General features: G+C 39.8%; 2 non-coding genes across 2 annotated transcripts; both read right to left on the bottom strand.

Moving 5' to 3' along the window:
* Nucleotides 1–18,552: 18,552 nt before the first annotated feature.
* Nucleotides 18,553–18,739, bottom strand: LOC129402678 (U2 spliceosomal RNA). The gene has a single exon (XR_008628775.1). It is a non-coding gene; the product is annotated as a U2 spliceosomal RNA (small nuclear RNA).
* A 21,319-nt stretch (nucleotides 18,740–40,058) lies between these two features.
* LOC129402802 (U6 spliceosomal RNA) lies at nucleotides 40,059–40,165 on the bottom strand. The gene has a single exon (XR_008628844.1). It is a non-coding gene; the product is annotated as a U6 spliceosomal RNA (small nuclear RNA).
* Nucleotides 40,166–61,758: the final 21,593 nt, after the last annotated feature.

Here is a 61,758-nt window from a genome sequence, read left to right as displayed (position 1 = left end):
AAACTCTACAACTTCTAAGCACCTGGAGAGGCCTGACTTTTAATATGAGAACCAAGTTGCTTGGCTTCTATCAACTGAAGTTTTCAGAATTAAAAGACTTTTTAAAAGACCCCTTATCTACATTGTCAGGAAGAATCTTTCCTCTGAATTTCCTTTTAAGTAAATAATAATTCTGCTTTGTGCTTATTTTTCATTTCCTTTTAATTTTTATGATATATACATAAAATACAAGCATTATTAAAAGACTTTTAGGGGAGGTCAGAGCTATAGTACGGAAGGTGGAGTGTTTGCCTTGTACATGGTAGACGCAGGTTTGATCCTGGCATCCCATATGTTCCCCCGAGAACTGCCAGGAGTAATCCCTGAGTATTGCCAAGTGTGACTCAAAAAAGCAATGAATAAATAAATAAATAAAATAGAAAAAGACTTTCAGGATCTGTCTCACATTATTCTCAGACATTCTTTACTAATTTCAGTATAATTTATAAAAACCTTTTAAACCATATCAACTCTGGACTCCAGGATACTTTTAATCCTCCTCCCTTATCCCTGCAAACAGACTTTCTATTAATTTTTTTATTGTAAACCTAAGAGTTTTTCCTCTGAGAAGCCTCATCGGACTGTACCTTCCATAGTCAACACTAATTAAGTCATCCCTCAAAACTATCCCTCCTTGAGCTAGTGAGACTGTTTAGGGATTAGGGAATGCCTTCAATAACATAGACCCAAGTTCAAACCCTGTCACCAGTGGGACCCTGATAAAGTGGGATGTGAGTCTGGTACCTTCTCCCAACACTACTGGGGTTGCCTTCACTGTCCCTTGCATCAAAGTTCCTAACCTCTTGGGTGCAAGCATTGAACTATCCCATGGAACCTCGAGCACTGCTTAGAAGGCACCCCTTGTTCACCTAAACCTCTATCTCTTCTAGTACTTTTTCATAATATTTTAAGAGCTTATATCAATAATTTTCTTAGTTTTTTTTTCAAAATTTTGCAAAGTATACAGACAATAAGGTGTGATGCAGCACCTTAAGTCTATTGGTAGAAGGGAACTGATACCATCAGTCATAGCAATAAAGGGAGGGGGACTGGTGTCAATTTTATTTATCACTGTACCTACTTAAATTCCTGGAACAGAGCATATGTTGAATAAGGGAAGTAGAAAATAAGCTAGCACTTGAAAAACTACGGTCAGGCAACATGGTGGGCAATTCCATGTATAAGATTTCATTTAATAGTATTTCAAAAAATTTATGCAGTTGCTGTTACATTTTTTACAGAAAAGTAATGGGTATGGTAGGAAAATTTTATGTAGTTAATAGTAACATGAGGTACAGCAGATAATAAATATGTATACATAAAACCTCAATGTGTGGTTATTTTTATTGAGACACTATGATTTGAAAAATTATTCATATTAGAGTTTGGGTTTCTTTTTGCTTTTTGGGTCACACCTGAAGATGCTCAGGGGTTACTCCTGACTCTGCACTCAGGAATTACTCCTGGCAGTGCTCAGGGGACCATGTGGGATGCTGGGGATTGAACCTGGGGCTGTGCATGCAAGATAAATGCCCTCCCCACTGTGCTATCACTCTAATCCACATAGTTGAGTTTTTAACTATACAATTTTCTAACACCTTTCCCACTATCAGTGTCAATATCTCTCCACCCTCATAGTCTGACTTCTTGACAGGTACATTTTTAAGTTTTGTTGTATGGTTCTATGGTTCTATGGTCGGTTCTATGGGCTGGAGCGATAGCACAGTGGGTAGGGTGTTTGCCTTGCACGGGGCCAACCCAGGTTTGATTCCTCCGCCCCCCTCGAAGAGTCCAGCGAGCTACCGAGAGTATCTCATCCGCACAGCAGAGCCTGGCAAGCTACTTGTGGCGTATTTGATATGCCAAAAACGGTAGCAACAAGTCTCACAATGAAGACTTTACTGGTGCCCACTCAAGCAAATTGATGAGCAATGGGATGACAGTGATACAGTGATAGTGATCCTCATTTCTATAATCCAGGGACCAGGATAATCTAGGTATGCCCCTGTGATACCTTGCATTCCCTCCTCCTGTTATTCTATATAATACAGATGAGTGAGATCATCTATTAATTCTCTGGACTCCTGACTTTACTCAACATGATAGCCTCCACTGTTTTAACTCGGGTTGCCCCAGAGTGGGGGGTGAGAGCCCTCCCTGCCCCAAGGGACCCAGCTCCGGCAGCTGACCTCCACTACCCAACCATTGCTATACTCCAGTCTTCTCCCCGCTCACTCAGCCGAGCCTCATTCATGAATGAAGTCTTATGGAACCCAGGTAATGCGGAACTTTGTGACCTTGGACTCTGGGCTCAATGGGACCCAGGAACAGAGATCTTCTGCCCATTTCCCCCAGTCTCCAGTGACCCAGGGGTCACTCCCATAAGCCACCTTCTATTGGCGCCAGACAATCTTATCATCGGCCACCCTCCAGATCACACAGGAAGGGAGCATAATATGAGGCCCCCATAGCCATGCCATTGGACTCCACACCAGGCTGTTTTCACTCGGGGCGCCCCAGAGGGGGGCAGGTGAAAACCCTCTCTGGCCCAAGGGACACAGCCCCGGCAACCGACCTCCACAACCCAACTGTCTCCATGCTCCAGGCCAATCCCCCTCCGCTCAGGCCGAGCCTCACACATGAGTGCACATATTCCTGGAACGAGAAATGTCATGAGACAATGCCTACCCATTATCCATAATTACCACACCACATTGGATGGGGCTCAGATAGTAGGCAACATATCATAGAGGGAAATATATATATGCATCCATACACATTTTCAGATATATATACAAAAGCTGACATCATCCAAACCTTAACAACATGTTAGTGATATCCTATAGAATGTCTTAATGGCTCCTGCCTAAATATAACAATCTTCACATTGTTTCCTATATGAACACTTTTTTGTAAGCATGTTCAGCAGTTCTTCATAACAGACAATAAAAAATATATTCTTATGGTTGTGTTTTGGAACAGGGATTGGGGTTTGGGATGGAAACACCCTGAATTTGGTGGTGGGAAGGTATAATGGTGGTGGAATTGGTGTTTCAATATTAAATGTAATCAAATATTATGAACTAACTTATAAAAGTAAAAAATTAATTAAAAATTTTCAAAAATAAAACACTTAGAGGTAATATCCAGCAATATATGATAACTTTTTCAGTACCTGTATTGCAAACCATGATACACAAAAGAAGAGACAGAGAGACAGAGACAGAGACAGAGACAATGAGACACAGAGAGTGACAGAGAGAAGCATTTTCAATGGAGGCTGGCCTGGGGGGTGGGTGACTGGAGGGAAACTGGGGCTATTGGTGGTGGGAAATGTACACTAGTGAAAGTAAGGGTGTTGGTACATTGTATGACTAAAACAAAATTATGAAAAACTTTGTAACTCTATTTTGTGGTGATTCAATAAAAAAAGAATTAAAAAAATTAAATTAAAAAGTGTCGCGGCCAGCTATAGCACAGCGGGTAGGGTGTTTGCGTTGCATGCATATGACCCAGGTTTGATTCTTCCATCCCTCTCGAAGAGCCCAGCAAGCTACCAAGAGTGTCCCACCCGCATGGCAGAGCATGGCAAGCTACCCGTGGCATATTCGATATCCCAAAAACAGTAACGGGGGCCGGAGGGATAGCACAGTGGGTAGGGCGTTTACCTTGCACACGGCTGACCCAGGTTCGATCCCCAGCATCCCATATGGTCCCCCAAGCACTGCCAGGAGTAATTCCTGAGTGCAAAGCCAGTAGTAACCCCTGAGCATTGCTGGGTGTGACCCAAAAAGCAAAAAAACAAAAAACAGAAAAAACAAAAACAGTAACACGTCTTTCTATGAACATGTGAAGATGTTACTGGTGCCTGCTCGAGCAAATAGATGAACAATGGGATGACAGTGCTACGACAGTGCTACAGTGCTAAATTAAAAAGTGAAGAAATTAAAAAAAAACATAATAGCCTCCAGTTCTACCCAAGTCTAAGGGAATTGCATCATTTGCTGTTATAATTTGTTATGACTAAAGACTTTTCTGGCTGTGGTTCTCACACATTTCAGTTATGCTGCTACTCTGGAACCTTACTCCTTTCATTGTGCCTCTTGCACATACATGACAGTAGTTGCTGAAGGTCTGGGTCTCAAAACTAGGGGGTCATCTCTCCACCTATGCTGCTCAGGCATCTTTTTTCATAGTAGTGTTTACTAGAGGTTGCACCTCTACTGGTTGCAGTGGGTGGTTGTACATATGTGGCTGTGGTGCAGCCAGAAATTGCTTGTGATACCACAGAACAGACAACCGAGTGGCCGGGCTCAAACTACACCATTAGGGCCATCCTCAGCATATATGGTGGATGAAGGGATTGAACCCTTGACCTTACACTTGCAAGGCAGGTGCTTTTAGCCACCACACTATGCACAAATTTCCTTTTTATCTTTTTTTTGGGGGGTCACACCTGGCAATGCTTGGGGGTTACTCCTGGCTCTGCACTCAGGAATCACTCCTGGTGGTGCTCAGGGGACCATCTGGGATGCTGGGAATCGAACCTGGGTTGGCCGCGTGCAAGGCAAATGCCCTACCCGCTGTGCTATTGCTCCAGCCCCCAAATTTCCTTTTTAAAAAGAACTCAACTCTCACTGAATTAAGGCCCTCTGTATTGCAATGGCCCATTTCAAAATAAGCTACAATTCTTAGAATTGGGAATTTTATGGGACTCCAACAAAAGAATTTTGGGGTAATTCATAACATAGAGAAAGGAAATTAAGTGACTAAAATGTAAAAGGAGTTTGACGGGATGTATCTTTTGCCTTCATGGGGAGGACTCAATTCAAACCCTGGGAAAGCAAGGGAAGTGGAGGGGAAGAAAGGACAGAGAATGGAAGGGTTTGGTAAAGGAAATTGAGTCAAGGGACAGGCACTCATGCTTTGCATAAAGGAGCCCTTTGATCCCTTCCAAAATGTTGTCCCCAGAACACCACACCTGAAACAATCCCCAGGAACGACCAGTAGTTTCCACTCACCAGGAAAAGAAGATGGGGGACAAGAAACAGATGAAAACATGGAAATTACGTACTTCATCATAATGGTAATATAGAAAAAAATGTGATTCAGCAAAGAACTATACATTTTATTGTGATACTCTGCCAGGTTATGACTATAATTTTCACAATCTTCGAGCTATTTTACTCAAAGTTATTTTGTAAATTGTAGGCAAGTGATAGCAGCGCAAAGTTATTTCTACAGACAAATCCAGTTGATTTCCTTCTGTTCCGTTTGGAAAAACTAATTTTTGCCTTAATTTGTGTATTTATAGAAATATACCTGATATAAAAATATCAGGAATACATTTTGAACTCTTTTGAATTAGTTATTTCTGTCTAATTTCCTCATTATGTAAGGAGTAAGAATAAATTGTATGAACATCTACATTTTACCTGTTCCTGAAGATTATTTTTTAAGGAATGTGAAATAAATTCTCACGGAATGAATGATACATCATTGTGTGTAAAGTTGTCTAGTTTGTGAATTCTTTTTTTTATTTTAAATTTATTTTTTATTTAGTTTTTTATTAGTGAATCAATTACCTTGAGACAAAGTTACAGACTTATAGGTTTTCATGCTTACATTTCAGTCATACAATGATAGAGTGCCCATCCCTCCACCAGTGCCCATTCTCCACCACAAATGCTTCCAGCATCCCTACCACCCCCTTACTCTGTCCCCTTAGCCCCCCCACCTCTGTGGCAGGGCATTCCCATTTGCTCACTCTCTCTTTTTGGATGTTGTGGTTTGCTATAGAGGCATTAAGTAGGCATCTTATTCGGTCTATAGTCTATTTTCAGCCTGTATCTCCCATCCCTAGTGGGCCCGCCTAGCACCCTTTGCTTGGTGATCCCTTCTCTATCAGAGCTGCTTCTTCACCTAGCATGTGAGGTCAGCTTCCAAGCTGTGGAATACTCCTCTTGATACTTATCTCTACTATTCTTGGGTGTTAGTCTCCCATTCTGTTACTTTATATTCCACAAATGAGTGCAATCATTCTATGTCTGTCCCTCTCTTTCTGACTCATTTCACTTAACATGATACTTTCCATGTTGATCCAGCTATACGCAAATATCATGACTTCATCTTTTCTAATAGCTGCATAGTATTCCATCATGTAGATGTACCAAAGTTTCTTTAGCCAGTCATCTGTTCTCAGGCACTTGGTTATTTTTCCAAATTCTGGCTATTCTGAACAGTGCTGCAATGAATATATAGGTTCAGATGTCACTTTTACTATACTTTTTTGCATCTCTGGGATATATTCCCAAAAGTGGTATTGCTGGGTCAAATGGGAGCTCAATTTCTAATTTTTTGAGAAGCATGAGTCCATACTGTTCTCCAAAAGGGCTGAACCAGTCGGCATTCCCGCCATCGGTGAAGGAGAGTCCCTTTCTTCCCACATCCGTGCCAACACCGGTCGCTATTGTTCTTTTGGATGTGGGCCAGTCTCTGTGGTGTGAGATGGTATCTCATTGTTGTTTTGATCTGCATCTTCCTGATGATTAGTGATGAGGAGCATTTTTTCATGTGTCTTTTAGCCATTCGGATTTCTTCCTTGAGAAAGTTTCTGTTCATTTAATCGCCCCACTTTCTGATTAGTTTGTGAATTCTTAAGACAGAAAACAGTTTAGTTTTAGTTAATAAACAATGAGTATGAACTTTACATCAGCTCTGTGTTTCTGGGGATAAAACTGATATGGTTAATAATCCATTTTTACAGTCTGGGAAAATAGCTTACTGCAAAGAACTCTACCTCCCACTATGACTAAAAAATCCTGCTTCTGGCCCCTTTTATTTATGGAAAAAAACCTCCAAATTTTCATTTTCTGTCTCATAAATGATTAACTGAACTGTGGATGTCTCCCTAAATTAGATATACAAGAAATATTTTTCTATTCAGTTGACTGACTGAGAATTGCCCTTATTATAAAAACAATTCCAACTGTAAAATAATTTCTATAACTTGTCTACATCTCCTTATAAAAGTCTAAAATAAAATCATTGTAGTGAGAAACTCTCAGCTCTTTAGATGTGAGGTGTTCTTCATACTGTACTAACCTGCAGAACAGTAATTTATTTTGTTATCGAGCTTTTGACAAGAACCAATGCCAATTCCAAGGAGCACCAAACAGCTCTGAAATTAGAATGAAATCTAGAATTTAATAGACAAGTGATATGTTGAATTGAGGACAGGACTATTTTCTCTTCAACCTTAATTTCAACATCCACTCTTCATGCCTTCTTTCTTCCCTCTTGTTTTGCATCAATTGTTTGAATGGGTAATAATTGGAACTTCTGCAACAGGACTGAATTTTCTCTGCACAATACTGTTCTGATTAAGAAAAGATTTTTTTAGGTTAATTTAAAATTGAACTGTGATCATTAAAATTATGTAAAGAAAAATTGTAAAAAGTTAAATTATACATACTACTGTTTTTTGGCTCTGGTGGTACTTGGAAAAGGTTATTTAATATGGCATGAATACATTTTTAATTTGTTTTAATACTTGGATTCCCAGCTGACTTTAGGTATCCTCTTCAAATGCTAGGGTTTTTTGGTTGGTTTGTTTTTGTTTTTGTATGGGGGCCACACCTGTCTCAGAGGTTACTCCTAGTTCCTCACTCAGGAGTCACTCTTAGCAGTGCTCATGGGATTAGGCGAACATATGAAATGCTGGGGATCAAACCTAAGCCAGCCGTGATGGTGTGTGAAGCAAGCACCCTACCTTCTGTGCTATTGCTCTGGCCCTGGAGGTTTTGTTTTCCATAGTTAATTTCTGTTTCTCAGCCTCTTAAATGGTTTCCTTTTGAACTGGAATTTAAACTTAAACTTAAATTCCAGTTCAAAAGGAAAGAACTCATCTCAGACCAGAGACTTAGCTCAGTGGTAGAGTGTTTACTTTTCATGCCCTGGGTTCAATCTTTAGTACTATCACTGTCTCTGTCATCCCGTTGCTCATTCATTTGCTCGAGCGGGCACCAGGAACGTCTCCATTGTGAGACTTGTTACTGTTCTTAGCATATTGAATACGCCACAGGTAGCTTGCCAGGCTCTGCTGTGTGGGCAGGTTACTCTACGCAGCTTGCCAGGCTCTCTGAGAGGGGCGGAGGAATCGAACCCAGGTTGGCCGCATGCAAGGCAAATGCCCTACCCGCTGCGCTATTGCTCAAGCCCCCCAGTACTGAAAAAAAAAGAGAGGGGGGAGAGAGAGAAGAGAGAGAGAGAGAAAGAGAGAGAGAGAGAGAGAGAGAGACAGAGACAGAGAGACAGAGAGACAGAGAGACAGAGAGACAGCTGCCTGCAAGGCAAGGGCACTACCCTCTGTAATACGACTCTAGCCCCTGTTATTGGTTCTCATTTATATTTTTCATTTGACCGTTATTTTCTTGTGTTCATTAGATGATTCAGAACAATGCCAGACATTAGCATTAAAAGAAAATAATGCTAAATTAATTATTTGCCAGTGATTGCTTCAAGTTATGTGACAGTGAGCATTTGAAACTTGCTATTTCTTTTTAAGACACATATTAATGTTTGTTTTGGGGGGGGGGCCCACAGCTGGCTGTGTTGGTTTATTCCTATGTCTGAGCTCAGAGATCGCTCCTGGGGCCTCTTGGGGAATCAGACACTGTGCCAAAGATCTGACCTGGCCTGGCCAGGTGCCAAAGTCAAGTGCCTTAGCCCTGTACTCTGTTTCTGGCCCTAAGACACTCATCTTTCACATACTGAGAGAGACAACAAACTAAATAAACTTGGGACATCTCACTGGAAGCCACTTAGACCATTTTCTTTATAATGGAGTCAATGCATTCAGTTTTGCTTATATTCCCAGGGAAGAGTGACAATTAGAAAAAATATATACACAAGTTTCATTTGTTTTCCTTACCTTGGTAGCGTGTTATGTCTCCAATTTGTAAATTCAGTATATTGTTAACAAGGTAAATAGAAATGGAAAGAAAAGAGGGAGCAAGCAGAAACATCCACCCATATAGAGTTGATCTCTGCCTTCTCCAATTTTATGCCTAAAGAGCTTGGCAAGGGCACATGACTTGAATCTGAAAGTGAATTCCTAAACTCCCTTTTGTCTTTTTTTTTTTTTTTTACTTTCCATCCCACACCCCATCACTCAGAGATTATATCTGCACAGAGGCAGCTTCCATCATTATGAAGCTGGGCTGCTTCTTAATGTAAATCTGTATTTTAACAAAGAGAGGAAAAGAGGAGAGAGAGAGAGAGAGAGAGAGAGAGAGAGAGAGAGAGAGAGAGAGAGAGAGAGAGAGAGAGAGAGAGAGAGAGAGAGAGAGAGAGAGAGAGAGAGAGAGAGAGATGCCTGGGGCAGGGTCATTCTCTGACCCCAGGCAATCATCCTTCCCCACTGGAGCAGTCCCCGAACCCAGCCCCGGCTAAAACAAACACATCTGCCCCATCAGCTGCTACCTGGCCTCCTGCCTTTTGAAGAAGAGGCTTTCTCCGGAGCCTGCCTAATGAGTGCTGCCTGCCACTCTCAGGCTGGCTTTGACTGCGAGAAGAGTTCTTTGCACACACGTTGAGCTCTTCTACTACTTTGCACTTCAAGAACTTAGGAAGCTTCAGGGGAAATAAGGATTCAGGATTTTTTTTTCTCCTTCCATTTTGATGAGTATTTGCTTTTCCTATAGGATGCATTGAAGTGGCTTAAACACACACCACACACACACACACACACACACACACACGCTGCTCTTAGGCATGGGGTACCCAGGTAGCAGGTCTGTGGTTTGCTGCTCTGGACACGGGCACAAGGAAGTCTTTTGCACACCAGGCTAGGAGCTCATCCTTCCGGCTTCCCTCTTGAGGCTCACACAGCCCCACCAGGCTCAGAGAGGGAGAGAATGAATAGCAAAAAGCCCCAGATGGGCATATCATTCTCAGTCTCAATTGCTATACTTGCCTCTGCTTTTCCCTGTTCTCACCAGGCCTTCCAAAGCCTTTACTTACACTACAGTCTTCCCCTATGCCTGAGATGGATGATTTAGACTTCTTAGGAAATACTGTGTTCCAGCCCACAGCTCTGACCCGGTTCTTTACTCCTCACTCCTGCACACACATGTACCCATAGGTGTGTGCAAGCAGATCTCCCCGTCCTCCTCCCCCAGACATACAACATCTCCATTTCAGTGAGGAAGCTGATGTAGAAGGGGCCCCTTATATCAGTCAACCTCAGAGTTTTGTCTGAATACAGAGGAAAGTGGTAGGTGGGAACTCATATCCTTAGTAAGTACAAAAAGCAAAATGCTGGTCCATAGAGTGTTGAGTACGGAAGTAGCAGTATCGGACGCTAATGGCAGGAGTTTCAAGTTAGTAGATACAACAACCCAGCGTATAAGAGAGAGATCAGGAAAATACAGTAAATTATTAACTAGAATTTGTCCCTAATGACTGTTTCTCTCAAATAATATAATAAATATGTATAAATCTATACATATATTTTAAATGTTTATATTGTGTAAGGGAGAGAAAAGGAAGGAGTAAGATGGGTAGAAAAGGATGTAATGTCTATAACATACAGACTTATGTATGTATACATGTATATATATTTGTCACATGTTATGTAGGAATATTTCATTTTTGATAGGCGCTTCAGGGATAAATTACTGCTTGTCAGAATCCCAGCTCTAGGGACAAGTCTTCACCTCTCTCTACTAGCAAGTCACCTTGGATAAGTTACTTAAATTATGTACATATATTCTTGTTATTCATGTAAAATTATGTGGGATAATTATGCTAGGAATCAGTAGTTGCTCAATTAATAGTATTATTACTGTGGAGTACATTTATTTTTAATACTCCAGGAGTCTGGAGTGATAGCACAGTGTGTAGGGCACTGTGTGTAGGGCCTTGCACGAGGTCGACTCGGATTTGGTTCCTTTGTCCCTTTCAGAGAGCCCAGCAAGCTACCCGTGGCATATTTGATATGCCAAAAAGTAGTAACAAGTCTCATAATGGAGACGTTATTGGTGCTCGCTCAAGCAAATCGATGAGCAACTGGACGACAGTGGCAGTGACAGTGACATTTTATGTATCAGGTACCTTGCAAGGTGTTAGGGATTTGAGGATTTTACATTTAAGTGGTGAGGTAGTTAAACAAAGAATTGCCCCTCTCTCCCCCCCCCTCCTCACAACGTTGTGTAGGCCATCATAGAGAACACAGTGCACTTAGAAACTGCAGTGAAAGTCACCCAGTATCTAAAGGAACTTGGGGACTCATGGCAAGATATGTGTGTGACCTTATGTGTGTGTTTGTGTTGGGGGCCGGGAAGGGAAGGAGACATAGCTTCTGAGGACATCTGCTTTTCCAATCTCACCTTTATGAGTTTCAACCTAGTTCCACCTTGGGAAGGCAAAATGGAGTAAAACAATTGTCTCAGAAGCTTAAACCCCTGCCTGCTCCATCTCACTGGCAATTGCCCAGGTCTCTTCTCCGCAGCCATCTATTCTGTCAGCTCACCTCCTGAGGGAACATGGGCAGCTACTAGGTCATGAGAGACTTAGCTGAGGGGCAATGCAAGGAAGTGTTTTTTAGGAGGTTCCTTTTTGCAGTTAATTTCTTTTTTCTTCTACTTTTTTTTTTTTAAAAAAAGGTAACTTTCTTTTTGCTCAAGGAGCAGCAAGAACCCCAAACTTACTGTTTCTCAGAATCCACAGTAAAGAGCCCCGCACTGCTGATAATGTTTGGAGTTTTTCTCTCTCTGGGATTATAGGCCTTTTCACAATGCTGATGCACGGTTTTTAGCTATGTTAGTTCTGTAATGTTAGTTCTGAATGTTTTCATAATATTCCCCTGGTAGTTAGAAGCAGGGAAAGATTTATTTTAAGGGGAAAAAAGAGATCATTATTTCAGCCCCAGAGTCACAAGTTAAGAAAGGAAGCATGGAATGTGTAAATGCAGTCCTCCCAGTTCAAGCTCCAAAGCACCTCAGGTTCTGCTCAGCTCCATTTATTTATCATTTCAATTATACAGGAGATCTGTTGCTGCAGAGGCCATATTGTATCTGTTTTCCAAGGAAGAAAAAGCAATCTAAGGCAATTTAAACTTTCAATTTGTTTAATGTGGATTTTTTTTTTAACGGAATGTTTTGAGAAAGGAAGAATTTTACCCACAACCAAGATTTTTTAATCCTCAAATCATCTTACTTCAAACAATTTGTTGTTCATTATTTGGGACAATCCTTTTACCCTGTAAGTATAATAATTAAGCTTCAGTAGAAACGGGTAAAAGGATTGTCCCAAAAAATGAACAACAAATTGTTTGAAGTACGATGATTTGAGGATTTAAAAAATCTTGGTTGTGGGTAAAATTCTTTCTTTCTCAAAACAAAATGGGCTGGAGTGATAGCACAGTGGGTAGGGCGTTAGTCTTCCATGGGGCCGACCCGGGTTCGATTCCTTCATTCCTCTCAGAGAGCCTGGCAAGCTATTGAGAGTATCCCTCCTGCATGGCAGAGCCTGGCAAGCTATCCATGGTGTATTCAATATGCCAAGAACAGTAACAACAAGTCTCACAATGGAGACATTATGGGTGCCCGCTCGAGAAAATCGATGAACAACGGGACAACAGTGCTACCAATGATAAATAGATGCATTATTGTTGTGTGTGTGTGTGTGTGTGTGTGTGTGTGTTGCTAAGGATTGAACACAGATCTCAGATATGTGAGGCATTCAAGCATCATCCTAGCACTTCAGATTCACTTATCCTTTAATATTGTGAACATTATAAACCTAGAGATTAAAGATTCAAAGTGCCTCTAGTTTATATGTTCTTTTTATTTATATATGGGTAGGTGGAGTTGTTGTTGGCAGAGAGTCTCTTGCCTGCACGCCTGGCTATCTTCCCTGGGGCCCCTCGGAGGGGCTGGGCTCCAGCTTCCCTCCCCACCCCGAGCAGAGCTCCCAGTGGCCGAAGACCACCGGAACCTAGCTACAGCCATGCTGGAGGCCCCTCTCCACACGTTCAGACAGGCCTCATGCATGAAGGTACCGGCAGAGGAACCCAGGTGTGTGTAATCCCATCAATGGCCAACATCCAGAGACTTAAAAGCGAGCTCCCAGAAGCAATATCCTGTAGCCTACTTCTCCCTCTGGGAGAAACTGGCAAGCTTCTGACAGTTTCCTGCCCACATGGGACAGCCTTGAAAGCTTCCCATGGTGTATTCATATGCTAAAGCCAGTAACAAGCTGGATCTCATTCCCCTGACCCTAAAAGAGCCCCCAGTGTGACATCGTTGGGAGGGCCTAGTCGAGAGAGACTTCTAAGATCTCAAGGAAAGGACGAATGGAGAGGTTTCTGAGCCCGCTCGAGAAATCGAAGATTAACAGGATTTCGTGATTGTGATTGTGAGGTGGAGTTGGGCCTCACCCAGTGATGCTCATTGTTACTCTTGGCTCTGCACTCAGGGTTCACTACTGGTGGGTTTGGGGACCATATGCAATGCTAGGGATCAAACCCAGGTCCACCTCTGAAGGCAAGCACCCTACCTACTGCACTTTGTATTGTTTTGCTCCCATATTAGTTTATATGTTATCTGTGGTTGTTCTCAAACAAACTGTGTTCAATTTTTTTTTCCATAAAGACATTCAAGATAAATTAATATATAGGCATATACATATATTTCATGATACTCTAAGTATCTAAACATGCAAGGAAATGGGAAGAAAATAATAGTAGCAAAAAAGTAAAACAGAAAATGACTGAAAGAATAACCACCAAACCAATGTGTCTGTAGTTTTAAAATGCTTTGTTTTTGGCCAAGAAGATGACGTGAAGTACTGGATCACATGCTTTGCCTGTGCGGGCTCTGGGTTTGATCCTTTTCCTTCAAAGGTCCTGAGCACTGCTGGAAGTGGTTTTTGAGCACTTTGTGGGGAGCAGCACACCCCACCTACCCACCCACCCCTGCTGAAGAAAGAAAAATGAAATTCTGCTTACTATTTCAAAATAAAATGTAGTCTTGAGATTCTATGGAAAAATCAGATATGTCAGGTAAGAGCTCTAATTTATAGTAATTACAGGGATAGTTGATAATATAGCAAGCTCTATTAATGAATATAATTCTATATAAAGAAATGCAAGAAGCATGGAGCTCTCACTTCACTTATAGTCCTATTTTTGTGTATTTTTACAGTGCATTGCAAGGTTCGAAATTAGATACTTGATTATTTCTCTGCTTTTACTGAACAGACAAAATTACTATCATTAATCTGAAGGGATGGAATTGCTCTTCAAATTAAAGATTGAAGGCAAGAAATCAATTTTGAGGAAATAATCACAAGTAGATACTCTATTAAAACTGGACACAGAGGAAATGTACCTGTAAGTTTTTGAGTCAGTCATAAGAAATAAAAAAAAATACTGACACTTAGCATTTTGGCTATGCCTTCTCCCTCCCTCCCTCCCCAGGTGTAAACTTTTGCTTCAATTCCATAAAAGTACTAAGCCTACTATAGTACCTGCGGTGATCAGGACCAAAGAGGCCCATTATAAAGGCCTTAAGCTCTTAATTTGTATTTTGTCTCACCTAGAATGGTTTCTGCCTCGGAGATATTGCTCTCTTGAGTTCAAAATATGCATTTTCTTATGCAACCAAGATGTTAAGCATTACCATACGCCCATCAAAGACCAGTGCTTTGCTACTTTAACTGATTTCTTTAATGTTTTACTCCACTGAGAATAAACTGATAGTTCTAACTCCAGACAAGTTGAAACTCGTGGTAAGCTCACCTTAAACAAAAGAATTAAAATTTAAAAGATAATTATGTAATGGGCCCCCAGCTGGTGGTGCTACAGATCACCCCACACCCAGAGGTGCTCACAGGTCCGAAGAGGCACAGCTATCGGTGTTTGGGATCAGGCTGTGCCAGAGACTCACCTAAGGTCTTATGAATGCAAACACGTGCCCTACCACTTGAGACATCTCCTAGTCCTTCCAACCTTCTAAAAGGTCCCCGCCCCATTTTTTTTCTATCACTTGTCATCCCATTGCTCATCGATTTGCTCTGGGGGGCCAGTAACATCTTCATTCATCCCTGTTGAGTGCTAGTGTAGCCCAATAGCATCTGCTCACTCCAGGAACACAAAGAGCTTCAAACTGTTCATTCAGGGTCTGGACCAAGAAGTCAGAGCATCTCATAGGTGGGTGGCCAGGCATTCTTTTGACATCCCGTGGAATCTAGTCGGTAACAGCTCTAGTCCAGAAGTCATTTCCAAATTGCATTTCATGTCTGGCCCATCGGATTTTCGACACATTGGAAAATGAGATAGAGTCCCTGATTCTTGATCATCGAGGAAAGGTCAGAACTCCGGGTTCCTTTTCTCACTTGAGTTAAACGTGATAGATATTCCAAGCATAGCTCTTTTGATTCCTCTTTGGGAGACCCGAATAGCAATTTCATCCTGTTTTCATAGGGCTCAGGTCTCTGAGGCATGTTAGTGCAGGAAGAATGGTGGAGTGGAAGAGATGTGCCTGGAGCTGGAGGTTCTTCATCCTCTTAACAACTTCTTTGATGCTCTTGACGGCGTTCCACACCCCTCTTCCTCCTGCGCAGCTCAGGGTGCCAGGTGATTTGTCACTGTCACGTTGAGTTCTCATCCTAGGTACACATAGCTTCTGCATTCAGGGATGTCTCTTCTGTTGAGAGCAAATGGAATGTCAGGAATTAGTCCATTTCTCATGAACATTGTCTTTGTGAGATTCAGCTGCAGTCTGACTTTTCCACACTCACAATCAAAGTTGGCCAGCATTTGTGCCACTTGGCTAATGTTTGGTGTTATTAGAACGATGTCACCAGTGAAGCGGAGGTGGTGTACTTGCTGATCTTCACTCCCATTTGTTTCCCATACCTGTCGTGGCATGATATTCTGGAGGGTGGCATTGAAGAGTTTCGGTGAAACGGTATTGCCCTGCCAAACCCCTCTCTTTACGTTGATGATCACTTCCTTGTAGAATGGTGAGATCCTGATGGTGAATCTGTAATACAGCTCGAGGAGGATCCTGATGTACTGAGTTTTAACACCCTGTTTCACTAGGGCTTTGGTGACCATTTCAGTCTCAACAGAATCAAAGGCCTTCTTTAAATCGATGAACATTAGACAGAGCGGCATTTTGAACTCTCTCAAAACCTCAGTGAGCTTGGTCACTGTGTGGATACGGTTGATTGTGCTGACTCCTTTTCGGAATCTGGCTTCCTTTTTGTCCTTCATCCAGTATTCTGCCAATCCTATTCAGGATGACTCTAGTGAATAACTGTAGACAACGGACAACAGTCAGATTGGGCGATAGTTGCCAATATCATGGATGTCTCCCTTCTTGTGCAACAGAACGGTCCTGCTGGTTTTCCACTGGTCGAACCTTGCATTCTGACAGGTAGCGTGTGAAGAGCCAAGCCAGTGTTTTTTCTATGTAGTAAAAAAATTTTTATTTTATTTAAAAGTTATGGCAATTTTATGAGGGGCCAGGACAACCCACAATTCAAAGTTACAGACAGAACTAGGTATCATGTCCCACCCAGCTCCACTTGAATTTAATTCAATTTCTCTGACTCTCTGGCAGCATAATGAGTGTTTCCTACAAGAGCATCCCAATCTTCAGTTGAGGTCTGCATGACTATAATTGTCAGAGTTATTCATTCCCTTTCTTCCTTATTGTACCGGAAAAAAAAAAAGAATTTTTTCTAGAAGTTTACTTTTCTCATTCTCATTTGGGTTTCTTGTCACTGTACTATGAAAATCAAAGGGGGTTTGTTTGTTTGTTTGTTTTTTATATCTGCTCTGGTATTCCCAACAAATAAAAAAAATACTACTATCTTTCCTGCTGGTGGAAATACTTTTTACGTATTTCCCATTTGACTTTCTGATAACATAGCCTTCAGCATGGGGTTTTCAACCCCAAGAAAGTAATTGCTTTCATTCTCTTCTGTTAATTCCTTGAGACATAATTTTATTTTTCTTACATTCCTTTTTGTGTGTGTGTGAAGCAAGATGTTTTTATTGAAACTTATTTAGAAATATGTGAGGACAGAGAAAGAAAGAAGAAAGAAGTGTGTATTCAAAGGAAACTACAGCCTTTTCCAGAATGGAAGCAGGCAATTAAACAGAAACAAGTAAGCAAAATATGTGTTTAAGGGATCACGCAGGTTGGAAGAGCAAGCTGAGACATAATTTTCAAGCCTTGTTTGGTTTGGGGCAAGCAGTGCTAGACTTTTCTATTTCGAGGTTCATTTGAAAAATGAGGATTGGAAAGAGAAAAGCTGGCACCTACGGAGGCAACTGTTTGGGACTGAGAAATCAGTTTCTTAATATTGCTTGCCCCTGGTTTTTGTTCTATCCAGAACCTTCACTCTCCCTCTGAATGAAAGATAGTTTCCATCCCATTTTCTTTTGCTATAACATTTGAGATTTTCTTTTAGGATTTTCCTTTCTTTAAAGAAAGTTGTTTGTTCATTTAATTTTTTAAGAAGAGAGGATATGAGGGGCTGGAGCACAGTGGGTAGGGCGTTTGCCTTGCATGCGGCTGACACAGATTCGAATCCCAGCATCCCATATGGTCCCCCAAGCACCGCCAGGGCTAATTCCTGAGTGTATGAGCCAGGAGTGACCCCTGTGCATCGCCTGATGTGGCCCAAAAAACAAACAAACAAAAAAAACAAAAAAAAAAAAAGAAGAGAGGATCTGGCCTGCTTTTCTATCAGTATCCTTCCTGAGACTTTGTTCTCAGTCGACCCTGGCACACTGGAATATGAGCCCCGAAGTCGCCGGACTTACTCCCTATGGGAGAGGGAGTGGGAATGGGAGAAGCCTCTGCCCTGGCCTATGCTCACCTCAGGACTCCTGCCGCCTAGAAAGAAACCCAGAAAGAAGGTCACCGAGCAGAGTGGGCGAGTCTGGTGGTCAAGCAATCTCCATTTATTGACACTTACACTGGGGTGTTTATGCCCACAATGGGGGGGGGGAGCGCAGAATTCTACACATGTATCACACTTATCTCATCGAGCTCAGTACACATGCTAGTTGATGATTTGTATTCCCCAATCTCAGGGCGAGATTAACTAGCTCAGGCAAATGTTAACTGTCATGCCCCTCATCCCATTGTCTCCTTAGCCAGAGTGCCTGTGTGTGGAATGCTGGAGTGTGTCGAATGCAGGGCCCCTGGGCCCCTGTAAACAGAGCCGGCTCTTGCTTTCAGGGACAGAGGGTTTAGTCAAAGTCTCAGGCTGGCTACTGAGACCCCAAAACTCAGCATCACCTCACAGGCTCAGTTTTGTTTATGGATGTGTAAAATGCTGCAATTTAGGTGTTTTGTGATGGATCTTTCTCAGCTCAGCCAGCAGATGGATGCATGCAACTGTCACAACTAAATACGATGGTAGGATGGTGGATGCCACCATTTGGTGTTTTTATAATGACGTTTCTACGTTTTATTTATGCTTCTTTGGAGTATGTGCATCATTCCTGAAGGTACTGTAATATCAGGTTAGTCTGTGGGTGGATGGAGTAAGCTCCTATTTCATCTCCCAGCTCCAAAAATTTGTTTGATGTATTGTTCTCAGAGGATGTTTTGGGTAGTACAAAGATAAGAACAGATACCATACTTGATCATAGCCAAAAAGCAAACCAACCAACCCCCCCACACACACACACATCATTGTATCACTGTCATTCCGTTGCTCATCAATTTGCTCATGTGGGCATCAGTAACATCTCCATTGCGAGACTTGTTACTGTTTTTGGCATATTGAACATGCCAGGGGTAGCTTGCCAAGCTCTGCCTTGCAGGTGAGATACTCTTGGTGGCTTGCTGGGTTCTCTTAAGAGGAACATAGAAATTGAACCCAGGTCAGCCGCATGCAATGCAAATGCCCTACCTGCTGTATACATGTATGTATATTCATTCAGTGGTGCTGGGGATCAAACCCAGGTCTCCTGGCTGCAAAGTATGTGTTCTATCATTGAACCACATTCCTTTTCTTATGGAATTTTTTTTTTTTTGGTGGGGGAGAGATATCATTCAAAGAGTCTTGTCTGAGTCAGTTGCCATCCAGTGGTGATGGTGCTCCCTGCTGTGTTTGGGGCTGATAGATATTCCCCAGCTGATACACGAGGAATGGGTTGCAGACAGATCACCAGACAATAATAGATCACCAGATAATAATTAACTCTTTTATTTCTAATTCCACAGACACGATATAGGGGAAAGCAATGGCTAGAGAAGGGGGTGAAATAGGTGACCCCCACGGGTGGCTTATGTGAGGCTGAGAGGAGAGAGAGGGTCACTTTCTCGGATCCACCTCTGCCACCCCAAGGCCATCTGGGAAGGTTAGAACTGAGAGTCTGCCTTGAGCCCTTGCACAGGACGGGCCAGAGCCCCGCCAGCCCTGCGAGGTGGCTGTCAAGCCACACCTGAGGTCCACTTGGTCTTCTCTAATTGTGCCCTTCCCCCCTCACACCATGTGAGAGCTAGATAAGAGGTTGTTGCCAATGGGATGGAGTTGAAAGTGGTCAATGATCCTTTTTGAAAACTCCTTTTCTTGACCTTTTTTCCTGCTGGATCTTCTCTCGGAGGATGGGTCCAGGCTTCTCTGGTCTTGACTAGCTGAGTGTTATCCAGAATCAAGGAAGAAATTGAGGGTTCTCCAGTGATTTCCTTCAGGCCCTTTCTGTAGGGAGGGTGTCCAGTCTTCTCAGGGTAACTGCTGAAGATAGTCTTATCAGGTCTTGCTTTCTGTATCCACAAGTTGGATCAGGCTTAGGACTGGTGGCTTTTTTATTTCCCAGAAATTTCATTGCCATGATGTAGGGCTGGAGCGATAGCACAGTGCCTTGTATGCAGCCGACCTGGGTTCATTTCTTCCATCCCTCTCAGAGAGCCTGGCAAGCTACCAAGAGTATCTCGCCCACACGGCAAAACCTGGCAAGTTACCCTTGGCTTATTTGATATGCCCAAAACAACAATAACAAGTCTCACAATGGAGACGTTCCTGGTGCCCGCTCGAGCAAATGGATGAACAACGGAGGACAGTGCCACAGACAGTGATATGGGACGGGCCTTCCCTACTCTGCCTGCCTAGATCAGGGGGATGATGATAGACCGGGAAACAATGCAGGGAAAGTGGAGCCCGAAGGAGAAGTTTAACACAGGCACAGGACTGGTGATTATCCTGGGGTCCATGAGCCAGGGAAGCATTGCAATGGGTGACACAACAAAGGGTGGCAGGTAACTCAATTAACAATGCCTAGTAGCAAGGGGGACAGAGCTGAGCCAAGCAGAACTGCTTGTAGTAGAGGAGCAGTGGTCCCAAATTATGGGGGACTGGTGCCCCTTTTGGCACTGTCCTTTGCCCCTGAGGCCATGTCTCCAAAGCTCTCTCACCTCCAGGAGAACCCCCTGATGTATCATCAACAGGCCAGCATCACCCACTCGGGAGCAGTGCCAGCAGGGGATTCAAAAGAGTCAGAAAGAAAGAGGCAGACAAAGAAAAATTGCTCTCATAGGCGGAATATAAAACAACACAATGGGAGACTAACACTCAAGAATAGTAGCAATAAGTACCTGGAGATTTGCTCCATGTCTTGGAAGCTGGCCTCACCTGCTGGGGGAAAAGGCAGCTCAGATAGAGAAGGGAACACCAACTAAAGTGTGGTGGAGGATCCACTCGGGATGGGAGAGGTGGGTTGAAAGCAGACTATAGATTGAACACGATGGCCACCCAATACCTCCATTACAAACCACAGTACCCAAAAGGAGAGAGAGAACAAAAAGGAATTCCCTATCACAGGGGCGAGGTGGGTTGGGGAGGACAAAATGGGGGGTGGGAGGGACCCCGGGGCCATCAGTGGAGGAGAATGGGCCCTGGTGGAGGGATGGGTACTCGAGTAATGTATGACTGTAACACAAGCACGGAACTCTGTAACTGTACCCTCATGGTGAGTCATTAATAATAATAATAATAATGATAATAACAACAACAACAGCAACAATAAAGAGTCTTCAGGGAGCCCCAGGTCACTCCGTGCAGTACTTGCGAAACCAGATTACGCCTGACAGTTCACTGCTACAGGCAGAGGATGTGATGCTTACTCTGGTCTCTGGTGCTGCAAGTGGGGGTATAAAATCTCCACCCCCCACACCCTTCTGTGTTTGAGTGGTTTCTAATTCAGGTCTTCTTTTGCCTTGAAGTGCTGTTCTATTCAACCTCAAGGATAGAAACTATTCCCTGGGCTGCTCTAGCCCTGAGATTTGTGCAAAGGTATGGAAGCCTCCAGGCTCTGTCTTTTGTGTTCTTCTAAGAAGGAAAAATCACATTGCCCTAAGGTAAAAGTTATTGCTAAGGAAATCTTGAAAACACAAAACTGCAAACTTTTGAAAGATAGATAATTGAATAGGTAGAATGGGTCGTTGAATGATACACTTACTCCAGAGTATGAGAATCTTCATTTCTATCATATATTGGGACCTCTTTGATATCAAAGTGTATTAGAAAAATATAATTGAATGGGCATAGAAAACGTCTAATATCAAATAGACTATAGTCCAATCCTTTTGAGGAATTAGACTACTTTTGTCTTACAAATGAAGTCTTTCCCAGGGTCAAAGGTTTCAGAAACCTGTCTATTCATCCTAATCTCCTCTAGGAATTTAGAAATAGCAAAAGATCTTCACTATCTAAGAAGAAAGAGTCTGTTTCTATGATGCAAAATTTTATGCTCCCACCTATCTTCTTTGAGATGCAGATTTAAAGAGAAGCTTCTAAGTTGGTGTAAAGAGGAAAGACTTTTTGAAAATTAAATCAATGACAAAAACTTAGGGAGGGAGGTCAGTCCCAGGGGTGTTTACCAGAGCTAGCCCAGGGATTCAACATATATCACCTGGGCCCTAGCTCTTTGACTCATTACCTCAGCCACTGTAGCTTTTTTTTTAAACAATTTTTGGCAGCCTACATGTTTTTTTCTTTAAAACCAGCTCTTATGGTTACAGTTAACCGCTAAGAGAACTCTGTGTCTGTATATTTATATTTTCAACCTCCTCGTTGTTTTAGTTGACTTCCAGGTGGCATAGTTTAAATGAGTTACTAGAAAATATGGCCCATAGAAACTCAAATTTAGGGATAAATGCACTGGAGAAGTAGCTCAGCGGACTGGAGCTTATGCTCTGCATGCAGGAGGCCTTCCTGGGTTTGAGTTCTGCCTTAATTACAATCCGCCTGGATTATCCCTGGCATTGGATATGCCTCCTGTCCATAAGCACGTGCTCAGACTCTTTTTTGAACTCTCCCCATCCCCAGTTTCCCAATTTATATCTCAAAAAGATTTGTGAATTGTTTACTTATTTATTTATTTATTTGATTTCTTTTTGGGTCACACCAGGCAATGCTCAGGGGTTACTCTTGAATCAGCCTCAGGAGTCACTCCTGGCGGTGCTTAGGGAAACCAATGGGATGCCGGGGATCAAACCTGATTCTGTTGCGTGCAAGGCAAATGCCTTACTTGCTATACTATCACTCCAGCCTATTGTCTAGTTAACTTTCTTTCTAATGCACCAATTTCATAATTAGCTATATTAGGATTTGGGATTTATTGTTTGTGTTTGTTTGCAGTGTCAGTCTTCATGCTCGCAAATTTCATAACTTAAACATGAATCACATCCCTGGTCTATGGATATTGATCCTTTAGGGATTAAAAAAATACCTAAATTAATGTATGAAAATCAAACTAATAATAAAGACAAATTAAGTAAAGTCAGATGACTGAAAGATAGGTCAATAGAACCTACCTTGAGCAAGAATGTGGCATAGTGCTAGGACCTTATATGAGTCCTGATTTCAGTCCCTGGCACTGTAAACAAACAAATAAAACCAAATAGAATTCACCTCAACTAAACAAAAGAGACAAAGCAAAGTGGGGAAAACCATGAATCTCAGGGGCTCAAGATAATATGTGTGTAATTACAGTCCCCCAAAGAAGGAATAGAATGGGAGTAAAACATTATTATAATAAATGTGAAAATCATAAACCTACTGACTGAACAGCTGAATGAATATTAAATAAGTGCACAGAATCCACTCCCCCTTCTGATTATAGGAATTAGCTCAAAGAGCAAACACATCTGGACAAGAGAGAAAGGACATCATTTTGCTTAATGATCTCTATTGTTCTTTATACCAAAGGCACTCCCCAGGGCAGGCAGAAATCCACTTGGGATTGTATTAAAATCTTAAACTACTCATTTTCAGGCTTCTTTCAGAAAATATTTTTTTCTCTTTTTCCTTCATTCTTTCATCTTTTGAAATTTTGTTGTATATAGAAGCACTTGTGTTTTCTGTATCCAATTAACATTTCTTAAACATCTACTGTATTCTGTTCTGAGCACAGTAAAAGATTCAGATGACACAAAAGTGAATAAAGGCAAATTATCTTCCCCCTTAAGACTTAAGCATTCGGTAGGGAACACGAACATTGATATGAGTATATGGTAAAAAGAGATGTCAATAAAAATTGTGCAAATGGAGTCTTTAACTACTTTAGTGTAGTTTTGTTTCTTATTGAAGAAAATATACTTATTTGAAAGTATGAGTGCTGAACATAAGTAGAACTTTAAGAGAAGAAGTGAAATAAGCTAGAGAGAGAAAGACAAAGGACAGATTATTTCACTCATACGTAAACAACTATGTGAGTCACAGTGTCTATGAGAGAAGTAAATGACTAGATAACACAGAAACAAACCCTTAGATTCTGACAGGGGAACTGAGGTTATTTTGAGGTGGGAGGGATACAAAGGGGAGAGGCTCATTCGGACCTGGGTGGTGTGTGATCTGGAAATGGACTTTTTTTTTTGGCTTTTTGGGTCACACTTGGCTATGCTCAGAGGTTACTCCTGGCTCTGCACTCAGGAATTACTCCTGGCGGTGCTCAGGGGACCATATGGGATGCTGGGAATCGAACCCGGGTCGGCCGTGTGCAAAGCAAATGCCCTACCCGCTGGCTATTGCTCCAGCCCCTGGAAATGGACTTTTGAGGAAGTGTTAACCCATATTCCTAAAGCATAGTGGTGTCAACCAAAGTGACGTCAATTAAAAGCAAACACGAGCTCTGAATCTCTCATTCAGTGACGGCAGCAAAGACTACATCAATTACATATACCGTTTATTTGACCGATAGTGTTTGGCATTACGCTGAAATAGGAAATTATTCAGATGAGTAAGCAATTAAGAATTGACTTTATAAAAAGATCATCTTTTCATACGACGGTGTATGCTGCTTAGTTCAGAAGCCCTAGAAAGGCTGTCTCAAAGTACCAGCTTTAGTATTGAAATCAGACTATGTGCCCATTCACTGAATGCAATGGATGGCCGGAAGGCGATACAGCTTTGGGCAAGACCCTCCTCTTCGAGGCCCTTTACGGTGGAACTGTGCTCCTCAGGCAGCCACATTGTTCCACAGGAAGACATGAGAACTGAGAAGACATGCATGTGCCAACCACCTGTCTTTTCAGCCTGAATCAAATGATGCTTTCTGTTGTCATTCACGAACATTAGAAAGCCATCAACTGGAGCCAGGAACTTGACTCAACGGGCTCCGCTCATGTTTTGCAAGCCATGGGCCCAGGTTTGATCCTTAATACTGCATGACTCCCCGAGCGTTGCTGGATGTGACTGCCAAACCCTGTGCTGAGCTGGGAGTGGCCCCAGGTGTTACCCCCTCACCAAAAACAAATCAATGTATCAAAGATTCATGCTGTCTCAGTCCTTTCTCAAGGACTCTAAAGGAAATGATGAGTTCATTTTGCTTTGTTGTGTCCTTTGGGTCATACCTGGCTGTGCTCAGGGGTCACTCTGGCTTTCACTCAGGAATCATCCCGGCGGTGTTTGGGGAACCATATGAAGTGCAGGGCATCAAACTCAGGTCTGCAGAATGCAAGTCAGTGGCCTACTGCTGAACCATTGCTCCAGCTCCGATTAATTGTGTTTCTAATTTTTAAAAATGTCTTCCCCATTTCATTGTTGTCATTGACGCTGTGACTAACAGGGTAGGCACATGCCTGCCAGTAGTGCTTATATGTCTTTTGTAGCCGTGGCCTTAGTAGGGGATTAAACATCAGGTTGTGGTGTCGTAAGCTCAGTCTAAGCATTCACTGAGGTTTTCACTCTTTCATCTGTGGTGCTAGCACATGCTCTCACTTTTTACTTTTCTCCCATTCTTCTTCTTTTCTTTTCTTTTCTTTTCTTTTCTTTTCTTTTCTTTTCTTTTCTTTTCTTTTCTTTTCTTTTCTTTTCTCTTCTTTTCTCTTCTTTTCTTTTCTCTTCTTTTCTCTTCTTTTCTTTTCTTTTCTTTTCTCTTCTTTTCTTTTTTTTCTTTTCTTCTCTTCTCTTCTTTCTTTTCTTTTCTTTTCTTTTCTTTTCTTTTCTTTTCTTTTCTTTTCTTTTCTTTTCTTTTCTTTTCTTTTCTTTTCTTTTTCCCTTCTCTTCCCTTCCCTTCCCTTCCCTTCCCTTCCCTTCCCTTCCTTTCCTTTTATTTCTTTTCTTCTCTTTTCTTTCCTTTTCTTTTTTTCCCCTTTCATTTCTTTTCTATTTATTTTTATTTTTTTGCAGGGGGGGGGGGAGCATACCTGGCTGTACTCAGAGCGTACTGCTGGCTCTACACTCCAGGTGGGCTCAGTGAACCACGTGGGGTGCCAGAGATCAAACCTGGGTTTTCCTCATGCAAGGCAAGTGGAAATGTCTCTATACTATTCAACCCCAGGGTCACATTCTTAATTAAGGCACACAAGATAAGGCTGTGGTGTTGGTCACAGTCACTGCTGTATTCTCACATGTTTGCGAATGCCACACTTCCTGGCTGTGACACTTTGCAACTCTTTTTATTTCTTTGTGGTGCTCACAGGAAGTTGCATTCTGTTAGGCAGTGCTTAACCCCCCTGGCTCTGGTGAGGCCACAACCTACACCAGCGGGTGGAGGGGGGGGTTTGCAGATAGCACAACTGTCAGCTTCAAACTACAGAGCAGCCAGGATCTCACTTGGCATATGTGGGACACTAGAACATTATTCTGCAAGCTAATGCCCTAAGCCACTGTGCTATTCCTCCAAGCCCAGTATTATAATTGTAGAACACCAGACTAGCTCCCTCTTCACCTCATCAAGGTATCATTTCTTGTAGGATTAGGTAAAAAAAAAAAAAAAAAAAGACAAAAAATTCTGAATGAGGGTTGGAGAGAGCACTCAAAGGACTGAGAGAATATTATGCATACTAGAGGCTCAGCTTAAACCCCCGGCACCTCCTGGTCTCCTGAGCACTGCCAAAGAACATTGGGTCTATAGGATAAAGACCCCAAACTAGTCCTGACACTGCATGGTCCCTTGAGCAACTCCAGGAGTCAACCAGGAGCCCAGTCCTAGAATTATTGAGCACTTGTAAATGTGGTCCAAAAGAAAGAAAAGAATTCAAATAAAAAATATATGAGAAAGTACATTATCCATTGGTTGAAAGAATAGCCCATTCTGATTTAAATATTTTAAAATGAAGAAGGCTCCCACTATAGACTCAAGAGAGGGCATTGTTGAGTTACCAAAGTTATAAAGTCTCTGCGTTTTTATTTTTAAGTTTTGGTAAATTTATTAAACTGATTTCATTATGATTTTTTTATATTTAATACAGCTTGAACTTCTTTTCCTGCTTATCCACACAGTATTCAAGTTTTCAAGTATTTAAGACAAGAAACAACCATTGTTAGTTATATGATTTACCAAAATTTTCTTTATATTTTATTTTCTTTAAAATGACAGTTAATTTTACCAAAGTATATTTTCTACTGTCTATTTGTCTTGATTATATGTATTAAGAATATATCAAAAATCTAATTATGATCTGTGTTGACCTTGATCTAATCTATTCAAAATTATCAAGGTAATTTTCCTATTTTCTTATCATATAACTTATCTCATCATTGTCATATAAAATGCAGTTAGTTAGTTAACTTATCCACTCTCTCTACTGGGCGACTCCTGGTGAGCCAAGCCCGCCAATAAGATTGTCTCCATTTGGGAGGATCCTTGATTACAGCAGTTTTCAGTATCTCTGTGTGTACTTAGAGCTGGTTTGATAAGTGTGGGGTGTTTTCTCTCACCAACACCAAAAGGTTGTTCCTCCTGATCTATAATAGGAGAATCTGGAAATGACCGGTCTGTGTAAGGAACACACAGAAAGAATATTTCTGCACCAATAGAAACTTAAAAAGTCAGCAGAGAGAGAAAAAAATGAAAAAGACTAGCCTCCCCCCAAATATATATAACGATGAACTGCTCAAAGTACTTCTCACAGCTTTGGCAGATTCTTTTCCCAGAAAATATTCCGAAACTCACAGTTAAACTAACCATCTATATTAGTCAGGTTTGTTAGGTTGTTATGAAAACAATTTAAGTTGAAATATAAGTAAACTAATTTGTAGTTCTGTCTCATGCTATATTTCTAACAGATTATTAAAAATTTATCTTCCATATAATCTCAGGGATCAATAACTCAAAATGTTTGCAATATTATCTGGGACATGCAATAGCCTTAAGTGTTAAATTTAGCTTTGTTTCTCCCCACAAATTTCTGTAATAAATAGAGAATTTGCTTAGAAACAAGACTGCAGTGAAGTTCAACTGTGTAGCATATCTCTGGACTGAAAAATAATCAGAAAACTTGATGTTCAAAAATACCTGTTATGATGCTCTAGCTTTTAGCAATCTGGTATTTCATACCCCGGCAGAAGCAATGGCTATTAAAGTTTTGTTTCAGTTGTCTTAACAGTGAAGAGTTTGGAAGTCAGAAGAAGTAGAAAAACATGTTGCCAATTGTTTTGGTTAAAATATTCTCCTAAGGTTTTTGGTTTTCATTCTTTAGTGAAAACTAGAAAGAAACAAAGACCACATCAGGGGCACAAAGATGAAAGATGGTGCATGAGAAAATATAATCCTGTTTGATCAACCTGATTCTGCTTGTTCAAGTGTGCTAATTCATTTCAATTGTATTCTTAAGGAAGATTACAAAGCTTAATATTATGTTAATTAATCCCTATTCTGCTTATGTTTAAGACAGATATAACGCAGTGTGAAGGATCCTGTTTCTACCTCCCTCTACTCCCTCATTCTCAGCTTCTCCCCACTCCTACATTCCCATATATAAGGAAAGAACCATAGTATGATGGGAAACGTACTGGGAAAAGGGATTCTTGTCATGATCGGTGCTGCTACATGTGTCCTTCTGTGAGTGCTTAATGAGAATAGAGTCCCGGTATACTCATTCCAACTCCCGTGAATCTCTTTGAGACTGAGCATAGAACTCATTCATTTCTCAGCACTGAATCTCCAATAATCTATCCACCTTGTGAGAAATAAGGGTTGGACTCAAGAGTCTATCACCAACAGTCGAACTGGTTTGAGGTGGCAGTAGAGTTTATAGGAATGCAGGACTCTTGTCTCATTTCAGTTTTCTTCTGAAAAGATTCTTTCTTCTTTGTCTGATGAAGAGTTTGCTTCCTTGAAACTTGATGTAGGGCTTTTAAGTGAGATAACCCCCACGGTAATCTGTGAAGAATTCACTGGAGGCCTTTTGCAATGCCTAAAAAGAGGTGACTGTTGACCGCCTGAGAGGACCGGAGACTCAGGACATCAATGCAGTATTCAGGGAGTGAGTACTTACAATGCTGACACCATTTGATGGAGGAAAGGTGGACATGTTCACTATTCTCTGCTCTATAAATTAGGAAAATAAAACATTTTTGGAGATCCTGGGTCTGGAGCAATAGCACAGTGAGTAGAGCATTTGCCTTGCCCCTGGCCAACCTGGATTCGATTCCCAGCATCCTATATGGTCCCCTGAGCACTGCCAGGAGTAATTCCTGAGGGCATGAGCCAGGAGTAACCCATGAGCATCACCGAGTGTGACCCAAAGAGCCAAAAAAAAAAATTTGGAGATCCTTTTATTAAATGCAATTAAGGAAAACAAAGTGAGGCTTAGAAACATACTATTTTTTGTACAATATTTTCAGCTATTTTGTAATATTTTGCTTTAAGGAACAATTTTTCCTTAATGATGATTGGTGACTGTGCACCATTGAATTTTGATTTCCACTAAGTTCTTCTTTTTCACAGTCTGATGAAAAAGAGAATGCATTTTGTATTTAAAAATAAAAGCCAGGAGGGAAACAGAAGAAAAATCAATATTTGATAACAGAAGTCTTAGGTTTATTATTAAATAAAGCTGGAAAAATATAAAATTCTATGAGCCAATCTCATATCTTCAAAGAAGAAATGTCTAAAGGCATCAAGTCACAAAATCAAGAATTTGAAACATATTCTTTCTGGGACCCCCTCTTTAACAATGCTCCCATGTTTTTTCTTAGAGCTTTTCAAGAAAATTCTAATAATTGTAATAATTATAAGATGTTCATTAAGAATCTTAACAGAAATGTTTCCCTTGAAAATTAAACAACAGCTTCATTGAGATATAAATTACATACTATAAAATGTATCCTTTTTTAGGGGAATAATCAGTAGTTTTCAATATATTCAGAGTTCAATATAATCAGAGTAATTCATCTCAAATATATATCAGTAATAAATTTTGATAACCTCAATATGAAACCCTGTATCTATTAACCATCACTCCACATTTTTCCTTTCTCATTCTCTTATCCCTGGCAATTAATAATCGACTTTCTCTTCTAAAGATTTTGCCTATTCTGGACAAGTTACCAATTTATATAAAGAAGATACTATATAAATATCATATATTACCTTTTGGTTTAAATTATTTCACCCAACACAATGATTTTTAATGTTGATTCATATGATTGGATGTGTTTTCATTCATTCATACTATTTTTATAGCAAAATATGTCATTCTGTGATTACACTTTATTTATTGATCTACTCCTCAGCTGATATAATTTGGATGGTTTCCTTTATTCAGGTATTGAGAATAATGCTGCTTTGACACTTGTGCACAGAATTGTGTGGACATAACAAGAGTTGTGCGGACATGTGCTTTCAATTCTTTGGAGTAGAAACTGAGACGTGGAGTTCCTTGATCACTTGGCAGCTCCTTGTGCCAAGTGACCACTTGGAAAACATCTGTTTTCCAAGTGGTCGTACCAACTTGCATATCCACTTTATATAGCCTCTTTGTACATACATATATAAAAGTGTACAAAGAGGCTATATGAAGCAAATATATATATATATATATATATATTTATATTTGCTTTTTGGGTCACACCCAGCAATGTATAGGGGTTAGTCCTGGCTCATGCACTCAGGAATTACTCCTGGTGGTGCTCAGGGACCATATAGGATACTGCAGCCGCGTGGTTTTGGATTTCTCTACTTTAGCAACTAAGTCCAGGGAGATTTCTTTTAGGTATTGGATCATTGCAAGCTTGTAACTCTCATCTGTGGTTGTCATAATATGGCAGTCGCCACGCCCTTCATCCCCGGCAAGGAAGAGACAAGAGAGAGAAATACCTTTCCCCTCCTGGGCAGGCATGGGGCCTCGGCTTAGTTCTCAGTCTGGAGACATTCTGCAAGGAGCTGCCCATACCAAAAGTAGTTTAGCTGGCCTCTGGAGTCATGCTCGTACAGCTGCGGATCACATCTCGGGATCACATCTTGGCTCGAAGGATTCTTTAGATTTTTTTTGATATAAATCTCACACTGGACATATGATTTGAAAATATTTTTTCTCATTTTATGGACAACTTTTGTATTTGTTTTTAATGGGAACCGTCTCTAGCAGAGCTCAGTGTGGAGATGAGGGGGACTGAGCTCAGGATCTCAACATTGTGCTTCACTATTTCAGCCAGCTCCCCAACTTCTCCTTTTGCTTATTTTCAGATGGTGCTGGGGATCGAGCTCAGGGCTTCACACAATCAGAGCAGGTGTCCTACCACTGAGCTACATTCCTGACACTCTCTTCACTTTCTGAATGATATTCTTGAAAACAGAAAAATACTTCGGATGGAGTGATAGCACCATCTGAAGCGGGTAGGGAGTTTGCCTTGCACATGGCCGACCCGGGTTCGATTCCTCCATCCCTCGCAAAGAACCCGGCAAGCTACTGAGAGTATCCTGCCTACATGGCAAAGCTTGGCAAGCTACCCATGGAGTATTCGATATGCCAAAAACAGTAACAAGAAGTATCACAATGGAGAAGTTACTGGTGCCTGCTCGAGCAAATCGATGAGCAACAGGATGACAGTGATACAGTGATAGTGAATTAAATCTAATATATGTATGTTTTGTTTTTATCCTCTTGATGCTACATCTACTAAGATATTGACTAATCTAGGTCATAAATGTTCCTATTTTTAAAGAATTTTATAGTTATAATTCTGACATACAGATCTGTGATATATTTGAGTTAAATTTTTATTAGTGTCTAAGATATTGGTCCAAATTTCCATTCCTTTCTATTGAGTGGCTAGTTATCCTACTTGATTGGTCCTAGTAGACTTGTTGAAAATTCAGTTTACTATAGATATGTGGGTTTGTTTCTGGTCTTTCAATTCTATCTATCTATTGATCAGTTGATCGATTGATCAATCGCCTTATGCCACTATCTGGCTTACTGGGACTCTTATTTCTCTTAAATTGAAAATGAGTCCTTCTTTCTGTGTCAGAGACATCAACATCAACAGAGACTGGATGGCCTCATCATTATAAGTCCTTCTTATCTTGGAACTATGGGCTATTTGGCTGGAAGGGAACATGGAGATTAGCTGGTTTATTCACTTCATTTTAAAGATGGTGACACTAATTTCAAAAATCTATCTATATAATATGAGTGTATAGTTCTTCCTGCATAAATTATACCAAATTAAAAATACTTTTCTGTTTGCCCTATTTGTTTCTTATTTATGTTTAAAAATGAAGTATTATAGGCTCTGAACTCCTGCCTAATTCTATTTTTCTCATTTCCATCCCTGGAAAAATTTCCATACTGAACCTATTGTGCATCATTTTATGTTCTTGCATTTCCCAGAGCAAATGTAAAGTTATGAACATATACATTTATATATATTCAGCACAATTTTCTCATTTTTAGTTTTATTCATATTGATACATGTAGCATTGATTCATTCACTCATTTTAAATGTTCTACTACATTCCTTATAACAAATATACCACCTCTTTATAGCCGTACTCATGAGAGATACTTAGTTTTACTTTACTATATATTTTTAATTACAAGCAATGCTTATACATTTGTCCCTAGGTTCAGAGGGAGAATTTCTCCAGGGGCGAAATGCCACTGGAGAGCAGTAGAGGACCTGCAGCTTTTTAACTAAATTCTGCAAATTGTTTTCCCAAGTGTGTCTCATAGATCCTGTTTTCCACATCTCCCCTGCATCTGATATTGTCACACTTTCAGTATTTTGCCTGTCTGATGTGTGCATAATGGGATTCATTATTTAATTTGCATTTCCCTGATCAGTAGTAAAAGTGAACTTTTAAAAAATGTTTATTGGCAATTTGTTTTTCCCTTTCCATTATACGCTTTAAAAGTAAATTTTACAATACTGTTTTTTCTTACAGTAAGACATTCCTAATTTGTATTTAGTCTGTACTTAAATATGACTCCCCACTGACTGGTCTGTTCCTTTTGCTACTTGTATCTTTTTGCTACCATCTCCACCAATGATACCTCCACCACTGCTTTTTGCTGATTGTATAACTGTGCTTAGAATATTTATTATTCTAATTTTCATGAGAATATGCAGAGACATATTATAATTTTCCATTTAAAAACAAGAAAATTGAGATGAGAAAGGATAATGATGTATCTAAAGTAGGCACAGCAAATAAGTGAGAGTTAAATTCAAATTTATTTTCTTTAAAAAATCTTTTACAAAGATTTTTTCATTATACAATTATTTTTCTTTGTTTATTTGATATACATGTATATCCTTGTTCCTAAATTTTCTTTCTCTCTTTCTCTTCTCTGTCCTTCTTTCTTCCTTCCTTCTGCCTTCCTCCCTTCCTAACTTCCTCACTTCTTCCCTTCCTCCTTTCTTCCTTCCTTCCTTCCTTCCTTCCTTCTTCCTTCCTTCCTTCCTTCTTCCTTTCTTTCTTTCTTTCTTTCTTTCTTTCTTTCTTTCTTTCTTTCTTTCTTTCTTTCTTTCTTTCTTTCTTTCTTTCTTTCTCTCTCTCTCTTTCTCTCTCTCTCTTTCTTTCTTTCTTTCTTTCTTTCTTTCTTTCTTTCTTTCTTTCTTTCTTTCTTTCTTTCTTCTTTCTTTCTTTCTTTCTCTCTTTCTTTCTTTCTTTCTTTCTCTCTTTCCCTCTCTCCCTCTTTCCCTCTTTCTCTCTTTTCTTCCTTCCTTCCTTCCTTCCTTCCTTCCTTCCTTCCTTCCTTCCTTCCTTCCTTCCTTCCTTCCTTCCTTCCTTCCTTCCTTCTTTCTTTCTTTCTTTCTTTCTTTCTTTCTTTCTTTCTTTCTTTCTTTCTTTCTTTCTTTCTTTCTTTCTTTCTTTCTTCCTTTCTTCTCTCTTTCCCTCTCTCCCTCTTTCCCTCTTTTTCTTCCTTCCTTCCTTCCTTCCTTCCTTCCTTCCTTCCTTCCTTCCTTTCCTTCCTTCTTCCTTCCTTCCTTCCTTCCTTCCTTCCTTCCTTTCTTTCTTTCTTTCTTTCTTTCTTTTCTTTCTTTCTTTCTTTCTTTCTTGTCTTTCTCTAGTTCTTTTTGTGATGCTCATGATCACACCAGAGTCTTCTATATACTAAACAGGAGCCCTGTCATAAAAGCTTCATTCCAGATCCCCTTAATTATTTTTCTACTATTTTAAAGGTAATTTTCCCATATGTGAAGGCTTTACATTTTTTTGCTTGTGATACATTGATTACATAAAATGTTGATTAAATAAATAAAGAACATTCTCACTGTTTTCAATAAATAGATTGAATGGAATAGATGCAAAAGGTTATTTGTGTAATTTGTGTAACAAATTTATTTCTTTGTGTAACAAAATGTGTTTCTTGTTTATTTTTTTTAATCTTTTTATTGAATCACCATGTGGAAAGTTACAAAGTTCTCAGGTTTATGGTCTCAGTTATACAATATTCAAACACCCATCCCTTCACCAGTGCCCATAGTCCACCACCAAAAACCCCAGTATACCCCCCGCCCCCACCCCCCTACCCCCTACTGTATAACTAATTGAATTTCACTTCATTTGCTCTTTACCTTGATTACACTCCATATTTCAACACAAAACTCACTATAGTTGTTGGAGTTTCCACCCAAGAGAGACAGACCTACTACCAAGGAAGCATTTGATAATTAGTTTTCCATTGCTGGGAATGAAGAGATATGGAGCCCCCACTGCTACAAGTACATAACTATTCTTCTTCTTTTTTTTTCCTTTTTCTTTTTCCCTTTTTTTTTTTCACCCTCATCCCCCATCCCACGCCTCATAGTATGGTGTACGCCACACCGCTACGGCTGGTGTGGGGCTTTTGCTTAGTTCACAGTCCAGAGAGGTTGCTGCTACATTAATAACCTTCAATATTTCAACAAAAACTTACTGTTATTATTTGGGGTTCCCCCCCCCCCAAGTCAGACCTGTTCAAAAGGAACCCTTTCACATAGCTGACAATAATAGATGTTAAGTCGTGCTGACACGGCCGCGGCTGCGCGGCTTTGGATTTCTGTATAAAGTCCAGGGAAAATTCTACCAGAAATTGCATATCCCAGTTTGCAGTCCCAGTGCATTGTTATAAGAAGCTGCGCTGGATGCCCGAAAGTGTTAGGTCTCTGGAATCAAAGTCTTTAGGCGGAGAGGGTCCGTTTCCCTCTCAGCAACTCCGAATTTATCTGGGCCGAGGGCGTGCCGGTTTCACCCCCTTCCCATGAGTCCCTGGGAGCCCCGAGTGTAGAAATCGCATACCTCTGGGTTAGGATTCTCAAAGATGGCGCCTGCCATGCGGTAGCTGCCTCTGCTGTTTTGCCGCCACCACCGCCGCCGCCATTTTCCGTGCAGGAAGACAGGGTGGGGAGGAAAAAACTCCACCCCCGGGCAGCACAGGGCTGAAGCCTAGTTCGCAGTCCCAGTGCATTGTTATTAGAAGCTGTGCTGGATGCCCAAAAGCGTTAGGTCTCTGGAATCAAAGTCTTTAGGTGCATAGGGTCCCTGTGTTATTTGTTTAAAACAAAAAAATTGATTTTATTTTTCAGTTTTTATGTAACTCTAACTCAGATCATCCCAGGTGTAGAATTGGAGACAATACCATGTTTCCTTGAGTGCTGGTGATACATTCAACAGTCTCTAATGCTATACAGACCCATGTAACATTTATTCTTTGTCTATGCTTTATCATAGAAGAAAACTAAACCAGAAAAAAAAGTTCTGTTATGAAAACCATCTTAATCTTTACTTATATTTTATGCAGAGAACTGTCGTTTATTGATTAGTTGTTCTGGTCTTTATATGATGGTGACAATCTAGTGTAATATATCTTCATTCATGGTAATAAATATAATATAATGAAACATGCACATACGTATTATTCTAGTTTTATGGGAGATACTGTCCTGTGGGAGTAACGTCTCATATAGAATCTGTATTGAGCATGTATTATATGCTAGGCAATGGAATGTTTATTTATGTTCACCAGCCCATTATAAGTTACTGGCTCAGTTTTTGTCTTTCCTCAGAGACTACCTCCAGTGCTTGAGGTAACTACCAAAGTCATATTTGTTGGTCATGGGGGATGATGCAGTGTGAGGTGCCAGAGATTAAACTCAGGGCCTCCCACATGGTAAACATAATGCTCTGCCAGTCAAACAATATCCTTAGCCCTAAATGATCCCGTGTAAAGAAACTGGCTTAGGAAAATTAGTAACATGTCCAATGCCACCAAACTTGTAAATGGTGACCACTTGATTAATCATACTTGTAATTTAGTTGACTTATATATTAAAAAATTACTCTCCGGGGCAACTTTTAATGTTTGATGACCTATGTTAGAGTCTTAAGAAAAAAGAAAAGGACAACAAAAGAACTGATAGGAGGAGAGGAGATAAATGCTAATATGTATGTTGAGGCATCTGAGTCTGAGCTCCTGGGAGGTACCACACATTACAAGGAGGCTGAACTCAGATGTGGGGGAAAAGAAAAGTAAGCATCAGTACCTTTTATAAAATTTCTCATGAGATAAGACCTAGTATTTACATCTTAGTGGTTGGAGGTAGATGAAGTAAGGAACAAAAGACTGTATCCCAAAACGAAAACAAATAGTCTACATATCTTTTAAATTTATTCATTATTATTAATGGGCCTGAATGATAGCACAGTGGGTAGGGCATTTGGCTTGGACATGGTCCATCGTCGACCCGGATTCGATTCTTCCGCCACTCCCGAATAGCCCGGCAAACTACCGAGAGTATCCCACCCGCACTGCAGAGCCTGGCAAGCTACCCATGGAATATTCAATATGCCCAAAACAGTAACAGCAAGTCTCACAATGGAGACGTTACTGGTGTCCGCTTGAGCAAATGGATGAGCAATGGGATGACAGTGACAGTGATTATTATTAATCTCCAAATATTTATGGTAACTGATAGTCCCAAAAGCAGCACAATATTTTATAAACAATTATTTCTAGGCTAAATAGATGGAAGCTAGCTTCTGACCTACATTGCTTTGCAATGGATTCTGAATGTGGTACAAATGGATTTCATCATTATTAGCATCATTATTTTTATTAAAGGTCAAACATGACAAAGAGGATTCATGCTTGTCAACAAAGCTACTTAGTACTTCATGGTTTTCCTTTTCAAATGGGCTTTTGCAAATATTAAACAGACAAATGATTCTACTGTGATGTGAATAGAAGCCACACAGCTGTAACTCCATGGACTCTGTGAATATGTTCCCTGCAATGTCAATTAATTTTGCTTCCTGAAGCATATTCTTTCATGTATAGTTTCATCCATGCTGTGTGTTCTGCCTGGAATGATTAGAGGCCTGCTAAAATGGATAAAAATAACAAATTAAAAACATAAAAAACAACCAAACATAATAGCTTTTCAGGAGTGAGGCCAGAGCGGAGTCTGCTTTCTTTCCATTTTCTGTGTTTTAATTTATAGTGTAAATTAATCGCCTTTCTCCCACCCCTTGATAAGAATGGTCTTTTGCACTCTATTAACCCTAGGTTCTAGAGAGAGGCAATTTCCTAACAGGTGAATTAACACTAGATAACATTACCTCAAATGCCAAGTCATTTAATGTGTAATTGAAAAAAAAAATTTTTTTAGGAGGGAGTCAGGCAGTGTCTTAACTTTAAAAAAGAAAAAAAAAAGAAAATCATTATTAAAAAAAAGTCTTTACAAACTAACTATAGACTCCCTACCTCCCGAGAGTGATTTGCCTATTAACAAAGCACGAGAGAAACTCCCACTACCAGACAGGAAGAAATAGCCCCCGATTTCCAATTACTTTTGCGGTTGACAGTTCACTGGACTGTTAAGACGCATTCGGTACCATTGTGTGGATGTGGTGAAACCAGGCAGCTGCGCGCGCCTCTCTTTTTGATTATGCAGTAATTAGACTGTTCCACTAATGGAAGGAGGGAAAAAAAGTTTCTAGAGAAAATGACATCCAGTGAAGCTCGCTTTGAAAAAAAAAAAAATCCACAGGCACAAAAGAATAAAGAGTAACCTTTTTGTCAGGAACACTGAAAGGCTTTACGCCTTAACGAAGCGGCATTAAAAATGAAAAGTTGGAATCTCAAATTAGCACAGGCATAATTGTATGTTTGCTTGCAAATAATAAAGCAAATAGGTGATTCAGACAAGCTCATTAGTCAATAATAAGGCCTTTCAGAGATGTACACAAGAGACTTTGGGATGCCGACGAGCTTCTCTAAGAATCCTGGATTCCGTGTCTCTACTCTGAATTCATTGAAGATCCCTTGACAATATCCGGAGAGGGGACGTGCCCTTTTGTCCTTGAACTGGCTTCACCTGAGAGCTCAGCTCTCCTTGTAGGTTATTAATGTATTAGTCACCCTATAAAAGTTCCCCTGATTTATTTTTCTGCCAGAGAATTTAATTCCTTCTCTTCAAATTAAAACCTCAATTCAGTCTCTCTGCTCTTTCTGACTCGCCTGACACCCAGTTTTCTTTTCCCCCCTTTCTCCTTTCTTCCCACTTTTTCCCCCCTCACTCAACTTTGTATTTTAGTATTTTGTGTGAATGTGACATTTTCCTTTTTACCTATAGAATTCCTCCTTTCTCTCTTCCCGGTGTGAATTGAAAACGGCCCTCCTTTATTCAGCGCACTGCAAATGACTGGCAATCCATTGCAGCTACGAATATAACCAAATGTCTCCCTTTTTGGTCTTATAAATTCTTAGAAGCTTGGATGCCCTTTGCAGTTTCTCTTTTTTTTTCATGTGTTAGCAGGTACAGTGAAAAAAGAGTTCAGAGATGGAAAATGTTGAAATGATCAGTTAAATGCATTGCTCTGATGAAAGAGAAGTTTTATTTATCTGTTTTTTTCTTAAAAGATATATTACTAGTTTATACCTGTTTTATACTTGGTTAGAAACTGTAGAATGATTCTCTGGTTCGATTCCTCTTTTATGTGGCAATTAAAAAGAACATTTTAGGAGCTTTCCATGGTAACCATCTTTTTCAAACAAAAATTCAGGACCCAGATTTTGACAAAAGATTTTTGTGCCAATTCTGCCATTGAGAAGCACATTGTTAGATTTAGATTGTGAGACAGTGACAGACTTGAATTCAGGAATCTTTCCTTGTTTATGGGGTGGTAACATTTAAAATGAGGAGCAGTGGAGGTTTTCATGACAGGGCTGTGATGTGAACAGAACTGAAAGGCTTTATGTACAAATTTCAACTAATTATTATCCCTTCCCCGAAGCAAATAAAAGTGTCACCACTCAGGGTAGACCCTCAAAGATACTCTGTTTTATTGTGAAAATCACACCTTACAAAGTATTTTTCCTATCAATATCTACTTACATCACATGATGCAATTGATCTTAAAGTACTTCACATTTGCTATGGACAAAAGAATCTATCTTGACACCTTGGTTCAGAAATGGTAATTTAAGATGTGGTCTCCTGTGAAAGGAATGTAATGTAGTTTGAAATTATTTGTAGTTGTCTGCCTGTTATTGTCAAATAGAGGAAGGGTGGGAGGAGAAATGGCCATTTAAAAGGGCACATTTCAAAAATAAGATTTTTCATTTTGCTGGTTTTGACCACATCTGTCATTGACATTATTACTGTCATTAACATCATTAGCGTGTTCATGGCCATCATCAGGCTACAAAGCCAGGAATCATGGGGCACCATGTGTTTCTACTTCCAGAGCCTTTTATTGTTGTCCAGCAAAACCCAAGCAAAACAAAACAAAGGCTACTGAAATTGAACAAAAACCACACATCCCAAACCCACCATTTTGATATGTGCTTGGAAAATGCAATGCTCATATTACTCTTAAAACCAGTGCTCTCTTTTGTCTAATACATATCTTCTTATTCTGTCTATTCCCTTCATTATTATGTTTTTGATTTTTCCTCGGCGAGGGCGCACATCCAGCGGTGTACAAGGGACCATGTAGTGCTGGTGATCGAACCCAAGCCTCCTACCTGCAGAACGTGTGCTCAGCGAGTTGAAATATTCTCCACTCACATTAAGAAACACACGACACAGGCTAGATAGAGAAAGCAATGACTCACCAGTGAAATCAAATTGTTCTTTGTTAAATATTGGTGTCAGTGAAATTTTTATAACTAGAACAATGTTTAGATTGGAACCCTAATTCATACGAACCGGACAGCTCAATTTTAAATTAAATTTATAGAAAATTATCTATTAAATGAGACATGCTTTTTTGGCAATGAATATAATTACTTTTCTTCCTTTCAATGAGTGTTTCAGAATTTTTTTTTTTAAATATGGAATGCTTCACGAATTTGTGTGTCATCTTTGTTCAGGGACCATGCTAATCTTCTCTGTATCGTTCCAATTTTAGTATATGTGCTGTCAAAGTGAGCACCAGAATTTAAAAAAATTCCTCATATTAGATTTTCTTCAAGTTTGATACCGACCCAGTATGCAATATTTTTTGCTTTGTTATATTACAAACAAGGTATATGTAGCAAAACATACACTTGAGAAGAGTTCTGATTTTCATGTTTAAAGTTTTATTGAGGGATCACCTAACCCTTGTGATCTTGATCTACTCCATAAATATTTATTTATTTGAGACTTCAGATACAGAGGATTGACTATTTGGTATTCATTCTCCCTGCATTATGCAACATCGTCATTAGCAGTTCATACAACAGTGTTTTCTAGGAATGCTGGCAATGTGACTTAGCAGTATAATGCATGTCTCCTAGTTATGAAATCCTACATTCAAACTGCCTCTCTCTTTCTCTCTCTCTCTCTCTTTCTCTCTCTTTCTGCCCTTCCCCGTGTGTGTGAGTGTGTATATGTGTTTTGTACTGCTTGTTGTATCCTACTGTAAATTTCCCCATATTCCATACCACTGTTCAAATTAATCTTTTCGTCTGTATGTCTATTTGAAAGAATGCCACACTTGGAAGTGCTTAGTGGTTGCTCGTGACTTGGTGCTTAGGTTTCTTTCAGTCTTGCTCAGGGGCCATGCAGTGCCGTGATCAATCCTCTGAGCTACTGCATGCAAAGAATACACTCCAGCCCATTGAGCTGTCTCTCTTGCCCTTTGTGTGGCTTTTGATAGGGTGCATGGTTTGTGTGTCTGACACTTTAAGTGATATTGTTGTAACATTCTATTCTGTTTGCTTAAATTTTAAATTGAGCCCTAGCTCTAAAAAAATCTATTCATTTTATGCCAAGAGATAGTATGCTGGGCTAAATATTACTCTGTGTTTCATCCCTGGCCCCACATGGTCCCCATGAGCATTGCTGGGTGCAGCCCTGTAGGTTCTCGACATTGCTGGGATGGTCCAGGAAATCTCCAGCAACGCAGGGCCTGAACATACCACATCCTTCCATCAAATCAGTGGCCTGCTTGACAGAGAATCACAAGTGGCTGTCCTCCCATCCCCGGCTCCTGAGCACTGCTTAAGTCCCCCGTCCCCCTTCTTCCCCCCCCAAAAAAAAAGAAGAAAAAAAACGTTTAAAAATGACTTGTTTTTCTGTGACCATAGATTGAAGATATTTGGAAGCTAGGAAGCAGCTGGCAAACCGGCAGCCTTGACTTCATATTTAGCCTTAATTAAGTATGAAGTACATGGGAATATTTGTTAACATTTTAGAGTAGAAAGGAATCAGTAAGTGGTGGAGGAGCGGAAAAAAATACAGAAATTTGAAAAAAAAGATTCAAAAATACAACAGAAATATGTTGGGAGTGATGGGCAACGGGAAGAGGGGCAGTAGCACCATCAAAGTAAAGGTATAAATTTGGACATTGTAGAATTCCAGTTAGTAATAGCACTGTAGCACTGTCATCCCGTTGTTCATCAATTCGGCTCATGCGGGCACCAGTAATGTTTCCATTGTGAGACTTGTCGTTATTGTTTAAGGCATATCGAATCATATGCTATTCAGAGTCAGCAATAGAAAACAAATTGTCCGGCTGGAGCAATAGCACAGCGGGTAGGGAGTTTGCCTTGCATGAGGCCAACCCGGGTTCGATTCCCAGCATCCCATATGGTCCCCTGAGCACCACCAAGGGTAATTCCTGAGTGCAGAGCCAGGAGTGACTCCTGTGCATTCCCAGGTGTGACCCAAAAAGAAAAAAAAAAAGAAAAATTGTCTAATGTTGCCTTTTTGGAGGTCTAAGTGTTGGGGGGAAAAATCCCAAATAATAATGGTGGATCTGGTGTTCAAATACTGAATGTAATCAAAGTAGAGAAAGAGTAATGTGGAAAGCAGCTGCCACACAGGCAGAGGGAGGGTGTGGGATGGGGAATATACTGGGCTTTTTGGTGGTGCAAAATGTGCTCTGGTGAAGGGACGGGTGTTTCATCATTGTATGACCGAGACTTAAAGCCGAAAGCTTTGTAACTGTTCTCACGGTGACTCAATAAATACATTTATTTAAAAAATAAATAAATACATGAAATAAAATAAAGATCCATAGCAAGGCAGGGGAAAATGGTTTTGTTCTGGACATGCTCTAGCTTTGGTCCTAACTATTAAGTTCCCGCACTACCAAGAACAGCTTCACTTATGTGACTGGGGGAGATGGTGGAAAAAGCTTTAACCCAGGTCTTCCTCCATATAAATGATGCTCTAAGAAGAGAATAGTGCCTCTTTGAGAGTCTGTTTATAATTATACTCATGAGCAGATTAATGGAGTTATTTTTAAATGTCTTGAGTCAATTGCTAAAGACTTGGGGATGGAATTGGTAAGGCTCTACTAAATTGATAACCTGAGCTAAGAAGTCACAGAGCTAATATATTCATATGTAGGAAAATGCATTCAAACATTTTAATATAGGCATATTTGTCATAATTTTATTTTTAATTTCTTTTTCCTTTTTTTTTTTTTTTTTTTGCTTTTTGGGTCACACCCAGCGATGCACAGGGGTTACTCCTGGCTCTGCACTCAGGCATCACTACTGGCAGTGCTCAGGGGACTATATGGGATGCTGGGATTCGAACCTGGGTCGGCCACGTGTAAGGCAAATGCCCTACCCGCTGTGCTATCGCTCAGCCCCCTATTTGTAATTTCTTTCTTTCTTTTTTTCATTTTTTGGTTAGCATCACACCTGCAGATGCTAAGGGCTTACTCTTGGCTCCATGCTATCATTCCTGGCTGAACTTGGGGAACTATATGTAGTGCCAGGGATCAAACTGGAGTTGGCCACATGCAAGGCCCCTGTGCTCTCTCTTTGGCCCCTATCTGTGGTTTCTAATGCCAACAATTTATAATCAAATTAAACCACATGATTATTATGTCAAAGTTCAGAAAATTTATCAATTTGACATTTAATTGTTAATTATAATCAATGGACACACAGATCTGGACTAAAAAAAAACTTACTTGTCAATAAATGAACAACTCTAACTCTTTCTATGTAACAGAAAGCCTAGTGTTGAGTGATCATTGCAGATATCAAATAGCCCGATATTTAAAAATGTATTGTTCAATATACTGTGCTGTGATTTTGTCTGTTATCTAAACAGATCTGCCAGGAGTGAAATCTTACTAAATGCACTTTTCATGTCTCATTCTGAATATAATTGTTCTTGAGTTATAAAAAAAAACACAACCTATCACTTAGCAGCTGGAAAATAATGTTTTGATGGTAGTCAAGACTTGGGGATAAAACCTCTCCAGTGGATCCTGTCAACATTCAGCTTACAGAAGCTACTCCTGCTTGTTTCAGGGGAAGATTTTCAATCTGTCTGCATCTAGCTGCCAAAACTTTTAGATGAATAGGGAGGAATACAGTCAATCACCCAGATGTTCAACCTGCAGGAGGCCATGCACCCAACTATTTGGAAACAACCAGGTGCCTGGAACACAAAGGAAACGCATCTGGAAGGTGTGTGTGTGTGATCAACTTTTTGAGCAGATATATTGATGTCATGCTGAAACAATTATTAACCCCTTTGTACCCAAGTATAAGATAAAGTGCACACGATATAATTTAGAGGAATGTTAACATCTCATTCATTTACTATGTTACTCTTATTAATAAGTGTGGATAATTCTATTTCAGCATATACATTAATGCTTATTATCTCATGTAAGCTGTTTGGAAATTGAATAATTAATGCTTCTTCGCTGTAATGGTGTATAATACAATAAAGACATCTCTAGTTTTTCTTTTCTTTTATCCATCTTCTAAATTCTAGCTTCCCATTTAATTCCTAACACTTTATCAAAGTCACCTAGTCCTAAGATAATTCAAATTTCTAATAAAGGAAACACCCTCGACTTCCCTAGTGATTAAAAAATAAAAACTATTGTTGGGACTTTAGAATGGTGGATCTATTGTCAGAATTTTCAGAATGTCTTTTTGAAGCTTTAGGTCAAAATATAAGCAATAAAGATCTGAAGTTTTGAGAAAAATGAACAAACTATTATAATTTAGTATAAGTACTACAAGACCATGGAATAGTTAAATACTAATAGTTGGTATTGGAATTATCTTTTTTGTTGCACTAGGAATCAAAGTACCATTACAAGATGAATAAAAAGTACTGGAAAGATTGTGAAGATAGCTCATAGACTCAGGAAACGGGTATACTACACTGTTATTAAACTAGGGCAAAATGGATGTAGATTGAAATGCACTTGTTCTACACTGCAGTGTGGTAAAAGGTTACCAAGAAGTTAGGGGGAATAGTGGTAGGTTGTAGATGTAGCTGTTATTTTGTCACTACTTGAACACATCCCTCTTTGAAATAACTGAGGTATGGATATTGCCATTCTCTCTCTCCTGTGCAGCATGTATTTGTAAGGAGTCTATTATCTTACAGTCGTAGAGACACAATTCCATTAAAAAGGATATTTTTATTTAAGAATATATATTGGTAAGATTTAGAAAGCTGAGCTCTTCACTGGATCTATAGGTACACAATTCACAAATAGAATAATTCTATTAATCTGAACTAAAAAGAAATCAAAATGTAAGTAGAAGAGAGAAAAGATAAAAGGAAGGGTTATGGATGTAGCTCAGGGGTAGAACACTTACCTTGCATGGGTGAGGGTTTGGGTTTGGTCCTATTAACCAGAAGGAAAATGAAAGAAAGGGAGAATGCTAAAGAGCTAGTGTGAAGACCTAGGTTTGAGAGAAAGTAACTGCTTGAAAATAACTCTGGGAGTTGGTTTAAAAAAATTAATAACAAAGCTACTTTAAAGGCTAACATTCCTTCTGAGTTTTATGTCGTTCTGTAATATGAGCTGCTTCTTTCCCTTTTCTGCTCTAAACATCCATAACGTCAGAGGAGGTCTTCAGTGAGAATTGAGAAACAGATGTCATCACATCTCGATTTATGGATATAGAACACAGAACGAACTATACACCTGAGAAGGAAGACTACAAAACAAGAAGTCATTAATAGAACACTCCGCTCTCTATTGCTCCCCCAATATTTTAAAAAGAAAATTTTTGTAAGGGTTTTGGATTACCAGCAACCATTAGAGCTTAAGATGATCACATCGGTTCTAGATAAAGATTCTAAAGAGGAAGAGTTGACTCCGAGCTACTTTGTAGGTCTGTATCCTTACTATCTTCTTGTTAAAATAATAAATGATTTTCTCCTTTAAGAAATAGATTTAATGCAACAGCTGAGCAATATGATAAATTGTCTGAAACTAGTGTGAGCCATCTGGCTGTCATGAATAGTTTGATATAAATGGAACCCAAAGTAAGAAATCGAAGAAGACAGTAGCTTCTAACTTAAAAAGAATGTGCAAGATTTGAAAAATAAGCTCTTGTTTCAGATACTTGTTGATTACATTTGTAAAACATTGAGTAGAGATAGGTGCTATGACACTATGACTAGTTCTAAATAATCAAAACAAAAGAAGATATGGGAGTCACAGATCTCAAAAAAGATAACTGATAAATCTAGTCCTATAAATTTGTACTCTAAGACTCAGCCTTTAGTTGGCATTTATGGAAACTCAGTAATGTTAGAGTTGCTGGGTTTTTTTATGATATATTTTTCTTATTTCTCCAAGTCTATTTTTTATTTATGCATTCATTTTCAAGCATTTATTGAGTGTTCACTATGTGTCAGACATTGCTGCACATCACTTAGAATACATACATAAATAAAATGTTCTTATTCTTAGGAGCACATAGTCTGATGAATTCTTTTACATTACTTTAAATTTGGGGGGACCCTTCTAGTGGGTGGTTCCTGGGAGCTTGGGGGATCATACTCTGGGGTGGGGGGAGGTGGGAAGGATGGTCACTCCTAGTGGTGCTCAGCCAACCAGGCCAGTGGTTCATGCTAAGGCCCAGAAATGCAGTATTGCTCACATGCTGTGGTACTAGGTACTATCGGGGCCACCTAGTGGTACTTGAGGGCCTCCAGTGCCAAACTTGGGGTGCTTGGGAACCTCCAGACATGTCCTGTGCAAATTTTTGGAGGCTGAGTGATGCCAGATCAAACCTAGGTTGGGTGTGTGCCTACACAGTGTGACTGGTGAACCGTCTCTTAGTCCATGTAAATTCTCTCATGAAGGTTAACAAATTGATTGCACATACATAGAAAAAAAATAACAACAGGAAAATTTTCTGGAGGTTTTGTTTCAAGATCAATATGAGCCCATCCTTTGATTCCTCCCAGAAAGCAACTACACAGGTTTACAAAAAATAAAACATAATTCACAGCTGCATTAATACATGTGTAGAGGAAGGAAGTGAATTCTGATGCAGAAAGAAAAATTCAGAATAATTTCCATCGTATTGCTGTTCCTGTTAGTTCACCCTGCCTTTCCTTTTTCCTTCATTGTTATTGTTGATGAAGTTGTCATTTCAATGGTCAGAGACTGCACACATGCCTGGTTATTGTACTCAATCCTTTTTGTAGCTGTGATGTTCGCTGGGGGGTCACACATCCACTTGCAGTGCTCATACACTCAAGCAAAATGATCACTGAGGTTTGAGGTTACGTGTTATGTGTTAGGTTTGCACATAACAACTATAGTTGTTTGTTAGGGGTCGCACTCTTGACCCGGGTTATAGTTGAGATGCTATACAGGGCTACTGTGATGCTAACACACATCCTCACCAGAAACACTCTTCCTGGCTCTGGTGTTTTGCATATTTTTTATTTTGCATATCTTTATTTTGTATATTTTTATAATTTTGCATATTTAAATTTACTTTTTAATTGGTGGTACTCATTAGAGTTTGCAAGCCCAAACCCTTTTTGATAAACACATATGTAGCTGGGCGCAACTGAAAATCACCTGTGGTACCAAAGAATGGAGAGAGAAGAAGTACCAGACGCAATCAAGAGAAATGTCTGGGTCATGCTTAGCACATGTGATGTACAGGGGGTTTGAGCCTGTGGCTAGATAGATGCAGCCAGGAGTTCTAAGCCACTCTATTATTCCCCCATGCCTCAAGTAATTTCTGAAGAGGTCATTTTTTTTCAGTGACATATGACTGAAGGACCTTTTAGGATGATAAGGTGATAGGATTCTGAAACTTTATTGTCTCAGAACAGGTAGGGAAGAGAACAAATTCTGTCTTACAGAAGAAATAGAATGATCAACGAAGACTATGTGTGTGTGTGTGAGAGAGAGAGACAGACAAAGAGAGAGAGGGAGAGAGAGAAATGTGGGGAAAGAAATATGGATTAAAATGATCTTTAAAATTCAAAGAAATTTAAACTTTAAGTGCTTGAAGTTTAGCCATATGGAAGAAAGAGTAGATTCACTCTCTTCTGCATCATCAAACCAAGAAGGGCATATTTTGGCTTAATATGATGGAAATCTGAATAATAATTGAACTATCCAAGAATGGTGGAATAGGCTGCTTAGAAAACTATTGAGATTCACATCACTAGAAATGCTTGATCAGAAGCTGAATGACCTTGCCTCCAGTCTGCAGTGCACAGGATGTTCTCCTAGAATGCAGTAATGTTTAAAATATTTTCTAATTCTAGAATTCACCAAATTTGGCATTATTTCTATTACACTTTTAGATCACTCAAACCCAAATTAATTTTCAAAGAGATATCTGAGTGAAGGCCAATGCTGTGAATTTGGTCAGGGGATATAGACAATGTGGATAATATTACTGGCCCCTCTCAGTAAGTCACTGGAGAAAGAAACACTTTCAAAACAAGTATATCCTCATTTATTTGTCAAGCTTTTTTATCTATTTATTTTTATGGTACTAGTGAAGTGAACCTGGCACCTCATTCATGCAAAGCATGCACCGTACCTCTGACCCATAGGTAAATATAACTAGCACTGGAAAAAATGCTTTGGAATTGTTTAATTAGCAGCTTTTTATACAATAATTCATTTAGCTTGAATTCAAACACAGACAAATTTTGGCTACTCAAACTTGAAAAATAGGCAGAAATTTTTGAGTATCATCAATGTAGATCTGTCACTTTAAGAAAACAATGAACAAGGATATCTCCAATGAGGGTGTTTACAGGAACATTGGCAAAATGAAATTTGAATTTTTTCATATGGTAATGACGTTCCAATGCTTAAATAATTTTCTGAGAAAATCACAGGTGATATTATTAACAAATGTACTGTGTGTGTGTGTGTGTTGGGGAGGTTATTATATGATAGAGTATGTTAACACTTGGATCAGCCATGTTATTGGATATGCCCATGTTTTTTCAAATAAACAAAGTATAATGTTATAAAATCCTGGTTGGGCAAAAGAATCACTCAAGGGGCTCTACAAACCAGTGAGTGCTTACATAACAAAGTATAAAAATACTGATACATTCTCAGATTCCACATTGTAACTAACTGAAAAAAAATCACCACTTGTAGGGTTTTGTGGAGTATAGATTGGGAGTTTCTAACATTGCTACTGAAATATTTCTTTCTCTTTCAACTATGTACATGTTTGAGAACAAGGTTTCTTTATATAGTGTACCAAAAATCTCATATTGTCATGTTGAACACCAAGGCAGATACAAGAGTTTAGGTGTCTTCTACTAAGGCACATTTGGAGAAGATTCGTGAAAATGCCAAGCAGAGGGAAGCAGGCTGGGGAGATAGCTCAGAACCCCTTAGTTTTGTTATTTTGCAGCATTGCTCTGGGAGTAGGTCTTAAATTATGTTGCCTTGAAAAGCCTAGTGCCTTTTATACAAATATGTAATTTATGTAAATGCATAATGGGTTTTATTGCTGTTATTGAAAGTGAATTAATGAAGAAATATTTTAAAAGGTAACTTCTACTAGAGTAAAATGTTTTAAAAATCTCTTGTTTGCACTAGCTCATCTAAAACTTTAATAACAATGGATATGAAATATTGCTATCATAGAGGGCTGCAGTGATAGTACAACGGGTAGGGTAGGGTAGGGCGCTTGCCTTACCCTTGGCTAATGGGGTTTCGATCCCAAGTACCCCATATGGTTCCATGAGTCTACAGGAGTGATTACGGAGCACAGAGAGTCGGTCTTGAGTGAGGAGGGCCAACTGACCCCATGCCCTTGAGAAAGAGGCAAAGACAGGGTCACTGTCTCTGACCCTTGCGTCAGGAGTGTGAACCTCTTTTTTTTTTTTATGCTTTTTGGGTCGCATCCAGCGATGCTCAGGGGTTACTCCTGGCTTTGCACTCAGGAATTACTCCTGGCGGTGCTTGGGGGACCATATGGGATGCCGGGGATTGAACCCGGGTGGGCCACGTGCAAGGCGAACGCCCTACCCACTGTGCTATCGCTCCGGCCCCCATGAGTGTGAACCTCTTTGACATATGAGATGGAGGCATGTCCACATGGTTGGAAAAGCAGGATGCGTGCAGGTGAGCTTGGCAGAGAAGCAGGATGTGTGCTCGTCTGGCAATGGGGAAGACGTGTGATGAAAAGTAGGCCACACATGGAGGGCAGATCAATAAAGAGGGGAGCCTATTGCTTATTTTTTAAATTGATATTTTAATATCAATCAGTTTTTTAACTGTCGTCTAACTACTCTGTTTTGAGATCCTTTTTACTATTGTTTAACTATCTCATCTTTGGTTTCCTAGTTTTTTGGGGGGGCTTATATTCTTAAATTAATTAGTGAATTATTTACCTATTGTCCTAATAATAGTCCTATTTTGAATCAATAGATTGCTTTGCTAACCACTTATCTTTGGCTTCTGTATCCAACTTGCTTGCTAACTTAGTGTGGGAATGACAGATGAACTGGATCCATAAAAAGCTCAGAAAGACAATCTGGGAGCTGCTCATCTGTTCAATTTCTGGTCAAAGAGAGAACAGTTGCTGGTCAGCTAAAGCAGAATTCCTGACTTAAACTTTGCCGGGTGTGCCTCTTCTCGGCCTAAAACACTGAGTAGTACCACTGGGTATAGTAAAATACCACCACCACAAACAAAACAGTTTGTTACTATCATAGTTCTTTTTTTTTCTTTTAATCAGTGCCAGGATTGAAATCAAGGTCTCACATATGCAAGGTATGAATTTTGACTGGAGTGATAGTACAGCGGGTAAGGCATTTGCCTTGCTGTAGCTGACCCAGGTTCAATTCCTCCACCCCTCTTAGAGAGCCTGGCAAGCTACCGAGAGTATCCTACCCGCATGGCAGAGCCTGGTAAACTACCCGTGGCATATTCGATATGCCCAAAACAGTAACAACAAGTCTCACAATGGAGAAGTTACTGTTGCCCACTTGAGCAAATTGATGAACAACGGGATGACAGTGCTGCAATGCTACAGTGACAGTACTAGGTAGAATTTATATTGTAATTTAAGAAAAGAAAAGTCATCCTTGTGAAAGAAGAGAAGAGATACCTGGGCAGCTGAACCAAAGAGAAACCTAAGGATATCACTGTTACTGTCACTGTCATCCCATTGCTCATGGATTTGCTTGAGTGGGCACCAGTTATGTCTCCATTGTGAGCCTGGTTGCCACTGTTTTTGGCATATTGTATACACTACTTTGATAAGAACAGAGATATAGGGAAACAAAAAAAAAGTATACCAAACACATTGGCACTATTGTAACCATGCTATGTCAGTAACATTAAAATATATATATTTTAAAAGTAAAATTTCTCTGCAAAGTATTTCTCTCTGTACACTATCTCTGTGTCAGAATTAGGGCTTGCAAAGAATGTGGGAGATGTGAATAGTTTCCTCTTGCACAGAGGTACTACTACTCTTTGTTCACTTTTAAAATAAATAATAATGGTGAATTGAGTGGTGGGGAGGGGAAATAAGAGAATCAGTGACAATATGAAAAATTTTACTTGTCTTGTGGTAAAACTCATCTGCACTCCCGAAAACAATCATTGAGTCTTTCTCCAAGGGGGGTGCTTATATGTTTTTAAAAATCTTACTGCTTGTACCCATTCTGAAACGAGCATCTCAGATTGTGTCCATGCGTCAACTTCTTCTTTAATCAGTTACTTGATTTCTGAGCCTGTGTTACACAATGTACTTATCTGCTTTCTTTCTTTTACTTGAATCCTTCTCTGTGCTTAAGTTTTCAAGGGCCTCTGGGCAGGTACCCAAGACAATCTCACATCAACTCTCGAAAACTCTGATTCAGATCTGTTCCATGGGAAGTGTTGCATTCGTGACCCATCACTGGTGGGATTGCAGTGATTTCACTAGCTCGGTGCACCTCATCTGAACTCTGTCTTAGTGCATTTAAGAACTCACAAACCCAAGTTCAGATAATCCTTAAGGCACACAGAGTGGCTTTCTTGTCACTGTGAAAGGCAGCATTAGGTGTGGGTGCTGGAGGTAAATGGATAGCTAAAACGGTCATTTTGTTTTTTCACTTTTGCATCCTTTGCAAAGTAAACTTGTACTCATTCTATTAGAAGATGGATGAGTAGTTCTGTATGTTCTGAACTGATGTCTCAGTTTGGCTAACTGGTTGCGGTGAAAAGGACAGAGTACTGGCTCAGGCCAGGGTCTTCAGAAGTCTGGAGTGCTTCTGATGTCTCCAGGTACCTCCTAAGCTCATCTGAACAAAGCCATGCAGGGTGTCTGCGAGGAGGGCAGGGCATCAAGGAAAACAAAGCAACACAGCTGCCTCCGTGGTTGCCATCTCAAACCAACCATTAGCCAGCTAACTTATAAAACAGAGAGCTGTTTTCCTGTACTTCACTCGGAGCACTTCTGACATTAAGTGCATAGCTTCTCCTTTGTTTTTATGCAGGGAATAAACACCACCGTTTGGGAAGAAGAAACAGGAAGAAAACACAGAGACAAATATATATTTATCTGAGAGACCCGGGGGTAGGGAACAAGGAGGTAAACCTTGATGCCAGGGCAAGGAAAGGAAAGAGGCTAGAAGGATGCGTAGAGACATTTGTTTGTGTCAGTGGGAATGTTTGTCTTTTACCTTCGCAGTTGGAGACCCATTGCAGGAAGTAATCAGTTGGTTCTCTTTGGTTCTCTGCTCTGTCTCTTTCCTTCCTCCCTTCACTCCGGCTACCACTCAACTCAAAATTATTAGCTGAAGTTGAATGTAAGAGTTGATAGAAGCACTTTGACTCCTTCGATGCGTAGTGGCTGGTAGTAATGGAGACATTCTCTCTTCCCCCCAGCTTACATTTTATGGCTTGAGGTAAATTTTGACAAAAAGATTAGTCAAGATATGTCGATCCTGACCAAAAATAAACTTATGAAAGAAGTAATTTCCGCTGAAAAGGAAAAATTATCCCCTCCCTTTTTTTAAAGATAAAAACTGCATTCATTATTCATAGCATTTCTCTCGCTTTTTCTTAAAGGGCCATGTTAATTTGTCACTGACCACTAGATGGCACTTGTGTACAGCATTTGAAATTATTTTCAAGGGAAGCAAGAGTGCAATGTAGTCAGAATAGAATCTGAGGCTTTTCTCTGATGCAGCGGCTTCTTCCCCACTTGATGTCAAAAGGGGTGTAAAAGAGAAGGCCTAAATTTCTTCTGTGCTTTTTTTTAAACTTATAAAGAAAAATGAACATGGCAGAAGTGTCCTGATTAGATCGGAAGAAAAAGGATGATGCATTCTTGCTGAATGAATCAGGAGAGATGATGTTCTGTCATTCTTTAGCTATAGACCTGAAATACTACCTTTAAATTTATGGTTGCTGGTATGAACCATGGTTCTCTGTTTATCCAGTCAGTGCATTTGGGTGAAGCATGAATAGTGTGTCTTCCAATTCGTTACTTTATCACACTGACAATTTCAGAAGAAATATCAATTCTTACCCTTTGGGGTGAAAAAAATGGATCTTACAAACCTTATCAGATTGCCATGGTTTGATTCATCTTTAGGAGAACAGGCTGCCTGGCTGTTCACTGCTGCCTCCAAGTCATCTGGACATTTTCAGATGATGAAAAGGTTGATAGCAACTGTGAACATCATCCACAATTGTACCAAGACAAGGGCAGGGCTCATCTTCAAAAAAAGAAGAGTGAAAGAGAGAGAGAGAAAACAAGAAGACCAGAACCCCAATAATGCAGCTAACCTCCAAGGAAGGCCAGAGAGAGACATTGATAATCTTTCCTAACCCATGACCTTCATTTCTCTAGCCCGGGAGCTACTGTCAACATTTAGAACCACCAAAAAAAAACCCCAGCTCCTTTTGGGGGAGGTAAGATGTTGGAGATTTGCCATTTACAGCTCTGCTGACCCCACTGTTGCCGAATCCTTCCAGGTCTCATCTAATCTGGCCTCTCGGTAACCTTGACTTTCTCCCATTTAGCCTAAGCTGTTGTGAATACATGTGGTGAGGCATCATTCGATCTGATATAAAAGGGACATCTGTCCTGAAGATTAGGGTGGATCAGGGAGTTGCAATCGGGCAAAAAAAAAAAAAAAAAAAAAAAACAGCACATTGGATCATAGGAATAAAGAAATCAGAAACAGCAATGTGCATGTTAAGGGGCATGTAACGCTGGAGATGGGAACCCATTTAAATGTCTCTAGTCCGGTATCTTTGATCTCCTATTCAGGACGGCATCTGGGTTCTTTTCTCAGCGACTTGAAACTTTCAGATGCTTTTCCAAATGCCTTATCAAGTCCTGCCTCAGGAAGAGTTCAGTGGGCTTTGGAATGCTAAGCTAATGTCCAAAAAATGATGGCTATTTTAACAGGAGACAATGGATGGACTTGGAAGAATAAAATAAAAATTTTCTGGGTAGGATGTGAGTTTTGGGGTGCAGAGTCACGGAGGCCGCCCTCTCTGCAATGAAAGCACTATTTAAGCACAATACATTTGAATTATTATTACTTTCTTTAAAAAAAATTCCCTGAGCGCAAAAATTATTATATGACTGAGAGCCTAGTTAGCATTCTGATTTCTGACGGCACCAAATATGCCCAATTTGATTAAGAAACAAATCAAGACTGAATTGTTGGTAAAGTGCCAGAGTTAGGATTTTTGGAGGAGAGACACGTAAGAATGAGAAATAAGAAATACTTTGAAAATTTTGCATGAGAAGCATGTGGGTCACACGGAGGAAATGCACAGAGTTTATTGAGTATTCAGGTAGGGAGCGACACGTCCCAAGAGCAATCAAACTCCAGAGCTGACAGTGCTAGAGGAAGGTAGAGTGTCACCCGTGTCACACACTGTCACGCACCGTAAAGTGATTCTAGAACAGAGTCCTCTTTGCTCCCTGCTTTTGGAAGCTTCTAGTAATCATGGTGTCTCAAGCTTATAGGCCTTATCGTTGTCAAAAGAAAATCTGAGACTTCGAATGATACCTTCTACTATTTTGAGGGGTGAAACCTGAAACAGGGTCATTTCCCAAAACACTGTCTTAAAAAGCTTCATACTTTTGCTTTATTGTTTTATATTAATTTACTCTACATGCCACTAAGGCGGTCTTTTTCTCTGCGTTTCCGTGTTAAACTATGTAAAAGTAAGTACACTCTACCTTTAAGGGGCATCAAAATGATGGCGATCAATGCTTTATCTTTTATGTATAATAACAACATCCATGCTCTTCTATTTTAAGTAATTGCTACCTCAGTTCCTGTTTAAGGTGCTTATTTCCTTGGTTTTCTGTCTGCCATTGACTTTGCTTGATGAAGTTTAATTGCTGTTTCTCATAATCAATTGCTGTTGACAAATCTCTCCAAGTACCTCATTCCCCACCCCCCATCAATAAATAAGGGATTAAAATTATTTTATTGAGTGCAGAGAAGTGTATTGGACTTTGGAAAGCTTTTAGATGATCTAAAGAAGATTTGGTCCTTGCCCTCCACATGTCAATAGTCTTAAGGATGTATTAACTAAGACACATACTTTCTATAAATAGATATATTAAACTCTGTGTTCCATCCACCTAGAATATATTGTAACAAGGCACAATGGAAGAGGTTGGTGGAGCCTGGATTTATCTTTGAAGTTGGGGAGTAAGAAACATTTCTAAGCATTCTAATATGTCTCATTTTATCCTTAAAGAAATCTTGAGATTAATGATAGTCTGATAAACCCCATTTTATAGATTATCACATTGAAACTTTTAGGAAGGTTATTTGTCTAGAATATAGAATATGTGAAAGAGCATAACTTCAAATTTGTACATTCTTTATTTTTTTAATTTTTTAATGAATCACCAGGAGATACAGTTACAGACTTACAACTTTCATGATTAGGTTTCAGTCATACATACAATGATCAAGTACCCACACATTTTTACATTCTGATTGCAGAATCTATTGTCAGAACAGTAATTGTTCTGCTAAATTGACCTAATGACAATTTTAATGATCTTGAAATGGCTTCATTCAATTCTTCATTTTGTTGGGGATCCTGATTTATCTTGATAACTGCTGAAAACCCCAAATTCTTTGATTTTACTTCTGTCTCTGAGAAATAGAGCTAAATATTGTCTTTAACAGTATTGTGAAAAACACTTAACATGCATGATCAGTAAAAAAATGTAATGGGTAAACGTAATATATAATTAAACAATGGACTGAAACTGTTTTGTTGATCTTCACACTTCATTTGGTTCTAGTCACACATTGTAGAGGAGCTCTCATTCTTTTTAAAATGTGAAAATATTTTCATATAATTTTTAGAATAAAGTCATTTCTCTTTGATCGTTTTCTCACTTGCGTTTTATTTATTTATTTAATTTGCTTTTGGGGTCACACCCAGTGATGCACAGGGGTTACTCCTGACTTTGCACTCAGAAATTACTCCTGGCAGTGCTCGGGGGACCATATGGGATGCTGGGAATCAAACCCAGGTCAGCCGTGTGCAAGGCAAACACCCTACCTGCTGTGCTATCAGTCCAGGCCCTAATTCGTGTTTTAGGCAGAGTCTGGCAAGCTATCTGTGGTTTATTCGATATGCCAAAAATAGTAACAACAAGTCTCACAATGAAGACATTACTGGTGCCTGCTCGAGCAAATCGATGAGCAACGGGATGACAGTGACAGTGACCCAAAAGTGCTCAGGGCTGATACCTAGCTCGCACTCACGAATCACTCCTGGTGGACTCCTGGACTAAGGTAAGCACTCTGAAGCTCTCCTATCTCTTCAGCCCCTACAACACAGAAAGACCAAATTTGCGTAGCAGTAAAAGATGGAGGTCATCGTGGCTACTTCGTTAATGCTTTATCTTTTGGATGCTTCACCGGTAGTACTGAAAGCAAGAAACAATAGCCTATTTGGGAGCTGCAGGTCAGTAATGACACACTGAAGCCACTTCTTCCATTTGTGTGTAAAACTATTGTGCTTTTTAGGTAGAGTTCCAAAGGGTAACTTTGGATGATCTAGATTCCTGTTTCTGTCTGGAAACCTTTTAAGGAAGCTTTTGGCTAAGAAATGTCTGGATCTTTAGAAAGGATGGCATTGCATTCTTAGTCTAACTCCAGGGAGGAAATTCTCAAATAAGCAACGTATCAAGTGATCATTTCTTTTTTTTTTTTCAGGTTTCAAAGATTAGATGTATTACTAAAAAGTTTTTTTTTAATTTTTATATTATTATTTTTTTTATTAGTGAATCACCATGAGTTACAAACTTATGGGATTCATGTTTGCATTTTGTTTACATCCCTCCACCAGTGCCCAGTCCCCTCCACCAATGTTCCCAGTATCCCTTCCACCCTCCCACCCCATCCCCCCACCCCACCCCACCTCTGTGGCAGGGCATTCCCTTTTAATTTCTATCTCCTTTTGGGTGCTGTGGTTTGCAACAGAGGCACTGCATGTCCATCGTGATTGGTCTATATTCTATTTTTAGTGCTCATCTCCCATCCCCTTCGGGTCCTCAAACCACACTTCGCCTGGTGTTCCCATCTCTATGCAAGCTGCCCCTTCCCTCAGTGTTCATTTTTAAATGGGAAGGTTTGGGGGTCATTGACTTCACCTAGGCTAGGATAAAGATTCAATTTGGTTCCAATGGGTGGCATTCAATGCTGCACCATCTCCTCAGCAATCTTCATTGTGTTTTCATTCTTCACCAGACAGTGAAGAGAGCCACTGAGAGATTAAGGTGGGATTTCAAAACTTTCTATTGATAGGGGTTCTAAATCAGATTTTACTATTACATTTTCTGTGGGCTTATGAAGGCCAAGTTGGGTTTGACACACTTGAATTCCCTGGCATTTGGTGGGTAGGGGTGGGGTAGGAATGGGGAGGGGGCAGCTGCACTCAGGGCTTACCTCTGATTCTGCTTAGGAATCCTGGAAGTTCTCAGGGTACTATTTATGATATCAAACATTGAAGCTGCATCAGCCATGTGCAAGGCAAGCACCTTACCCACTAAACTATTTCTCTGGCCTGAGTTCTCTATTTTGAGTAAAAGAAACTCCAGATAATGTCATGGTAAATTCTTCTTCTTTTTTTTTACTGACATTGCTTTGGGTGTCCCCATTGGTGCTAAGGGCCACCAGGGCTCCACTGAACAGTGTTCAGGAGACCATGTGATGCAGGAGATCAATTCCAGGGGCATATACATGCAAGACATGTGCTCGAGTTGCTGAGCTTTCTCCCCAACTCTGTGTGGATTGTTCTTACTTTACGCACTTCCCCCACCATGCACATATACTTTAAACTATCTACAGCATCATCTTGGGAGAGTATTAGAAACATTGTTTATTAGAATAAATTTCTGTGAGTGAAAATGGTAAAGTTGGAAGTTGTTTGTTTTAGTCAAAGTATATTATCAATGTATTATAAAGCATAAGTCTCCATGTAAACTGCTGATTATGATAGAGGAGTGCATTAGCAAAAATGTTAAGAGTAAGTTGAGGGCTGAGGTAGTACTCATAGAAGACTCATCCATAACATTAAGGAGTCATTTATCAAAGAGCGGATCACCTTATGTATATGAGTGGGGAGGTTCCGTGATGGGAAGGAAAATACCTGCTCTCAGCTACTTTTAGATGGGAGATAAATATAACCCAATTGTTCATGTTTTTAGTAATCATTTACTATGTACTCAATTGAAAATGGATCAGTTTCCATTTAAAAATTCTGAAAGAAGCACCTTCAAAATTGCTCAAGTTGTTGTTTGATCAATTGCCTGGGCACCCAGAGCCCATCACCCTTTCCTATCACCTATGGCAGAGAAAGAGTGTGTTAGAAGGATGTCATTGACAGAAGGAAGTCAAGAACTGGTTAAGGAACATAAAACCAGCATACCCTCTTTCTTCTTAGATTCTCTTTCTCTTCATCTTTTTCTTCTTTCTCTTTCCCTTCTTTCCTCTCTCCCTCCCTTCCTCCCTCCCTCCCTCCCTTCCTTCCTTCCTTCCTTCCTTCCTTCCTTCCTTCCTTCCTTCCTTCCTTCCTTCCTTCCTTCCTTCCTTCCTTCCTTCCTTCCTTCCTTTCTTCCTTCCTTTCTTCTTCCCTTGTGGAGAATAAACTTTAAAAGTAAACAGAAAATAAACTTCTGTAAGGTAAGTGCCTTATTTATGTCTTGAAAAACAAATATTCAAACCAAAGCAAAGAATGAGTTTCATGTTCTGTGCTATAAGAACACAGAGGAAATACCTGGTAGTTTGGGGTGGGGATAAGGACTTTTTTTTTTTAAGAATAGATGACACACGAGCATGGTATAGAAGAATGAGCTGTATTTAATGACATAGCAACAGTCACTTCGATTTAGCAAGGCTGGTGTGTTTACACCATGGAAATCAGCAAACACTATAAACCAGGACTAAATTTATTGTTTTGTTCATTGTCTGGATTACAAAAGTGATGGAGGAGAGGCAAATAATGCAGAACAAGCATAAAAGGGTGTTGATTCTGTGGTTGCTACATTGTAAATGAGATAAAATTTGAGGAGATATTCTTGTATTATTCAAAAGCAATTATTAGTTGAGCAAAGAAGTCTCATGTCAACGATCAATATGTTCATTTATAGCCGCTTTATCATTTCAATTTCATCATGCTTTAAAAATATTTAATTAACTTTCCTCCTTGGTAAACATTTACCAACACATCTCTGCTCTCAAGCTATTACTCACCAGGAAAGACAATGGAGGCAAGAAGGTTGGACAAGTTGTAGAATGCTGATCAGTCACTTTTGTACATTTGGGCATAGCTAGTAGTGAGTGATCGATGTAGCTCTTGAATATATGACCTGTTACAAAAAAAAGAAGATCTTTTGATAGAGATGGTGAAAAGTGCCTTTGGAGGATCAGAGAATAACTAATTGGTTAGGGGGTAGACTTTGCATATGCCATCTCAGTTCATGGTTCCTCAGATCCCTGATTTCCTCGGCATTGACAGAAGGAACCTCCCAAGCACGGACTGGAAATAGCTGAGTGTAGCCCAACCATCTTCCTGTCAATGTGGTATATCCTGACAGTGGAGACTGCCAATTAAGTCCAGTACCTAAAGGACTCCGTAGCCTGACTTAAGTGCCAACCAGGGTCCTCTTCAGGCTCCGATTCAGGGTAGGCATAGGTATGATTATTACTGCCCATGCCTATGAAGGGTTGTACAAATTGAAATTAGAATTTGCCTTTAGATTTCTAGGAAGGATTTGATAGAATTACCTGAAATGCAATTATAAAGCAATAGGAGAGAAGATGGGACTCCACGGAGGAAATCATTTGTGATTGTTGTTGTCAATGGGAACATTTCCAGTTGTTGAGGCGGGCAGATAACAGAAAAGCATAACTCCTTTTGAGGGAATTTCCATCAGTCATAATTCTGTATATTGAGAGTTATTTGATATACTTTGATTAGCTTTCATTGAAAGTACTAATTCTTTACCTGATAGCAAAGGGCCTTTTATATAATACAATTTTAACATTCCATTTCCAAACATTATAAAGTTTATGTATATTAGATGCTGTGTTCGATGCTGGAGAACCAAACCTGAATACTATTTTATTTATGATAGTGACCCAAATTTAATGTCTTTTTTTTCTTTTAGTTTGCTGTGTTGGGTCATAGGATTTTGACAGTAGGATTTTGGAATCTGGCATGGGTGTCAAATCCCATCTTAACTGTATTGACTTTGGGAAAGTCATCTAACCTCTTCAAGGAAATTTTTTTTGTTTGTTTCTTTTTGGGTCACACCTGGTGATGCACAGGGGTTACTCCTGGCTCTGCACTCAGGAATTACTCCTGGTGGGCTTAAGGGACCATATGGGATGCTGGGAATCGAACCCGGGTTGGCCACATGCAAGGCAAACACCCTACCCACTGTGCTATCGCTCCAGCCCCTCTTCAAGGAATTTTTTTACTTACCTGTCAGAACTAAGCCAAATTCTTCCTTTGCCTTCAACAACCTTGAATGCTTTCTTTTAATGAAGTTACTTTACCTCCATGCTTTAAGTCATATTGTTTTCTATCCCCTATCACCCCATAACTTATTTCTTTGTACAAATAATCTCTATTGTCCTCCAAACAGACCCAATGTCACTTTACTTTTTTTGTTGTTGTTGGGGGGGTCATGCCCATTGATGCACAGGGGTTACTCCTGGCTCATGCTTTCAGGAATTACTCCTGGTGCTGCTCGGGGGACCATATGGGATGCTGGGAATCAAACCTGGCAACGTGCAAGGCAAATGCCCTACCCGCTGTGCTATCGCTCTAGCCCCAACACTTACTTTCTTAATTGCCCTCTATGAATTTATTTTTAAGCATTCACTTCATGGTACTTGAAACTATCCTTTGTTAAATATAAATATATTATACTACCTTTGTTTGAGGACTCATATCCTACTTACATTGCATTACACATTTGGGCTTGATATATATTAAGGCCAGGATAGTTAACATTATAAAATTGCATTAACTTATTTAGTTTTTAAATTCCTGTTCTATTGCTTCCTGTTCCATTTCTTCCTCTTCCTAGATGTTTATCTGGCCTTATAGTTCAAGATCTAGGGCAGGAAAATAGTAACGACAGCCGTCAACAGTTACGAGCACTTAGCATGTATAGTCAGGCATGGTCTAAATGCTTTTCTTTCATTCTTTCATTTAATCTTTATAACAGCCTTGAGAGGTAGATGCTATTATAGTCTTCATTTTACACTTGACATTACTGTCCACATAATAAGAATCCGAGTTTCCTTCATCTTCTGCCACTTTTGACACATTGATTTTGAGAATAAAACAGGCATTTTCTCCCCCACTATTTCTTCCCCTTATAATTATATAGCACATGTGATCTTTCCCCCCAGTTGGCTCTCTAGTCAATAGTTCTTATTTCAAGTGCTTTGAAAAAATGTCTTGATCTTTTGTCTTTGTATGCATTTTATAATCCTAAATCCAGAGATTAGCATCATTTTTTCTTTCTCTGGTTGGTGAGTCAATCAATCAGTAATATTTATTGGACTAGGATATACTATTTGACCTTGGGCTTGGCTGGAGAGATCTTAGGTTTTATTTTGCTTCTTGTTTGGAAAAAGAAGTTATAATTTCCAAGTGGTCATAGGGAGTCAGGATTTGCCACTGAATCAAAACCAATAGAAAGATTTATTAATTTTGATAAAGAATGTTCACGACTATAACATAGGAAATATGGTCTTGCGTTTATGAAGACTGGAAAATTCCTAGACTTGCCTTGTTGG

This window comes from Sorex araneus, chromosome 2 (assembly GCF_027595985.1).
Source record: "Sorex araneus isolate mSorAra2 chromosome 2, mSorAra2.pri, whole genome shotgun sequence".
NCBI lineage: Eukaryota > Metazoa > Chordata > Mammalia > Eulipotyphla > Soricidae > Sorex > Sorex araneus.
The sequence above is the reverse complement of the archived record's forward strand: the minus strand, read 5'-3'. Positions and strand labels throughout refer to the sequence as shown.